General features: G+C 46.7%; 2 protein-coding genes across 7 annotated transcripts; one reads left to right on the forward strand and one right to left on the reverse strand.

The window, feature by feature from the left end:
• The first annotated feature begins 31210 nt into the window (after nt 1-31210).
• Nucleotides 31211-47237, forward strand: LOC135920099 (octapeptide-repeat protein T2-like). 6 transcript variants are annotated; one of them, XR_010570174.1, is made up of 5 exons: nt 31219-32431; nt 38233-38322; nt 40737-40895; nt 44728-44854; nt 45874-47237. XR_010570174.1 is itself a non-coding variant. In XM_065454165.1 (4 exons), exons 1-3 carry the CDS (start codon nt 31604-31606, stop codon nt 40869-40871), a joined length of 1053 nt encoding a protein of 350 aa, XP_065310237.1. In that variant the 5' UTR covers nt 31219-31603; the 3' UTR covers nt 40872-40895; nt 45874-47237. The 6 variants fall into 6 exon arrangements, 4 of the variants coding, with proteins under 4 accessions (XP_065310239.1, XP_065310237.1, XP_065310238.1 ...); XR_010570173.1 differs by having other exon boundaries at nt 44732-44854; XM_065454165.1 differs by lacking the exon at nt 44728-44854.
• A 2287-nt stretch (nt 47238-49524) lies between these two features.
• On the reverse strand, nt 49525-60735 carry LOC135920100 (uncharacterized). Its single transcript, XM_065454168.1, has 5 exons — nt 60152-60735; nt 53106-53216; nt 51027-51163; nt 49928-50317; nt 49525-49860 (listed from the first exon to the last, which is right to left on the reverse strand). Exons 1-3 carry the CDS (start codon nt 60590-60592, stop codon nt 51041-51043), a joined length of 675 nt encoding a protein of 224 aa, XP_065310240.1. The 5' UTR covers nt 60593-60735; the 3' UTR covers nt 49525-49860; nt 49928-50317; nt 51027-51040.
• Between the last annotated feature and the right edge of the window lie 213 nt (nt 60736-60948).

Below are 60948 nucleotides of genomic sequence, written 5' to 3' on the forward strand. Positions count from 1 at the left end.
GAAGTAAAACAAACACGCAGATATTCCGTTTGTGTGTTTTATTATTTCTCTAAACTTCAAGCAATAGAACGTACAGATAACAGATGGCTTGAATCATTCTCGAAGTCACGTGTCACCACGAGCGACGTCACTGCGTACGTAGGCGCAGGGACGCAAGTACGTCATCTTCCGGCTTGGAGCGTGTCGGCCGCGAGGAGAATGAAAAACGGCGTTCGGTTTAAAATTTTAAATCTTTCCGCGGCGCGTAGCGATGTAATACTTTGCAGACACGATCGCTATCGCTAAATGTATGCTCTGCGCTTGTCAGCTCAAAATGGCCACACCTGGTGAGGGGCCCTTTAATTCCAGATTCTTTTTACAGTCAGTAAAATGCCACCTTCCTTTAAATACAAATGTAATTCAAATTGGTTCGTTAATAGTCTATAAAAGTGTTCAGCAGAAGCAAAGTTATTGGCAATCCAAGACGGCCTCCTCTCTGCTCCCATTCTTACTTCAATGCCTTGAACTGCGGAAGTTACGGCGCAGTGGGGCGTGCCCACAACACTCCGCCTTCTGTCACCGTGGCGCGCAGTTCAATTTTTATTCAGGATGTTGACGTAGATGCCACGTCTTCCGCCTTTGGTGCCTGCGATGCGCTAAACATAAGCCAAACGCGGTTGTCCTCCGCTAGCCGCCGTGCGCTTAGCCAGTGGACTCGTGGCGGCACCACGCGGCGGCCGCGGTATCTACGCCGTGTAGCCGACCGCAGCTTGATGTCGGCTATCGTCAAAGAGAATGACGGAATAGTGCGTCCGATGACGAAATAATGCGTCTGGAAGGGAGTGAGGACAGGGCCTTCTGCTGAAAAGAGAGCGCTTGAGAGAAAGGCGACTTCACGATCCTCTAGCGAGCTCCACGCGCCGCGTACGACAGCAAAACTTGGCCGAGATCTTCACAGCAGCGTATGTTACCCGCGCATATATGAAAAAAAAAATGTAATTCAGAGGTTTTACGCACAACCACAATCTGATTCTGAGGCATGACATGGTGGGGCGCTCCGGATTAATTTTGACCCTACCAGGGTCTTTTTTCCTTTTTTTTTTTTTTACAGCGAAAGCTGTATATGAGTAACCATCCGTAGTTCTTTCGGCGTCCGGCAACAGAAACGAACTTAGCGGAATGTAACAAAGCCATATGGGTGCAGTGCAGCGGCGCAGATGTCAGACGCTCGCCGTGAATAGCGTGATGTCAAGGTTATTGCAGTATATAAGCAGGTGAGGCATCGGCTCTAAAAACAGCTGCGTTATCAATGTGGTGCACACATACAGTTCGTACACCCGAAGAACAACATGCACACGAGGAGCGCCGGTGGTAACAGCAACGAAGAGCGGCGAAGAGCATTCCCGCGATGCTGAACGACAATCGTGAGCCCGGGCACCTCCGAACCAGCAACGATGCCAGACCCGCAACGCAAAAAAATGACAACCATTCTACTCTGTGAAGGCGGAATGGCAGCAAAAGCACTTTGCTTTTAGTTTAAGAGCTTCGACTGCCGTCAGCTGTCGCTGCCATTCCATCTTCGCAGAGTGAAATAGTTGTCATTCATCCTTCTTCTTCAAACGCGACTAACCTTCAGAGTGGCCTATCTCGAAAAAAAAAGATGTGCCGTAATTTTTTTTCTACAGTGACTAAATGAGGTGACAAGAAATATGTTAAGTAAACATGCACTGTTTATTCGTGAATACAGATGGGCTTCCATAAACACGCTTAATAACAATAAATAAAGCACATACAGTGAAACATGTATCCTCTTGTTCGGCACTTGGGACCGCATCGGTGGGATCGCAGCTCAACTCACATTCAGCAGAGTCGCTCTGCACGCGCATGCAAGAAAACGACACAGATGGTTGCAGCCCCCCCCCCCCTCCATCATAAAAAACACCCAAAAGTCAAGGAACTTGCAGCAATCCTTCGTTCCGCCGCGAGCGAGGGACAATTGGCTTCCGCGAGCTGACTCGTGAGCAAAGTAACATGGGGCACGCTTGCCTGTGAACAGGTGTAATCGCGCCACTGTGAGCGACCCACAGGCGAGCGTCTAGCGGTGACCCTTTGGGAGATTAGGAACAAGACAGACATCAGTTTTTGGGAACGAACGAAAGGAAATGGCCCTCGAGACAAACCAAAACCACCGCGCACCCTCGCATGTGCGAGTGGGCTCGAAACGCCAGCGAAAAGAAAGCCGTGGCATGAAACCTAAGAGACTACGGAGCAAATAAAAGTTTACTTGTAACCACTCAATGTGGCAGCACTTGCTGGGCAACAAAGAGTACGTTGGTGGGTTTTCCAAAGATGCAGACTGCGCCAGAAGTATCTGGCATCAACCATTTGGAAATTGTTCGTGGCGCCGTATATTTATGGCATTGACAGTCAAAGGGTCAATGTTCCTGCATTCCACCCGCCCTTTCAATGCAGCCGCTGTGGCCAGGATCAAAACCGCCACCTCAAGCACAACACCATGGCCACTGCACTACCACTGCGGGTAAGCAATAAATGAGCGTCAAAGTGAACACAATTGCAAGTCTCTGAGGATTTCCATGCATAGGATGGCTACCACAATACTGGCACACGCATCTATATCCACTGCCATAACCTTCCAGCACTCAAAAAAGAAATTCACAGGACACGATTGTTTTCCCATCAAAATTCTTGCAGAAGCCATTTCACAACTGCTGATCAAGCGGGAAGCAAGTTACTCTACCAGGCTACATTTGCCACAAGCATTTGTAACCCAATGCGGTATAACTATCATAATACTACACAGAATTGGCACCATGCAAAGAAAAGCTACATATAAGCTGCATCAAATAACCTTACTAGTTGCGCCTGCATACGTGCCGATCTGTGAACTTCAAAGTTTGTAAGAATACTGCAAATAAAAAAAGGGGAATTGGAGTGGACTAGCATGCAAGTTTAACATACTTGTCTTGAGCACAGACTGTGTCGGTTATGCATGCACCTTATTTACCTCCAAAGGCAGCACACAAGCAGCAGTGCACATTGTTTTTAGATCACAATGACTTTTTCAGGGACCTTTCTAATGCCTATTTGGTTCGGATAAAGTTGTTTGGAGCAACTACCATCTGGTACATGGTATCTCATGCTGCTACAAGAAGACAGTGCAGCTGGGATCCCAATTTCATTTTTGTGAACATCTTGCAACTTTTCAACACATTTAGAAGACTGGCAAACAAATTATTTTTTTGCAAACCTTGACGCAACATATGTAAAATAAGGCCAAATTTGCTAACGACAAAAACACTTGAAAAAATTGGCAAGTATCTGCTACTATCACTTGCCACAGCTGTGCTTGCCACTATCACTGTTGCCAAGAACCTTGTCACTCATCCAAAATTTGCTATATCCATGTTTGTTACATTCAGATTCAGCCTGATTCAAGTCATACATGCTTTTCTAACCACTTGCTTGCTATCAACACCAGCTGCCATGCGGTGTGGGAACGAGGCAACGACAAAGCAATTAGTCCAATGAGATGAATGCATTAATGGGTAAGCTTGTGCCTGTAAAGAAAAAAAAATTACTCCAGGACATCAACCGTGAAAAGCACAGCAGCTTTCACAGTAGCGCTCACTCGATCGCTATCTATACATGACAAAGTTCTCGATGACCAACTTAGAACATAGTGAATATCAATATGTTGGAAGCCTTAGGTTGAAAACGTGTACTCGTATAGGACAACAACAGCACAGCTTCGAGAACACGCTAGTCATATCGATGAGTGCACGTAATTCAAGAACTAGCACATAGTGGCGATAATAAAACAGAGTAAAGCGAACAAATGACAACATGGTCGAACAATGTGACGATACTATCTAACCTTGTTAAAGAAAGTTGCATGTTATACAAATGCACCTTCAGCGCATTTGTGTTCTTTATAACATTCTTTACAAGTATACCACGAGTCCCAGCTAACATTAGCCAAGCTGCTCATCAAAAGATAGTTATTTAGAAAACATGGTGCAAGATATATTTTAGGACTTGCGATGTTCGGTTTTCAGAACACTGACAATCGAACGCTGTAAATCTTAAAATCGTTCCTTGCACCGTGTCTTTCTCATAATTTTTTCAGTTGCACAGCATGGCTAACGTTAGCTGGGACATCATATATCTTTGTACATGATAATATCGGTGGACACAACTTTATTACTATATCCAAAATTTGTTATATTGTCACGAAAAGACAATGGGCGATGTACCCGGCGTCGGCGAGGGAGACGGTTGTACAAGATGGCGTGCAATAATTTAAGCCGGCGTCCTCAGCTTCTACCTCTTCTACTTCAGCGCCCCGTCTCTTGCTGAGCGCGTGTTCCAGTCCCAACTTCTTTCTTTCAGCTCTGGCTCGTGACACCTAGCGGCATTACTCCCCCGCCAAAAGAAAGGCATCGACCCGATGCTTACTAAACTAGAAGGAGAAAGTGTGGAATTCGTATGATATCGAACTGGCGTCGCCTTAACGCGCGAAATACGGCTTGAGGCGAATAACATGCACTATCTCTGAGCGGTGCTGTCGACGCCGAGGCGACGCGGCACCGTCGGGAATGACTTCATAGTTCACTTCACTAACGCGGCGTATCACTTTGTAGGGTCCAAAGTATCTACTAAGGAGCTTCTCAGACAACCCCTGGCGACGGACTGGAGTCCACACCCAGACATGGTCACCTGGCTGGTACTCGACGTGCCGATGTCGAAGGTTGTAGCGTCGTGCGTCTGTACTCTGCTGCTTCGCGATGTGTATGCGCGCGAGTTGACGAGCTTCCTCGGCGTGTTAAGTTGCTCGGCGTCGGCAGTAAGTGATGCGTCGGTGTCGTGCGGGAGCATAGCGTCTAGCGTGGTCTGGACCTCGCGCCCGTAGACAAGACGGAACGGTGTGAAGCGTGTGGTTTCCTGAATGGCGGTGTTGTACGCGAATGTAACGTACGACAGGACTTGATCCCATGTTTTATGCTGGACGTCCACATACATAGACAGCATGTCAGCAATGGTTTTGTTTAGCCGTTCCGTCAGTCCGTTGGTCTGCGGATGATAGGCAGTCGCCTTGCGATGCTGCGTGCAGCTCAGCTCGAATATGTCCTCTATCAGTTGGGCTGTAAACGCAGTGCCTCTGTCGGTGATGACATGTGAGGGGGCACCATGTCTGAGGACTATGTGCTCGATAAAGAACTGGGCAACTTCGTAGGCCGTGGCACGTTGTACAGCTTTCGTCTCGGCGTAGCGTGTTAGATAGTCAGTGGCGACTATAATCCACTTGTTTCCGCTGGCTGACAAGGGAAAGGGTCCCAGAAGATCCATGCCGATTTGATCAAACGGCGCGCTAGGTGGTGCGATGGGTTGGAGTAACCCCCCGGGCTTCAAAGACGGCGACTTCCTGCGTTGACACTCACGGCAGCTTTGCACGTAACGCTTCACCGTGGTAGAAAGTCTGGGCCAGTAGTACGTCTGGCGTACTCGTGCAAGAGTGCGTGAAAATCCCAAGTGTCCAGACGTGGGCTCATCATGGCAGGCTAAGAGAATGTCATCACGAAGGGCGGCAGGTATTACCAATAGATACTCTTTGTCGCTGGAACTCGAGTTTTTCTTGTAGAGCACACCCTTTCGCAGGCAGAAGGTCGAGAGACTGCGAGAAATATGTCGTGGGATTGTAGCATTCTTGCCTTCTAGGTGATCGATGAGAGGGCGTATTTCGGCGTCCTCGCGCTGCCGTATGATCAAGTCTGATGCGGTGAGGGCCCCAAGGAATGCGCCGTCTTCGTCCATGTCCTTATCGCAAGTTTTGACGGGAGCGCGCGACAACGTGTCGGCATCTTCGTGTTTTTGGCCCGATTTGTAGACGATGGTAACATCGAACTCCTGCAGGCGGAGACTCCATCGGGCAAGTCGCCCGGACGGGTCTCGTAAGTTGGCTAAACAACACAGGGAATGGTGGTCTGTCACCACCTTGAAAGGGCGACCGTAGAGATAAGGCCGAAATTTCATGATGGCCCACACAACCGCTAGACACTCTTTCTCGGAGGTGGAGTAGTTGATTTCGGCGCGTGAAAGGGTGCGACTGGCGTAAGCGATGACTCGCTCGACGCCTTCCTGGTGTTGAACGAGTACAGCGCCAAGACCGATGTTGCTTGCATCGGTATGCACCTCGGTGTCAGCGTCCTCGTCAAAGTGAGCGAGGACAGGTGACTCCTGCAGGCGTTGCCGTAACTCGGTGAAAGCTGCGTCCTGCTCATCCGCCCAAACAAAGGGTGTGTCTTCTCGCGTGAGGCGTATGAGTGGTTCAGCGATGCGCGAGAAATTGGCGATGAAGCGACGATAGTATGCACACAGACCGAGAAAGCGGCGTACGGTTTATCCGATGCCACAAACCCCTCCTGGTAGCAGGAGTACCAGCCCTATCCTAGTGGACACCCCTGTTCACCGGGCAAGTAGGAGAATCCGAGGATTGCCTCCGGAGCTTGATCATCTCTCCGCAACAACATCGACGCCCCCACACACCAGTATGGAAGGAACGTCGACGTCCCTACCAACCATTAGGCAAGGTACGGCCACAACGGCAACGCAGTATCTGCTGCAGAATCTCCGAGTGCCGAATGTGTTCCACGGAGATATCTTCGAGGATGTAGAAGACTGGTTGGTCCAGTTTGAGCGCGTTGCCGAGATAAATGAATGGAGCGACGTGGCGAAGTTAAGGAACGTCTACTTCAGCTTGGAAGACGGTGCCCGCACTTGGTACGAGAACCGAGAAGGGCTCATCAAATCGTGGCTCGATTTCCGTCGTGCCTTGCTGGAGACCTACACCAATGCTGATCGCCGCGAACGAGCCGAACGGGCGCTCCAATCCCGCATTCATTTGCCGAACGAGAGCGTGACGTCGTACGTCGAGGATATGACGCGCCTCTTCCGTCGGGTGGACCCAACCATGTCCGAGGAAAAGAAGCTGCGCCATCTAATGCGGGGAGTTAAGGAACAGCTATTTGCTGGCCTTGTTCGAAGCCCGCCGAAGACCGTGGCTGAATTCTTAACTGAAGCCACCACGATGGAAAAGATGTTACACCAGCGCTCAACTTTCTATGACAGGCAATTTAACCCAACCTCACCTTCGGACCAGCACTCAGCTCCGTATGACAGGCACGCGAACGCTGCTTCACTGACGGACGCGATTGCCTTTGGAAACGTGGACGTTCTCCGAGATCTTATCCGCTCTGTGGTGCGTGATGAGTTTCAACGGCTCACCTGCCTGCCTTAGCCCACGCTAGGTTCCATTTCTGCCCTTGTGAGGAACGAAGTGCAGCAAGCGATCCAGTGTCCCGTTCCTAACAATGCGCCACCTGTGACAGCACAGTTGCAGCGGCCGTCGTATGCGGAAGTTTTGAGGCGAGTCCCTGTCTCCGCTCCGACCCATTTCGACCCCGCCACGTCTTACGCCGCGTCATACGTCCCGCCGCTCCCATCTGTGCAACCAATCCAACGTATGGAGGAACGTCGCCCACCCGAAAGGAAATCTGACGTCTGGCGTACCCCGGACAGACGGCCTCTGTGCTATCATTGTGGAGAAGCCGGCCACGTATACCGCGAGTGCCCATACCGCCGTCTCGGACTGCAAGGTTTTGCCGCGGATTCACCAAGGCCCAGATATGGTGAAAGGCCTAGGGCGATTGAAGAATACTTGACCCAGCAGAGTATGCCACTGTTCCCGCGGCGGCAGTCGCGCTCGCCGTCCCCCAGGCGTTCTTCCCCCACTACTAGAAGCCCTCCAATGGCAGCGCAGGGACGATCGCCAAGCCCTCGCCGGGAAACTAAGAACAGCGACCTTCGGGGGCGAGGCCGCTGATAATCGCCCTTCCGAAGACCTCCCATCGACGCCAGCGCGGTCTATTCAGCACGATACAACGACGACAGCAGCCGAACTCAGCGACAGACTCTCGCTCGACATACCTGTTGTGCTCGACGGCCGCCAAGTTAGTGCTTTATTGGACACGGGGGCTGACTACTCAATCTTGTGCGGAAAACTGGCGACGGAACTTAGAAAAGTTATCACGCCTTGGTCTGGAGCGCAAATTCGTACTGCTGGCGGGCATGTCGTAACACCGTTGGGAATGTGCACGGTCAGAGTACAAATTCGTGGGTCCACCTTTCCAGCCAGCTGCCTTATACTCCGCGATTGTTCTCGGGACCTTATCTTGGGCGTCGACTTTCTGCGAGAGTATGGTGCCATTATAGACCTCCGGGAGCGCACAGTGACTTTTTCGACAGAAAGAGCAGCGAACAACCGCGACAATTGCCGACGTAACGCGCTTCGAGTTTACGCCGACAGTGTAACTGTACCACCACGCGCAAGTGTCATGGTAATGGTCGCATGCGACGATCGGCGTGACGGCGAAGCAGTTGCAGAGGGCAATTCCTCCCTTATGCTGACACACGGTGTATGTGCAGCCCGCAGTCTCATTATGCTTCGCGATGGACTTTCGGCACTCCTCGTGACGAATTTCAGCCAGGAACATCGGCACCTATTTCGTCGTACTACTATCGCTTTCGCTGAGCCCATAGCAGACGTTGCTGAGTGCTTTGCGTCTGTGACGAATGAGAACCCAGCTCAGACACTCAGCAATATCGACATCAATTCAGACCTTTCGGAGGAAAAGCAGAAAGCGCTGCGTGAATTGCTCCATCGGTTCAAGGAGTGCTTCGCATCTTCTTCTAAGGTACGCCAGACGTCCATCGCGAGACACCGAATAATCACGTACGACGATGCTCGTCCCATACGACAACTGCCTTATCGCGTATCGGCGAAAGAGCGCAACGTGATTAATGCCCAAGTGAAAGAAATGCTTGACGATGACGTCATACAGCCATCCCAAAGCCCTTGGTCTTCGCCGGTGGTCCTCGTCAAAAAGAAAGACGGAACGCTTAGGTTCTGCGTTGACTATAGAAAGTTGAACAACGTCACAAAAAAAGACGTTTATCCGCTTCCGCGGATCGATGATTCGTTAGATCGTCTTCGGCGGACCCGGTATTTTTCATCCATAGATCTGAAGAGCGGATATTGGCAAATCGAAGTTGACGAACGAGATCGCGAAAAAACTGCCTTTGTTACCCCGGATGGCCTGTACGAATTTAAAGTACTTCCATTTGGCCTGTGTTCTGCACCGGCCACATTCCAGCGAATGATGGACACTGTTCTGACGGGTCTGAAGTGGCACTGCTGTTTAGTATACTTAGATGACGTCGTCGTGTTTGCGGCGACCTTCGAAGAACATCTGAAGCGTTTAGAGGCGGTACTTAAGGCGCTCCGCTCCGCTAATCTCACACTAAAGCCAGAAAAGTGTCACTTCGGTTACGAAGAGCTGAAGTTCCTCGGGCATGTCGTGAACGCCGACGGCGTCCAGCCTGACCCAGACAAAACATCTGCTGTTGCTGCTTTTCCGACTCCTCGTGACAAGAAAGCAGTACGCCGCTTTCTCGGTCTGTGTGCATACTATCGTCGCTTCATCGCCAATTTCTCGCGCATCGCTGAACCACTCATACGCCTCACGCGAGAAGACACACCCTTTGTTTGGGCGGATGAGCAGGACGCAGCTTTCACCGAGTTACGGCAACGCCTGCAGGAGTCACCTGTCCTCGCTCACTTTGACGAGGACGCTGACACCGAGGTGCAATATCCATACATTCACATACAACTGGTATGTTTCAGATTCAACCCGAGACTAGTTCCCAGGTGATCTGTTCCTAAAAGACTGCGATTCAATTATTTTAGGCAGGATTTTTAAGATGTGCACAAGCTCAAAAATTCCATTCAGTTTGACAACTTGAACGCAATGAGTCACTCCTGGCTTTATTGACAAAAGCCAAGACGCTTTTGACCTTTGCATGCACCAGCAGAGATGTCAGGTGATTTCTTCAACCCGTTTGCAATCAAAACTTCAATCAAAGGGCCACACTGAGGCACAGCAGTTGCACTGCTGCAAAGGGAATATAAAAAATTTCAAAGCAGTGTCAGGAAATGACAAGACTAGCACATTAATTTTCAGCAACGAAGGAAGACACTCACACATACAGTAGCAAACAAAAAGATACACTTTGCACTTTCGCTCTGGTAAGCTAACCTTCAAGGGAAACATGCTGCATCATCCCAAACTTCTAGCCTTGGACAATAGCAATTTGAACGCTCACATAAATGCGCCACATTGCCCACCAAATGTCACCAAATTTGCATACTTCAGGAATAAATTACAAGAAAACTGCAAGAAATGTAGATAACAGCAAGTACCAAGGAATGGAGGCATGCAGAACAATGTGTTGAAGCAACAGCAGAATAGTAAGCCAGCTTTCATGCTACACAGGAACTGTGTGACAAACGCACGAAGTGTACTTGTGTGCGATTATCTGCAAGTCGAGTGCCAGTGAGCGTGGGTCGATTGCATACATGAAGCGTGCACGTTTGAGCAGGAGTTTTCGAACATCATGAAGTGCACTGGAAGCATGAAGGCCAAGGTTCAAGTGCCTCATGAAGAAAAACGAGTGATGTTCTTGGACTGTAGGACATGGATGCACCTGAGCAACAGCCCCTTTGAGCCAATCGAGGAAGCGGAAGTGGCACATGTTTACCTGTGCCATCAGTGCGAGGAAATCTGCCTACTTAGCACTGAGATCGCCTCGCAGGCTAAGCAGGAGACCTAGTGCTGGTGTCTGACAATGGACAACTGGGCAGCCCATCTCCAAGCATAAATACGGACCCTCAGAGACGAACACAGGAAAATGGAGATCAAGCTTCAGAAGGAGTGCCAGCTGAGGAAAGATCTACAAGTGGAGCTGGCGGGTTTAAAGCAGCGAAGCCAAAACGAATCCCTACCAATGCCTGAAATCCCTGAGGGAGGAGATGATCACGGATGTGCTAAGGCAGTCGTTGCACAGGTGGTGTGGTCACCCAAGTCTGACGATTGCACATCAAGCTCTATCGAAGTAGAGGAGAGAAGTGACAGCAGTGTGAAGACTGAGTCTTCAACGAAGAATCAGAACCAAGATGAGGAGGCTCATAATTCTCAGCTCCTAGCTTAAAAGGAAAGGGCAGCGAAAGCACGTGACTCCTGCGGCAAGCTCTCGGGGTTGAAATCCAGCGTCAACGCAACCACAGAGAGGCGCCGATCGAGGAATCAAGAGTACCCGCTGTGCCTTCATATACAGGGACGAGATCTCGCGTCACTCGAAACGATCCACTCTGCACACGGTCAAGTGCAGTACTTTGTACGTGTTATCATCCTGGTGGAATTATGCCATGATTGTGACTGTATCGTCTCTTGTTGAAACAAACTTTCTAAACATACATTGTGCAGTTTTGAACCGCAGAATACACAACCTTAAAGTGATGTTTATGCATTAATTGACTCAAGCTCGGAAACCTGGGATGTAAAGGAAGCCATTGTGGTGATTCAAGCTGGCCACAAGGACATTATACATGAGCTAGAAACCCCAGCAGACTCGGCAGTACAGCATCAGGTGAGACTAGAGACATGGCTAGAAAGATATACAAAGCATAGTTTTTTGGTCTGTGGTATACCCAAGCCTAAACTGGGCAGGGAATGCATGAATGCTGCCACTGCTGGAATGTGTAGGAGCCGAGGCCAAGGGTGGAATTGATGGGCGTTAATAGAGTACATCAGTACCGGCAGGGGCAGGTATGTGTACATCAGTACCGGCAAGGGCAGGTATGTGTACTCCACTTGTGCAGCTGAGGAGCTAGGATGACGTCTGGAGCAGACTGTGCTTTTCTTTACAAATACAACTGTAGGCTCCGGCAAACCACCACAGTCAGAAGACAGAACCTGTTGCCTTCTTCATAGCAACCCTAGGACAGGTCATGCTACAAATGGCAACCTCCACATGAGCAAAAATGGCCAGCAGATGGAGACAGCAAGTCCAGATGAACTAGTGGAACAATGCCCTTCAATGTGAAAGCCCAGATAGTTTGTATGAGCGGTGGATAGGGAATGGACCTCACAACAGGAATATATAATGGGAAAAACAACCAGAGTTTGTGGCTCTGGAAAGAAATGGCGGCAAGGAAAGAGGTGATATAATAGGGGAACAAATATTCTACCTCAACATTCAGGATGGTAGATAAGAACAAAAATGGGAGGAACTCTATCATATCCTGGAGAAGAACAAAGTTTCTCTGGCATGCTCTTTAGAAATGCACCTTAGGAACAGTGAGGCTCCACCTCCACGAAGAAATTATGTATGGGAAGGACTCAATCGCGTAAACGGTGAACGTAGAGAAGGCAGGATAGGTTCCCTCAACAGTGCGAAGTCCCAATGGACAAGAGCCCATCAATCTTGCATTGGAACACATGTGGTTGACGGACAGCAGGTGTCTTTGGGAATCGTTTACCTTGACATAGGCAGAGATACATGTAATTTTGGTGGTGCTTCAGAGAAACCCATCAGAGACGGCGAACCAGGTCAGTGATATGAACCAATGTTTATGCGAACATAAGACTGTCCCGTTTTGCGTGTTTTCTTTTTTCCTCTCTCTTCGCTGTGATGGCACATCGAAGGCTTGCCCTGCCGAGGCGCTGGGTTGGCTTTCGCCACATCGCGGTAAGGACCATGCTTTTCCCTCTTTGTTGTTTTCAGCCAATGCGTACAGAGTCACCGCAAAAGTTGCTCATGGTGGGCCGCCCAGCCATGGATCCACGAGATCTTTGGCTTCTGAAGTCAGGGCAAAAAACCGGGCGCTCGCACTGTGCAAGGGCAGTGGCAGCACCAGCTTTGTGGTCTTTATCACAATGTGCTCTACTGGGAGTCTCCTATACCACCCCGAGGGTCTGGGGATCCGCACCCTAAATGGCAGTGGACAGGTACGTACCCACCTCGGGTCGAGGATCCTCGGCATGGCCAGCCAACAATAAGGTTGACCAGGAGAATCGGAATTCAGTATGCACCACGCATGTTGCTGTACGAGAACTTCGCTCCACATCCCAACTCCCACGGTCGGCTCGGGCCACCAGGCGAATTCCCACATATACAAGAACAGTTGGGTAAGCCCTTGGTCCACGTTGGGGGTGGACAGCAGCGAGTGTATTTCAGGCAATATGGCCCTGCTGCTGTACATGCACTCTCAGGGAAAAGAGAAAGGGAATGCGGCAGCCCATGCGCATTAAGTTTGAAAGAGACCTCGTCGCAATGCGGCCCCAATGCCCAAAACATGCTCCACTACAGCACCACAACAAAATAGACGAACACAATCCCCACAGTCAGTTAATATTTTGTGGCCATGCAATATCCACAGCGTACACACCACTCGAGTTGACAACTACCGTATTTACTCGAATCTAAGCCAACCCCCCAAAGTCCGAAGCCAGAAAAGAAAGACTATAGAAAAGAAATAATAATAATAATATCTGGAGTTTTACGTGCCCAAACCACTTTCTGATTATGAGGCACGCCGTAGTGGAGGACTCCGGAAATTTTGACCACCTGGGGTTCTTTAACATGCACCTAAATCTAAGCACACGGGTGTTTTCACATTTCGCCCCCATCGAAATGCGGCCGCCGTGGCCAGGATTCGATCCCGCGACCTCGTGCTCAGCAGCCCAACACCATAGCCACTGAGCAACCACGGCGGGTTGATAGAAAAGAAAGAAGAAAGAAGGAAAGAAAGACTGTACTACATCGAATGTAGGCCGAACAAAAAAGCGCAGACAGCGTTTCCAAAATGCAAACAGCATTTATTCAATCTGAATGTGCAGAGCTCATTCAACGTCGTCGTCGCTGCTAGACTCGTTGCTGTGTTCCTTGTCACTGTCACTTTCAAACAGTGCACTATCTTCGGTACTGTCAAGCGCATTAGATATGCTGCACTTTTTAAAGGTGCACACAATCAAAGTACCTGGGATGTCGTCCCACGCTGCAGTTACCCAGCCTGCCAGCTGCGACAGCGATGCCTGTTTGATACGGCCCGTTACCGTTATCATGTGGTCTTTGTCAGTCAACCAGTCCGTGTAATATTTCCGCAAACGATCCTTGAAAGATTTGTTGATGCAGACATCAAGTGGCTGCAACTGGCCAGTCATGCTGCCCGGTATGACAGCGAGGTCCGTGTTCGCTTGGGCGAGCACAGCCTTCATGTTGTCGGTCAAGTGCCCACGGCAAGAGTCAACGACAAGGAGTGAGTTCTTTGTCAAAAGGGCTCCTGGATGAAGTCGCCACACAATCTTAACCTCCTCTTCCACCATCGCACTCGTTACCCACCCTTTCTCATTTGCCCAGACAATGACATTTCTTGGGAAAGTTTCTCAAGCAGGCAGTGTCTTCCTTTTAAATATCATATAAGGAGGGAGTTTATGTCCATCAGCTGTGCAGCACAGCATCACAGTTGCACGCTGCTTCTCGTAGCCCGCAGAGCACACCTTCACCTCCGTGGCAGCCTTGCCATTCACGGTGTACGCCACTGGCATATCAAAATACACAGCTGTCTGGTCGGCGTTGCCGATTTGCCCAAGGTGGTAGCCTGCTGCTTCTCTCATTTGCAGCACGTATAAGCGCTGAAAAGCTATCAGCTTTTTTTCGAAATCACTTGGCAGCTTCTGGGTGATTGAAGTGGGACGTCGGAGGCTGAAGCCGAAGCGCTTCATGAATTTCTGAACCCAGTCCCGGCTGGCTTTGAAATCCTTTGGTGTTAGGCTTCGCTCCCTCGAAAGTTCCCTAGCTTTCGCATGGAGCACTTCTGTTGTCGCTGGAAGGGCAGCTGCTCTCTGCATCCCAACAAAGTCGGCCAAAACTGTCTGCACTTCGTGGTGACGGCCTTTCTTAGGTCCGCTAAATGCCATCCTCGCTGCGGAGCACGAAAAGACCTGCTGTCGTTGTCCCCTCCAACTACTGACATTTTTCTTGTCGACGCCGAAGTCCCGCCTGGCTTGAAGGTTCGACGATGCCTCTGTGGCTATCACAACTTTTCGCTTGAAAGCGGCACGGTAGTGGCATCTCCTGCTTGGTGCCATCGTGATAACACCATGCCGCACACCGATACGGCCGGCACGACACAGGTCAAAATGGCGACCTTGCTTGTGTATGGTTGGCTACTGCCACTGCTACTAGCAGCTGCGATACTGACTTTTCTACGTGACACTAGCTATGCACAATATTTAGCAGTTTCAATGAAAAACTGGCACATTTTTGATATCCTCGAATCTAAGCCGACCCTAGAGTTTGGAATATGATTATTTGAAAAAAACTATCGGCCTAGATTCGAATGAATACGGTACATTGCGCAGTTGTCATTAGCCAGTAATTCATCCTTTTTTTCTCATGTCGCATTATACCAACCTCTCACTGGAGGTCAGCTAGGTGTTCACACAGCTGCAGTGGAGAAAGCCGACAGCATGTTCCAACAACACAGCTTGCATGGGAGACCCAAGGCAGCCGTATGACCAGGGTGTCGGTGATTAATGATCATAAGAACCACCAACAGCCACTTAGTACTTCCACCGAACAGTGTGAGCTCACTTATACAGCTTCACTGTCTTTAACATGTCAGTATTCAGATTGCCATACATATGCAAAGCATGAATCTTAGGATGAAGTAATGAACTCATGACAATGCCACAACAGCAGCAGCATAATGGAATGATTGACAGACAGGACAGTTCCAACGTATGAATTGCCATCATAGCAGACCAGCAAAAAAACAAGGTGGCAGGGACTGATTGGGGGAGTGGTGGGTTTCTTTGCCACGTCAAAAGTTTTACTTTGCCACAGCTAACCAGAAGGCAAGACAGAAACTGCACTTGAATGTAAACATTTGGCCCAAATATTGTAAATGGTGTCCAGTATGAGCATGCCATTGTGGCCAGCATTCTTTAGCAGCGCATGCATGCGTGTGTTTTCGCTTGAGCAAATTTTATCGTTTACTGTGCTAAACGCATTAGTCTGCACATCCGCAGATAAATTCTGATCTCATCTAGGTGAACTCCAAGTTGTTTCACAATGTGTAAATTAAGGTTAGTGGTCACAATAAAAAACTTAACAGGGCCAAGGACCGATCAATAAAGATATTAATTCAATGCTGCAGTGCAAAATGCACGAGTAAAACACATTGGTGATAGAACCATGCACCTGCAGAAACATGCCAGAACACCAATAATGCTTAAGAGTGGATGTAACACAGATGGCCCAATGCAGTTTTGAAAGTGCCTTGAGACAGTTGACGGTTCATCTCACAGTACCACTGCCGCTGGCAACTGCAGTCAGTGATTCTGACAGGTTAGCCTGGCTATGATAGCGGTGCCCCAAGAACAAGTAATACCCGTGTCACACGGGCACATTTGGAAGGCCTTCCAGTCGACGGCCTTCGAAACGCCAGAACTCCATCGACTCAAAGGAGTTGCCGCGCTGCTACACGGCACTTTTGAAAGGCCGTTGAGTGGTACCGGTGTTTCTCGCCAAATTGTGTGGCGCTGCGTATCTTTATTTTCGTTTTCATGTCACAAAAAGTTAAACAACATTAAAACCGCTTAAAAAGCACTATAATTTCTTTTATGTTTCTGTATACATTAAAACAATTGTTTATACATTGTCTTACATGTATGTTTAGTTTTTAAGTTGTTGAGTAGCGAAACTACGGCAACGTTTGCGTCGCTGCACGTCGCTGTTGTCGAGAGTGTGTGTAGTTCGAGCATATCAAGTGGCAAAAATACTTTATTGAATAATTGATAACACTCATATATAGTATTTTTAGAGCATTTTGGTTTGATTTGTTCTTTCTAACCGTGAGTTGGAGCACACTGTGAACGAGAGGGCATGTTCGCGCTGTTTCCGTTTCCGTTGCTCAAAGGCCATCGAGATTTCGATAGAGTTGTAAGGTGCTCCGTTGACTCGATAGACTATTGACTCGGCGGCCGTCGAAATCGCCCGTGTAGCAGCTCGAACTTGACCTTTGAGTCAACTGACTATCGGTTGGAAGGCCTTCCTAACGCCCGTGTGACACGGGTATAAAACAGCCCGACGGCTGCACATGTTCATTGACTTTGGCTATGCACTACAGCAAAGCCACACTGGTAGTGTACATCATTTACAGTTGACAAATGAATACGGATGCACCCACGATTAAGGTACACCAGACCAGGATTTCAGTTTTAAAAAAAAAAGCAATTAATGGCAATTCATACCGACAACCTGAAATTGACGGAAGCACTGAAACGTTTGCAATGCCAGTCCGAATGGAAGTCTTCACTTTCAGGTTGCATGCCAAGGCATCGAGGAAATTCATTCTTGTTGCAGAAACCCTGATTTTCATACTTTTGATAATGGATAAAGACTTTTAAATTATGTATTGGCAAACATCACAGTTTTCAATAAACTGGACATCAGCAGCACATGCACATGGTAAAGTAGTGAAAAGTTGTGGCATCAAATGCGAACAGTGCAGCCACCAAACTGCACAAAAAGATTCGCCTGCTTCTGCCACTTTTCTGGCTCTTGCGTCCGAGTGTGAGGGAGGCCTCCCTGTCGTCATGGACAGGCGTGCCCCCGAGGCCAACCAGATGCTGCCACTGTTGCATTGAGCAGCTTCTTCATTCTGTCAGCCTGGTCATGCAGGAACTGCGAAAATGAATATGACCACATCAAGCCTGACATTCACAATTTCTCACTTTCAAGTTTTGTTCTCGACTTATTCCTGCAAGCACAACGTAGCCTGTGCATAATTTTAAATTCTTACAGCCCAAACTTCTGTTCTCAGTAAACAGCGCAATAGGCATCCGGCACAAACAACTAATGCCGTTTCTTTCGTGTTACTTCCTATGTTGTTTAATTTGACAAATGTTTCGTACACAAACCCTCTGTAACGCCCCGTGGACCTTGAGGGTATACTGATACATAATATATAAAAATATGTTGCTTTACTAAACTGACATATGCAGTGGTCAACTGCCAACAGGCAATGATATGTCAGTGGTATGCCATCGCAGCAGCTAGAGTAACAAACGGGAAAGCTAGTACATATGAACCTAGGGGAACTGGACGGTACCAATGCACAACAGTATTGTTGATAAGTTTTCTTTTTTATTATCTACCTAATCTGCAAACATTGTATATTGTATTATACTTTATTTTCTATCATTCTGTGCTTATTGTCTCACTCTAACTTGTCCTATACACCATGTATTTATATTTAATCTCTATTACTGAAGTTTTCCGTTTTTCTTTGTATAATTATATTCTTACCACATTATGCTTTTTTTTTGTCGCTCTCGAGTTATTAATACGTCATACCATGCATTGTAATCTGATTAGTATTCGTGTTTCCTTTCTCCTTTCTTGCATACTTATCTGTATTTATTAGCCCCTCCCCTCTGTAATGCTTCATTGTAAGCCCTGAGGGTACTATAAATAAATAAATAAATAAATAAATAAATAAAGTGTAAGAGATCAAAATGAAACGCGTAAATGAGGTCTTACTGTAAATGTACATTCTGTAAACCTCTTTTGTAAAACTCGGAGTACTTGTTTTATGACAGGAGATTACTTCATTGTGGAGCAACGCATGATGCTCAAACAATATGCTTGCGTTTCAAGCCAGCCTCCAACCATAGCAATTTGTAATAAAATGGTTGCAAGTATCCCACCGATGTCCCCAAGCTTAACTTTAAATGTTAGGCTGCCTTACATTGATAGGCAAAGCACAGGAGGAAACTACGCTGGCTTATTACATACAGCCATTCACCTGTGTTGTGCACTCACCTTAACAGCACAGTCACGAGACATCAACTTGGACTCCGACGCAGCAAGTTGAAACGTGCAATCTTGCGCACTGGACTAGAGTGATGTGGTGTTCCGTTTGACAAGATTGATCGGCATGCTGAGGCAAGGCACTGTCCTGCAGGGTGAGCACTTACATTATCACTAGAGTTGAGAAAACTTGAACAAAACCACTACTACAATCTGGAATAAATCTGGATACAAGACAAAAAAAATGGCACACGTTCCGGGACAGCGCATGGTGCACTAAGATATGTTAAGTTTGTTTTTGGTGCCATCAAAATGTTTGCCGTTCTCTGATAAACAAAACAAACCTGAGCAGCCACGGTATTGGCTGCTCCGGAGATCCCGCCACACCATGACTGGCTAGCCTAAATAAATGGTGGCTACGGCGGCTACTTTTTCGTGCCGCCTCCCATAAATTGGAGAAAGGGGAACCGATAGACTCGATTTTGTTAATCACGACTGCTTGTCTTGTTTATCAATTGCGAGGGCCTCGACTCTGGCAGCCTTGATGTCATTATTTAGCAAGTGAGGGTTTATTAGCCAGGTGCCCACTCTCCTAAGATCACGTGTTACGCGACACCATCAGGAAAAAAAGGGGGGGGGGGATGTCGCCGGCTCCCACCGGCGACACATTATCTTTTCGGTCACTTTCATTTCCTTTTCTTTATTGTTTTCTACATTTCAATTTCAACAGCAGCTAATTCCCCCAATGCTTTCCTCTTATATGACCCTGACCACCACAAATTGGTGACATTAGACGAATGAGCCCAGCCATGCCAGTATCAACACACCGATTCTACCAAGGCAAGAGTGACGTGGCCTCATGTGGTCCAGCAGATGTCCCGCAGTTGTAACGTGTCCGGGAATTCTACATCGACATATTGGACATCTGGTTCATCCAGCTGGACAGCCACTTCTGTATCAGCAAAGTTGCAGGTTCCGGCTGCCACTCCCCGGCCCCAACTTCCAAGGACTTGTGGGCACCTGTTCTTGCTCACCAAGCCACCTCGAGCACTCACTCACAACATCTCTCGCCATTTAAACTGTCGCGTCATTCCCCGTCTTGTCGTCCCACATCGCCTGCGCCAACTCGTACCGATTGTCAGCACGTGCCAGACCCAGCACCAAATCTCTACTCGGTCCGTGGGCCACCTCCCCATTTCAAAGGGAGCTGGGCAATGACTCCTTCCAAGGAATTCACTGGGCCAAACACAAGCACTTTTGGCTACACTACGGCCTGCCGCTCTCCTTCCTTAGACGTTCCCGCAAGCAATTCGCTTTCCATTCTGGGGCGCATCACTAATAATTCAGAGGCTCTCCCACCAGCTGCAGTAGGCACTAGGCATAAGTTTCCCTCTCGCAGGATGGCGTCGCTACAAGCACAACCTTGATGATGCCTTCAGCAAACATCGCAACCTTGATACTATTGGCATTGGAGATTGCGCCGCAAGCAGCAGCAGGCGAGCCTTCCGATGTTGTGTTCTCAGCTTCCGTGGATACATAGCCGACGGAAGTTTTGCAGGAGCAGCTTTGAGCAGCTTTGAAGAAACCAGATAGTGCTGCTATCTGGTTTCTACAGCTCGAGAATCACTTCTATGTCAACGTGAGTAACCAAAACTTGCACTATCTGCATGCAAGTCGCGAGCTGCCAGACGGTCTTCTTTCGGAGCTCCCACTTCTACCAGGCCCGGGCATCTACGAGAAGCTGCAGCATGTTGTGATTTTTCAGCATGAGATCACTGTTGCTGCACCTCGCTCACAACCTACACTACCGGTGCTGCCTACTGGTACACGTCTCTCGAATTGTGGGAACCCGACACTACCAACGACAACAGCATCTGCTTCCTGTGCCGTTCTGACAGAAGCCCTGGCAAATTACACACCAAACGAGTGGCAGGACTGACCATGCCATCTCAAGACCACAGTCTTGATCACAATACACCACCCTGCATAACTGTACCCGCACCTCAAAGGGAGACGCAGCATGAATCAGCAAGGGCAACAAGGCACAGCACCCCTCGTAGTTCTCCACCACTGCCCCCGTTGCACACTGTTCGACGACGCCATCTTCAGCGTTGTTCCCCTCAATATGCTGAACTCCCTGCATGTGCCAAAAGCGGGCAATATGCGAGCCTTTTGCACACATTTTAATCATGCTTTGTTTTGCACTAGGAAGGAGCCCCTGTAGCGGTGTGACTATCGCCTCCAGAACTAGTGAAGGAGACGGCTCACGAATATTGCATGAGAAGAGAACACGCTAGCACGCTCAACCTGAGCAGCAGTAGCTGCCGCTCCCGAGATCCAGTGGCACCATGGCTGGCCTGTCTAAATAGACCGTGGCCATGGATGCTACTCTTTCGCGCCGCCTCCCACAACTACCTTATTCTCTACTGTTGAAATAAATTGTTAAGAACATCCCAATAGGCTGCTTGGCCAACCTGTGCCTTTTCTCCTTAATATATTCTTAAAGCTGGCTAGAGAACAAAAGCCCCATATCATTATAAGTGCACACTTATCAATAGTTCTCGAAGCTGCATAAGTGTGTCCCCGCATGTCAAGCTCGTATAATACTCACAGAGAAGGAACTAAAAAGTCTGAAAGGGACTGAAACAAATGCTGCTTTTGTTTGTTGAAGGGGATCAGCATATGCAATGTTTCAGGATATTATAATCTGCCTTATCAATAGCTCTCGGATTACTTCACAGCCTGGTATAGAACTCCATGTAGCATACACTACAGTATACACAGGATGCCAAGTATTCCATGCCAAGATGCAATAATCTGGTACAGTTACGGCAAACATCTTGACATTTCAAAGGCGAGTGCCATGGAATGAAAATCAACTATGCAGTAGTTGTGACAAGGCCAACCTTTAAGATTAAGAGCTCTTCTAAAAGCAGACATAGCCCTTGGGAACCAATGCGGCAGGCTCCACACGACACATGATGCACATTAAATAAATGTGGTACTTTCACAGTTCTTGCAATTCCGAAATAATGTGTGACAGTTTACAGGGCAAGTGATTTAGATGCCGTCATGGCCAAATACTAAGCAGAGGAAACCACTAATGCTCCCTGGCAAGGCTAAAATATTTCCTGCAGCTGAGTGGCGAAGCGAGTACAAGCCTGTCTATTAAACCACTGGAAACATTACAGAAAACCTGCACAACTGGGACAATTTGTAATTTTTCCGGATACCCAACGTAAATTCGAGACGACAAATTTGCTGGAAACTGCGACTTGCTGGAATTTGCAAGCAAGCTTGATAGAACCATATACGTAGCTGACACTAACATCAGGACATTTTTTGAAATCGAGACGTGTCCCTGGAATCACAGCTCTAGTTAGCACAGAAGCATGGACTGCTCAAAAATACTTGTTCCATAAGTCAGTGCAATAAATTTACAAAGTAGAACTTCCTTGCTTCTTATCGTATTGGGCTCTTTTGGCTTGCAACAAGTTCTCCAAACTTATTAGATTGTGTCTTCAGTTCCTTTAAGATGCAGGTCATACACATACAATCAACTATATTTGAGGAGACGATATCAGAGTTGCTAATGTCACGGCAAGCTAGTGCAGGAGCTGCATGGTATCATCACCTGTCCATGTTTTTTGCATCTTTTCTGGCTTACAAAGCTTCATCTGACAGCAAGAGTAGCGACTGCATAACGCAGAAGTGCGATTTACTAATACAACCTAACTTAATACTGTTATCTCTTTTAGCCTCCCTTTAGGCAAAACCAATTGGCCGCATCATAAGTTGCCAAGAAACGGTAGCATATTGTGCAAGCATGCATGTAAGAGACTCACCTCGCCAACGTTTTTATCATTGCAACCTAGCCATGAATCCCAGTGGAAGGTAGTACTTGTGGACTTGGATGTGTTGCATGCCGACAGCTTTTCATCTATGGCATCACCGACCTGCAGGATAAATGACCTCATGTAAGACACCCACGACGCAAAATAACCTGTGTATTTATTTACTTAACTAGATCTAACAATTTGGTTGCCACCCTCTTGTCCAAGAATTCTATGTATGTCTCCTTAAAATGCAAAAAAAAAATATGCAGAAATTCTGGGGTTAGTATTGGGGCAAGCACCATCCCTGGAAAGACTGGCATTACCATTGGCATTGACGTGGCATCAAAAATCACTTCTACACAGCTGCCCCATAAATAATACTTATCCAGTTGGGTTTGAACCTTATCTGCCCTGCAGTCCTGCATTGCCTTTTACATTGTTCAGGGTATTAAAAAAAAAAACTACATATATTGCAACATTACCGACTGGAAAGAAGACAATATCCTCTACCACATCCAAAATTAAGCAAGGAAGAAGCCACCGCCCTCCGCAGACTACAAACGAATACTTATGTCCATGGAATTATCATGCACTGAATGCACCCCACCGTATTCTCATACCTATGCCGATATTGTGAGGTACCAGACACCCTACAACACATGGTGCTGGTGTGCCCACACCGCGAGAACAACACTCAAGATGATGCCCCTGGACCGCTACATGACATCGAAGAAACGTGGGAGGCAATGTTAAAGGCACAGAGCCTGGAAGATCAGGGAAGTCTGGTGGACCGGGCCCGGGCTGCAGCATTAGCCAACGGCTTTCTGGACTAAGAGAGCCGCCCACCTAGGGCGAAGAAAGAACACTTTCTCGCTGTTTCACGCAATAAACGTTCATTCATCCTCCTCCTCCTTATGCACTGTGAAGTGCTCTTTGATCCCACGCACGTAATTTACCCTGCAAGACCTTGAAATTAAATTAAAATCTAGGGTTTTATGAGCCAGAGTCATGATCCGATTATGAGGCGCGCCGTAGTGCTCCACATTAATTTCGACCAGCTGGGGTTCTTTGGTGTGCACTCAATGCGTGGTACACAGGTGTTTTTCCATTCCACCCCTATCAAAATGCGGCCGCCACGGCCACGATTCAATCTGGTGGCCTTGTCCTTAGCAGCACAACGCTGAAGCCACAAGCAACCACAGCAGGTACCCTACAACTCCTGAACACTGAGAATTACCAAGTTAAGCCACGCGCCAACACTCTTCACATTTCGGCAATGCCACTGATATCCCTTTTGCAATCTTAGCTGTTGCTTGGCAATGAGTGACTTCACAATGTCTTGCTAATGCCACTTCACATTCTCCCACATGCTTTACACATTGACAAATATAGGTAATGCCCATTCCCACTTTCCCACTGACGATGTCTCACTAAGCCCACTGCACTCACTTCTGTCGCCCCCTACTTGTTGACACACTGCTTCTCCCATTCAGGACATCTTGCTAATGTTGCTGCGTGCTTCACAATACATTTGGGAGCTGTTCTCGATGCAGCAGTCCACACTGGTTTGTATCTCAAGCACAGGGCATGTCTGTTTAATTACCCTTCGTCACAAACATGCAAACGTATTATGACGATTATGATGCCTTTCATGGCATGTTAACGACCATTGTCCTTACACCCACTGCTGTCACACTATAGGGAGCCTTCATATGTAAAAAAAAAAAGGATGTGGACGTGTGTATAAAGGCTTCCCATCATGTCATCAGTGGTTGGCAAGATATGTAGACGGCGCCGCGCGCCTCATCCTAGAAATTAAGACATCGGTCACCCCATGAATACCAGTCCAGCACCACAGAGAATGCTTCGTATTAAAGGAATAGAAAACTAAGAGGCTCTCTGCATAAAGCTGGCAACAGAACGGAGCGTTTCGAACTAGGTTTGCCTACTGTTCATCATAACAGGGGAACAACGCAACAATTTGACAAGAACAAAGAGAGGCAAAAAGAAAACACACAGCGCTGTAGTTTTTGCACCATTCTTCGTCCTTGTCAGATTCCTGCGCTGTTCCCCTGCTACGACGAGCAGAAGAAAGGACCGGCGACAGCAAGCTACTGACCGCGTTGGCATAGCCGAAGGGATCGACTATCAAGCGGTGCCCAACGCCAGCGTTGGCCGCTACGCGCTCGGCACGCCTGCGGCGCCGCTGTGCTTCGGCCCGGCGGGACAGCGCTTCGCCGTGCAATGGACCGTCTTCCAGCAGGAGTTGTCGACCTTCATCGGCTTCGCGCCGGGCCTCCCTGCGACGCCGCTGGGCTTCGGCGCGTCTCTTCTTCCTTTCTTCGGGTTCCTTACGAGTTCTTCCAGCTCGAGGTGGGGCGCCTTCCCGCAGACGTCGTTCTTCTTCGACCCGGCGCTGCAGTTGCCTGTGACGCCGCTGCGCTTCGGCCCACTGCCGTCTCTTCTCCCCGGGTCCAGCGGGCGCTGGCCTCACGAGGGGGGAGGGGGACTCGCGCTGGGCCTGCCAGCGGCGCAGCTGACCCTCCGAGCGCCTGGCCCTGGTTTCCTCGGCGTCCACCGGAGGAGTTTTCCTCGCTTTCGTAGGACGCGGGCTCGCGGTGCCGGCGGCCCCGTCCCCGACGTCGCCGAGCGTTGGTCCACATGGCTCCGAGGGCGTGCGATGCGCGTTCCATGGCAAGTGCAGGATGTACGCGATCTCACCCACGGTGACCTCGCGGCTCATCGGTCGCCGCTTCGGGTGAATGTCGGACGAACTTGAGCTCGAATCTCGGGCTAGCGCCCCAGCAGATCCTCGCACGGCGCAGCCATAGAAAAGTGCTGATTGCTGATGATGATACTGAACTGGAACCGAAAGCGAAAACATTTACGCTGAAACTTGTGCCACTTGCTCATTTCAACGCAGCCCGGTGTCATTACCAATGTTATGAAACTTGATTTGACCAGTACAAACGACAGCCCTGCTGCGACGCGAACTGCTGCCGTTTTTTATTTCATACGGTCAACAACATGGCAACAAGGAACGTTATCAAATAAGAGCTCTCTCTTAATCTCCTGTTTCTGTGACCTATACATAGATAGCGCTGGCTTTCCGAGCATTCTTTCTTCCCACATTTTTCTTTCCGTCTCCTTCACATCCTTTCCCACACTAGAACCACGTTGGACCCCCTTCCTCGGCTGTAGGTAGCTTCCTCGTTCTGAGTGTCCACTTTATGTTCAAACTTTTCATGTATAGATGTTTGTACACTTTTCCTGACCACCTTTTTTCCTCCAGTGCTGGGAGTCTCTGTCCATATTTTAGCTTACTTATTGCCTCTCTACCTTCGAATGACGTCCATCCCATGTCCCCCTGCACTCCCTCATAGTGGTGTTCCCATGCGCTCCCAAGGCCAGCCTGCCTACATTTCTCTGTCTTGTTTCCATGCATGCCTGAACTTCCGATTTCATGCACAGTACTAAATTTCCGAATGTGAGGCCAGGTACCAAAACCCCTTTCCATACGCCCCCAACCACCTCGTACCTATTATAGTTCCATAGTGCCTTGTGTTTCATTACAGCTGAGTTCCTTTTCACTTTTTCAATCATAATTTTTTCATGTTCTTCCAAGTACTTTTTGCCCTCGTTTAGCCATATGCCCAAATACTTGTATTTTTCAACATGATCAATCTTAGTGCTTTGTATTTCCAGTGGTTCCCCCCTTTCTTTATTGTATACTATTATTCCAGACTTCTCTCTACTGAATTGCAGTCCCAATTTTTCTCCCTCCTCTCCACATACGCTCATTAGTTCCTGTAGCCCTACTCGGGTGTCAGCCAGCAGTACAATATCATCTGCATACATCAGTCTGGCTAGTACTTGAGCTACCTTCTACCCTTCGAGCATATAGCTTATGTCAGCTCCTATTGTGCTCTGTTCTAGTCTCTTTTCCATTTGGCTCATGTAAATCATAAAAAGCAGGGGCAACAATGGACAACCCTACCTAAGACCTCTTCTTATTTTAGCTGGCTTTGTAGTTTCCCCCTCCCATGTTATCTCTACCTTATTATCTGTATAAACTTGTTGTATGAACCCAATCACCTTTCCATCTAGACCATATTCCCTCAACTGGCTCCATAACTTTTCGCGGTTTACATTATCATAGGCTCCTCTAATGTCTAAGAAAGCTATCCATAGCAGTTTCTGCCTGGCTGCCGCTATCTCTATGCACTGTGTTATAACAAATAAATTATCATCTAGCCTTCTGTTCCTTCGAAATCCATTCTGCAGTTCTCCCAAGATCTCTTCACGTTCTGCCCATTCCTCCATTCTCATTTTCACCATCTGCATTGCTACTCTGTATATGACTGAAGTGACAATTATTGGCCTGTAGGATTTATAGTTGTCCTTGCTTCCCTTACCTTTGTAAACTAATATCATTCTGCTTGATTTCCAGTCCTGAGGAACATCCCCGCCTACTACTACTTGTTCAATAAGTTGTCGTAATTTTAATTTACTTTTCTGGCCTAATATGCTTATCAATTTCATAGGTATGTCATCAGGTCCTGTCGCTGTTCCCACAGGGACCTTGTGTTCAATTCTGTCCGATTCCTTACTTGTCATTCCTCTGTTCTCCTCCTCTAATTCTGTCCAGCTGTTGTCATTGTTCTCCATTTCGCTACCCACTGGCTCTGCAAATGCTTCCTTTATTGTTAACCTAATACATACCTGAGCTTCCTCTCCCTGTACCTTTGTTCCTTCTGGTGTGGTCAGTGAGTGCTGAACCACCTCTGTCTTCTTACTCTGTTGCCTTATGTGTTCCCAAAATTTCTTATCTTTTTTTCGTATCTCTAACAACCACTGTACCCCAACTTTTGCTATCTTGGCTTGAATTAATGCCGATGCTTCTCTCTTCATTGCAAGGTAATCCTCCCATTTTGTCTTCACCTCTTCTGGTGTGGCTCCCCTTTTCTTTGCTGCTCTGTGTTTGCTGCACGCATCTTTGCGTTGCTCTATGGCCTCCTTAACTTCTCGGTCCCACAAGCTTTTCGGTTTATGTTTTCCCTGCTTACTTCCCGTTTCCTAATCTGTCCCTTCTCTAGCTCTCATTTAAAAATACCTATTAACTCGTCGTATGTCCATGCCCATTGCGGTTGCTTGGATACCATGCTTTCAATGTTTTTCGCCACTTCTTGTAGCTGCCTGTCATTAAATTTGTTCATCCCTTTCCTTTCTTTAGTTTCTACCAGTGGTACTGTCCTTCCAAAACTGATTTTGATTCGTTTGTGATCACTCCCCAGGCTTTCTGTACCTTCCTCATAAATTTCCATATATCCCAACCGTTCATACGGCTTGTGGGACATTAGGCAGTAGTCGATTGTCGAGTGGGTGTTATTTCTTTCCCATGTTATCTTCCCGTCGCATTTAATTTCAGTATTAACTATTGCAAAATCCTGAGCCTCACAAAAATCTACTAACATCTGCCCTGTTGCATCTTTCGCCCCGTCAAAGTATTCCAAATGTGCATTCATGTCTCCTAGGATGATTATCTCCCGTTTCGTAGCTAACTTCCTGATGTCCTTGGCCATACATTTGAAATGTTTTGCATTCTCCTCTTTCGACTCATTCCCCGTTTTCAGATACACAACTCCCAGGATTGTCTCAACATTCCCTACGGTGCCCTTGAGCAACATGTGCTCACTGCAGCTCTCCCTTACCCTTTCCCAGTCCTGTCCCTTCACTAGCGCCCCAAGGCCTCCTCCTCTGCGTTCTTTCCTTTTTCTGTTGCATCCTACCCAGGTGTATCCTGCAATGAATGGTGGCTCCTCCTTATCTCTTAAATGGGTTTCGGCAACTCCATATACCTGAAAATTTTCCGTTTGTAATTGTTCTTCTATTTCGTTCCACTTAATGCGATTTCTTCCCCCCTGCATGTTGATGAACTCCACATTTACTGCCTTCTTCCTCTTCCTCCTCCGTGCTCCTGTCCTGCCCGACCTCCCCTGTCCTTTATCTTTTATGTTTTGGCATGCAGGGTTGCCTTGCGCGTCTACAAAAAAGCCTGAGCCCTACGACCCACCCTCGTTCCTACCTGCCATCCCGCAGGTGTAGTGTAGTGAATGCCATCCGGGCCGAAAGGGGGGAAGTTTTTCCCCCCGATCATTCTGTTCACCTCCACCACATCACACCTGAGGGCTCGCCCCAACTCCCTAATCATTACGTTGGCCGCCACTACCTGTTCTTCAATGAAAGGGCCCTGTCCCCTGACTTCTGGGACAGTACACAGGGCAATGTGCACCGCCTCAGAGGTCGCCCTTAATTTCGCCACTCCCTGTTGGATCTGTCGATCTGTCCAGCATTCGCCCCCTGTTCTGCAGGACGTCATCCACCCCAGCGTGCAAAATTACCAGGTTTTTTCCCTCTCTGTTTTCATTCAGTATGTTTTTGGCTCTCTCCGCCACAGCTTCGAATCGAGCCCCCGGCATGCATTTGTCCTTCACCCGTCTGTCATACTGCACTGTTCTGAGGAGTGCTGATTGCGTTTGCGATATGTTGGAGCTTCCAACGACCCAGACCTTTCTGTCTTCAAACAAATCTTGCCTCCCTCCTGTCTCTGTTGGCTGGGTCTTCCCTGCCTCCTGTCGTCTCATCCCTCTGTCTCCCGCGGTCCCCACGTCAACGTGTCTGCCCCCCATTCTGCTCCACTGGGTGATCCTCCCGCATCCTTTTCCTTCAATTCCTGCTGTGCCTCCCTCTCAGCTTCTCTCTCTCTCATCTCTTTCAATTGTTTTTCCAATTGCTGCCCTTTCTCTCGCTCCTCACTCCATTTCCGCTCTACAGCCTCCATTCTTGAGGCCCACTCCCTCTCGACCCTTTCCTCAAACTCTGCGCGCTCTACAGCCTCCATTCTTGAAGCCCACTCCCTCTCGACCCTTTCCTCAAACTCTGCGCGTTTCGTTTTTTTTTTCCTTCTCGATTTCCTCCTTTGTCCTCGCCATTTCACTCTTTAGCTGCTTCTCCAAATTCTCAATCACTTTACACAGCTTCATTCATCACTTTACACAGTTTCAATTCATGAGCCTGCAGATCTGTACAAAAGGTACGCGGGGAGACAGCAATCGTTCGGCTACAGGATTCAACCGTGGCAAACCCTCTGGCATAGGCGGATACTTGTACCCATTAGACACACTGTACAGTGGAATCTTTTCTTCTCTGAGACTGGATTTACACGTGTTACACACCACTTCACTCGCTAACGTTTGCTCATCCCACTCTGGGTAAGCCCTCCTCAAAGTAGGGAACATAAGTTCGCTCACCGGTGTAAGTTTGTCCTTATGCCACAACCGTTCACGCACAGAACACACGCAGCCAAGCGGACTGTTTGTAAAGCGTCTGTGAAATTCACGAGTTGCGGGCTCACACTCCTTGACTCTTCTCGCATGCTCTTTACGTCGTTGACGTTGACGAGCCTTGGCAAGAGATTTCTCTCGTCCTTTCTTCAATTGTTGAGCTCTCGCTTCGGGTGATTCTTCCGCTTGGCGCTTTCTCCTCGACTCGTCACGCTTCGCTTTCCTAGCAGCATCTCGCTCTCTTTCCCTGGCAAGGCGTTGCTCTCTCTGTTCAGGCGTTTCTTCAGCACGTCGTCGTCTTCTGTTCAGGTTGTAGAGTTCCATACGACTCATCGAACGCTTAGATGCAGTCTCGTCGCTATTTAAAGCATCCACAAGGCTTGCTGTCGAACGATCAGGTGTCGCCGAAGTCGCGTCAGCATTGAGAGCATGCATGATACTTGTAGATGCACCCAGATCAAGAGATGTTGAACGCATTCGCCTGGCTGCATAATACGCACGCCGTTTAGCTAAACGTTGTTCCCGCTCTTCATCCGTTTCTTCCGCACGCCGCCGCTTCTTAGCTGCAGCACATCGTTGCAGCTTCGCCTTATACACATCATCCGACATACCGTGGAGGATTCACTGGGATGACTGCGACAAGCCGAGTTGAGGGGCCGCCCATATGGGCCGCCTTTCCACAGCTGGCATGACGGATGGATGGATGTCAGTGGATGTTATGAGCGTCCCCTTTGGAACGGGGCTGTGGGTTGCGCCACCAAGAGCGAGCGCCTCCCCCACGGCAGCAGCGCGTGGGGGATTCGCTGGGACGATCGCGACGAGCCGAGTTGGGGTCCAGCTTTTCCACAGCTGGTATGACGTCACACATAGGTCACGCTAAAGGCCAATGGTGGATTCTCCGGGACGACGGCCAAGAGCGGAAACCTCGAGCAGTATTGCTTTCGCAATAAAAAATAACGGTTTTTTTACCGCCCGATTCATGGCTGATCCCCCAGGAGAACGATCATAGAACGATGGAACACGTTTTACTAGAATGTGAACATAGAGTTAGTGTAAAGGTATATCTATACAAATGGATCTATAAATGGATTTTCCCTTTATTAATGTATCTACCCAGTTGCCGGTCTAGGCTCTTTCTGGCCTCATAAAGTTTCTCACGATATTGTGAGAAACTTAATTTATGTCTGGCCTCCTTGAAACACTTGTGTTCAGGCTGGTTCAAGGATATCACGGGCAAAGTACACGTGTCCGCGAAAACGGAGGTGTACAAAAATACTTCTCAGTAATGGTTCAAAAGGTTCGATGCCGGGAATTCTTTGTGTTTGTGTGTTTTTTCTTGGGACATTAAGCAAAATAATAACAAGGGCTTGGTGGCGCAACCCATTTCCGTACTTCAAAGGGGACGGCCATAGCATCCATCCATGGATCTATAAACGGTGCCTATGGCAGCGGCGGACGGCGTCGGCCGTGCGGTGGAAAGCGTGTAGTTTGCTATCGCTATGGTGAAAAGAACAAACAATGCGGGACAAATATAAGAACCAATAAGAACTAGAAAGCTCGCACCCAGAGACGCGTCCTTGAAAGAGGAGTGCATTGCTTTCGTTGCTCCATGAGGCCGCTAATTCTCAGTGCGGAGAGAATTAGGCGCGTGCGATGGATGCGGTGGGGTCTGCTAGTGAGGAGGGCTCTTCGGACGGTGCCACTGGGGCATCTACATCGACTGGAGCTCGACCTCGAGGGAGGCCACGGAACACGGAGCAACAGAACGCCGCGGCCAAAGCCAGACATGCTGAGGCCATGCGGAGAAAGCGGCGGGAGGATGCCGAGTTGCGGGCTCGTGAGGTTGAAGCGAGGCGGCGCAAACGTGCTGCGAACCCGGCACTTAATGCAAAAGAAGCGGAGCGAATACGGCGTAAACGTGAGGATCCGCAAAAGCGTGCGAGAGAGGCTGAAATCAAACGCCAGCGAAGGCAGGACCCGGAAAAGCGTGCTAGGGAGGCTGAAGCCAGACGCCAGCGAATGCAGGACCCGGAACGGCGCGCTAGGGAGGCTGAAGCCAGACGCCAGCAAAGGCAGGACCCGGAACGGCGCGCAAGGGAGGCTGAAGCCAAACGCCAGCGAATGCAGGACCCGGAACGGCGCGCTAGGCAGGCTGAAGCCAGACGCCAGCAAAGGCAGGACCCGGAACGGCGCGCTAGGGAGGCTGAAGCCAAACGCCAGCGAAGGCAGGACCCGGAACGGCGCGCTAGGGAGGCTGAAGCCAAACGCCAGCAAAGGCAACGAGACCGTGATTTACGGGAAAGAGGGATAAAATTGATGCGTCAGGAACGTGAACAACATCCGGATCTCAGAGTGCGAGAAGCCGAAACCAGGTACCAACGCTGGCAAGGATTTCTAGAAATTCGAGCCCAGGAAGCAGAAGCCAAACTTGGGCAACGAGCAGAGGCAGAACGACAAGCTCAGGAGGGGTTGAGCCTGCATGTAAGTGCAACAAATATTCTTGAGAAACGGTTCGTGCAGAATCCATTTGGCTATAATTCTCTTGCTCTGTGTGCGATTTTGGCATAAGAACGACCTCCAGCCTCTTCCACAGGAACGTGCCACTGTCGTTGCTGTTGCGTTTCAGGTGGATGTTCCTGGGTTCGAGGTGGGCCGCACTTGCATGCAGACTTTTTCACTCGTTTTCTTCCTGTTGTTTCAGCCTGGTCCTGAAACAGTCTGCACGACCGAACATTTAATCTCCATAGATGCCAAAACGCTCAAGAGACATCGCTGTCCGACATACTAGCACACCTACGTACGGGATTAAACAAAGATATTTTGCAATCGTATCTTGATACGATACAAAATTCTGCCACAATTATTGTATCCGATATGATACTTTCCATTTGTATGTTAAGATACTTCGATACGTTCACAGCACCAAGTGCGTATGCACAAAAAATGTTTGCTTGGGAATTTCTTAACTCCAACCAACCTTGTTTCATTTGAATGAAATGTCTCCTAGTATCTCAAAATGTCTGTCTTTCTTGCTCAAACTATACTTTCATTCCGAAACAGTTTATTGGGGTTGCTTTAGCTACTTAACACGAAAGCTCTTCATATGGCTGCTCGCAGACATATGCGCGCTTGGTTTTGTTGAGAGGGCACGTGCACCATCATGTGACTCTGCTCCGCCAAAAGGAATGCACAGATCTCATCGCCTCCCTCGCTGGAGGGCTCTGGTGGAAAGAGAAAATAATGATGCTGCCTTTAGTTTTATGCAGGTGGCTTACCAGCAGCAGTATCACCTTGAGAAACGGAGTTTAACCAACATCTATAGTTTTGCACAGTGACGTTGCAATGACAGTATGTATGTATTGTACCTTTAGGTACACAATACATTCTTTCATGTATCGGAAATACAGGTGCTGATACACGTCTTGCTAGACATGTCATGATACAGATACAAGGTACTCAAGCAACATCTACGATAGTATTGAAGATACATGCATCTTTAATACTGCCCAGCACTGCCTGCACGTGTTTCAAAAATGGCAGAATGAAATGTAGATTTTTAACGTGCCTTTCTGGCCCATGGAAGTTACCTGAGTCATCGTTCCACTCTCGCCTGCCCACACTGGAGAAGAGAAGCAGGCTCAAAGGAAGTTGAAAGTCGATTAAGGATTTCTGGAGACATAACAACATCGACGATGCCAGTGAGTACATTGAGATAGGGCCCCACTCTAATACTGAAGCGGGATTGGGACCAAGTGAGGTATAATTAGTTCAACCTGTGAATACAATCAGTCGTGTGAACTCGAACGTGGGCCTGCAGGTTGTGCTGGATGTGTACACGTATACTGCGTATGTGGTCGAGCATGTCAACAAAGCAAACCGAAGCATGTCTAATCTGCATAAAGAGCCGAGTGCACTCATGTACGAATCTCCAGACTCAAGTGTAATGTACACCCAAGCTCTTCGACAACTCAGTGTTAGATGTTGAAAGCCATCGAGATGTTGGTGCAGGAGGCAGCCTGGTATGTACTCTGCCTTAGCGTGTCGCACACAAGTCGCGTCATGGTCACAGCCAACACCTCGTGGTCAGAGCAGCAAGTTCGCATTCGGAAGAGTTCAACATTCAGTGTTAATGAAACGGGATGGGTTGGATGAGAACAGCACAGACATGTGGTGCAAGATGACAATTCAGAGTACAAAGATCGTCCGCTGGAGCTGGAAGCACTTACCTATGCTGAACACCTGACATTATATACTGCTAATGGCCGATCGAGAGCACAACCTGCAGTGCTCTGTTACAGCAACTATCCTGTGTCTGACGTGCTCAACTTCATATGACAACTTGTGCCACTCTTCCATTCATTCCTGCAAGTGACAGACATCCTCGATTGCAATGCATTCGAGATCTTCGACAACAATGTGCACCACATCTTGACAGTGAAAGCTTGTCTCAGCAGTGCTCACATGGATCTTCGTGAAATAGAACAGTTGTGCAACAGTAAGATATCAGAAGAGGTTGCACAGCGAGATGCTGTTGATCTGCAAAGGGAGGCAAAACACAGCATGACTGACCGGCTCGTGAATGTTAATATGAAAGCGGTAAAGGTGCAGCAACATGCATAGCGGGAAGATGCTAGCTCGGTTCTCATAAAGTGTCTAGCTGTGCAGGTGCGTACTGTTGTGCTTGGCTATCCCAGAACGAATGATACCCCACCAGCGACTTGCAGCTGTCACGGTTGAAGTTCGCGCTTCATCTTTCTCTTCAAGGCAGCTCGCTTGAAGACAGCAATGTCGTCTTTCCTTACCGTCATGAAGAGGGCGCTGATCGATGACAGGGTCATCGTCAAGAACTCCCAGGGAAAGCGTTGATGGCAGGTTCAGTTTGCTACATGGTTACCTCATAGGTTGTGCCACATTGGAGGTAGGTGCACCACGTTGGAGAAAAGTGGGGGTTCGGCATTTGTGAATTTTCAGTGAATTTTCTCGACGAGGGAGAGAGGGTACCAAACGGCATGAAATGTGGATCCAGACAGCTGTGAGAAAAAAAGAGACGCTCGGACATGCAAAGACTCTAGCATGTAGTGTGCTCCGATAGTTGGAGCCGTGTTGTAAAACTGAACCATGTACTTTTTTTCAATACTTCGTTCTCTTCGTCACTTGGAAGCCACCTTTCTCTTGGCACCTGGCATGGCACCATCCATGGAACCTTCGATGGCCACATGAACCCCGAAATTCACAACAGTACAGCCGTCATGCCCAGCAACGGATGTGAAGGATGAATGTGAGGCTGTTCGAACTTATGCAAGAAGTAATTCATCGCCTCACTCTGCCTGACTCGAACCCACTGCTAATCTTCTTTACTGGTGCAGCTGGTTGTGGAAAGACGTTTGTGTTATGCACAATCATGGATGTTTACAACTGTTACTACAGGAGTGGCAACCGTGATATCAGCATCAGCTCGCTCATCGTTTGTGCTACCACTGGAAAAGCTGCTGTGGCCATAGGCGGAGTCACCGTGCATGCTGCTTTCAAGCTGATCATATACGGCAAGAATCCTGACCAAGGTCACAGCGCAAGCAACATCAACTCGTTTTGCTGCATCTTGCACGACGTGAAATCAGCATGATGTCGATGAGGTTGGCACGATGTCAGTGGACACAGTCGTGCTGATCGACTGAAAACTCGGGACGATTTCTGAGAAGTTTACAGAACCCTTTGGCTGATTCAGTGTCATAACTTTGCGGTGACTTAAGGCAGTTTCCACCTTTGAGAGTGGCAGAGGTGTATAAGCGATCAAAGTTGCAACAGAGCATCTTCGGCACGGAAACTATGCCATGGCACAACCTCACTTCCTACCAACTGACAGATGTTGTCATACAGCAGATCACGAACAGATTGCAACCATACTGACAAAGATTGGAGAGGGGAGAGGACTTGCTGCGGACGAGGTACCTCTCTTGGACAATCGATTTGTAACAGTAGAACAGGCTGCTGAGAAGATTCCATCTGCAGTGTGTCTCTTCTACACCAATAAAGACACTGATGCTTATAACATCGCCAGCACTGAAGCCTGTGTAAATGATTTGATTTGATTTGATTTATTGATTTCCATTTACACACACACATCATACCAAATGATGCCATTAGTTGCCTTGCCATGGATACAATCTGTGGCCAATGATTCAATGAGGAGTATGCGCAAGCCAGAACTAGAATCTTCAAAATTTCTAAAGTGGAGACATCGAACTTGGCCTGCAAGATCCTGCTGTGCCGGGAGAAGCCCTACATGATCATTCATAGTGGTGACTTCTCGGACCGCTTCACCAATGATTGTGTAGGCATCCTCAGGCATGTGCAGAGGGATACCAACAACAACCCGCTTCATCTGTGGATTGAATTGCCGCGTGGCGTGGCTGCAGCAGCCGTGCTGAAGGGACGGCATTACTGAGCCAGTGATCCCGACATCTGTGGTAAATGGGTTGCCATCGATCTTGTCATTGTCAGTGTCCACGTGAAGGGCAAAGGACTGTGAGGCGTAGACTGTGACTGTGACTGTGAGGCAAAGAACTGTGAGGCGTAACTGTGAGGCGCAAACAATTTCCCATTGTCCAAGCCAGTGCCATAATCATCCACAAGTTCCATGGTGGCACCTACGATGAAATCTAATACCCTCATCACAGCAACTCAATGCTCTACCTCTACATCATGGACTACGCAGTGACCCAAGTTGACGTGGTTGAGGAAGATGGTTAGAAACGGACATATATAGTCAGGTAGATAAGACAGAAACCAGAAAGTGCGTGAAGTATCCGAAATATGCCAATTGCATTAAAACGTATGGGAAAGGTGGATAGCTCCACACACATTCTGTTCGTCTTGTTGTAAAGAGTGTAATATTCATGGCTTAAAAATTGAATTTGAATGCGAAGGCATTATGATTTCTCTAATTAATTGGTTATGTGCATATTTAGTGATGTCGTACACTGTCATGTGTCCTTCACAACTCTACCTTAATCCACCTTCATTCAGTTTACTTCAGCTTAATTACACCACCTTAAGTTGCCTTACTCTAACTTGTTCTAACTTTATTTCTGTATTACTATTGACATCATACAAGGTGCTGTTGACATCCCCCATGATGATGATCTCTGGTATCACTAGTTGCCTACAACGCCGGCTTTTCTGCCTTAGGGGACATATAATGTTTTCGTATTACTATGGCACAGTGAAACCATAATGAATGTGCCTATAGACACGAACACACTGGTGACCACACTCCATCTCACCAGAAATCTTGACACCAAATGCCGCTGGCTATCCAAGTATACTTATGTAGCTGAAGTCATGCATACGGAAGAGAGCTGTGCGTGGTCCAACTTTCTGGAAAATTCTACTTTGTAGACAATCAAAGTTCATCAGCGAGTAGATGGGAGAAGATACTGAAAGGGGAAAAAATATATGGCAAAGAAAGAGGGGCGGGTTGGAGACGAAGACCTTGACAACTCTAGAAGAATGTAGCTTTCACCCTGCCAGATGCACAAAGAAACCAACTTTTGGTACCCGAAAAATATTAAGCAAATATTGAGGAAAAAGGGAGACACCCATGAGCACCATTTTTTTTATTCACATACAAAGGATCTTTCCTTCCATGATTCATCTATCATGGGGAACCATGTAACAATCGTGTTTATGCCAAATTCTTTCACTGTGGCACCTAGCAAAATTAGTATAGATGACATGCATGGCGAATATCTCGAGGGTGGCCCTTATACAGTGATAGCATTTAATACAGTTGAGTGGGTCAGCAGCAAGCCATGGCATTCCAGGAGTAAGAATGGTTGAGACCATTAGAAAAGAAGTTCATGTAGGCAACAGTGAATGAGGATATTATTTCTCAAGATGTCGGTGAATGCATGGAACTACTCCTTATAGCTTGGAGCTTGCTCTTTTCGAGTATCTAGAGAAACACTGTCAGAATGCGATCCCTGTTGAAAATGCAGATATGTGCTGCTGCACGAGTGAAAAACGTTGCAATACGTTGTCGGAGTGAGTCGCTGGCCACCTCTTCATAGTTTCAGTGACAAAGTCGTCACACTCGTGAACTGTAAACTAATCTCAAAGACCATCACAAGATCGATTTACCCTTGCCTCATTTCAAATATGGCTTTAAACATGGCATGCATTGGATCTTCAGAGCCATAAAATTAGTTCGAATGTTTTTAATTGCCTTTTAGTTCTATTTACTGTGTGTTTCACTGCTTCACTTTGGCTTGATTGCATTGCAGGCTGGAGACACCTGCACGGGAACCAAGCTGACGAGCACAATCCCAGAGAGGGAACCACGGCAAGGCTATCACAATAAATATGTTGGCGAGGTAAGACTTGCAGGCGTGTGCTAAGCCGGCGCGCCCTAAGCACTTCTAACGCGTTGCTGCTGCTGTGCAGACCTTTGCTTCGCCTATGTTTCTGCCCGATTAACAGGTCTATTTGATAGATGCATGGCTGATGGCACTGCTGCCAGAAGAGTTCAAGCATTGCCAGTGCAGTGCACATACATGTTGGCATGTAATTGCCAACAATTCCCATGCAGTGTGCACTGCATGTACCTTTCAGTTGAGCATAGGGGTGAGGGCTGTCATTTGTTCGGCCTAATTGCTGAGGGACTTTGAAAGTGTGACGGTGTTTTTGACACTGCGCACAGCTGCTGGTCTGTGGTTTCGGTCTGAAGCGATTGCCATGGCAATGCATCGTAGGATAAGGAACCGCGCAGCACAATCGGGCCTTACGTAACTTCCAAAGTGTGGAGCCAACTCCAGATATGTAAAGGCTACTTCAAAGAGGTTGGGGAACTTTTACAATCTTCTGCCAAAGCCCATTGTGTTGGCAAGTGTCTGCATGACACCATGCGTGCCCCAGTTTGCAACGCCCTGCCAAAAAGGTATGCAGGTATTGCTGCACCATGGTGCAGTTGAGGGTCATGATGCAAGCGTGCACTTTAATGTGGAAGAATTGCAGGTTGTGATGCAGTGAATCCTGCATCAAAGCCTGCATCATCACGAGGGTGTATCAAAAAAGGATGCCAAAAGCTGCCAAGCTACAAATGGATTAGGCAGACAGTTATAGGCAGTGGTCGCAGAAAATTAATTCCTTAAGCCACTACTATGGCAATTGCTAAATGAAAAGGGCCTGCATACTTCATTTAAACACAACCATGTGGCAGGCCAAGCTGCTCAGAAAAGAACCATGCGTGAACTCTGGAAACTGTGACAGTGATTTTGGAAACGGGGCCAACTGACAAGTTTTGCTGCTTCTGTGCCACAGTGGTTACTTTCGTATCTCCTGGGTGCATATTCCAGCACATGAATAAAGCCATGTTTTCGCTACTCAAACAATAGATTTGCGAGATCTTGACCATCACTTCCTTTACTTCGTTGCCCAGAAAAGAAATGTCTGAATGTAGTTTTCAAGGTATCATTTCGTCATTATATCTTAATGCAAAGCTTTGTGGAGTGGGACAGGGTTCTGATGCTGCAGTTATTCAACTATGAAAAGTAATGTGGAGAAAGGGAGGGCTGTGTTTTTTCTTCCTTCTTTTTAAACCTAGTTTTACAGCTCTAGCTGAACAGATAAAACCGAAAAGGTTCTGTGTTGCATACGAGGGGTGTTTGAATAGTGAAATTTTCTCATCGAATCGATTATGAACATTCTAGAAAAATGACAAATCAAATGTAGAATATTTTCTCATTTTCGAATCAGATAAGTTTTATTTGTGTGAAGTACATTTGGCAAAAGAATGAGTCTTACTTACATTATATGATATATGCCTGCAATGCCATCATAAGAGGATGTCCATTCAGCTGAGGAATGTGTACTAGATGATTAACGACTGCTTTCAGTCGCTTGGTGCACAATGACAATGATAGTAACGAAACAAGTATGCATTATGTGATCATGCACATAGTGTTTTGTTCTTTGAGAAGAGCATTGGGATTCTGCAGCAGCGCACACTGCTTTAAGTGGGTGCAAATATGGTCATACTGGATTAATAGTAAATTGGTTTACCTCTATCAAGACTACATTCGCTCTTCAGAGGATTACTATTGAGGGGGGAATGGGAAATATGACAATATACTAAAGCAACGAAAGATGACGCACAAGATGGTACAGTTACACCAATAGCAGAACTTTATAGTGTGCAGCAAATAAGGCAAAAAGATATGAAAAATATATGCAAAAGGATATAGACAAAGAATGAGCAAGATGTGGCACAGTTAAAACTGCATAGTACATATTTTAAATGTCTAACAATTTATTGTAAAAGGTTGAGTTTGATGTTTGGGAAAGGGTGTCATCAGGCAGTCCATACCAATTATTGCATCAACGTCCCTCCTTCAAACTCCAATACGTTATTTTATTCCTTATAATTTGAATAGAAATAAATGCTTGACAATTTCGAGCCTAGTAACTTCTCTAATTGAATGTGAACCACATATGCAAGGGCTATTATTATGATACATTTGGGTGCTTTCTCGTGAGCGCTTTCAAAGCACTCGGAGGGCAGTGAAGCTGAATTGTGGTGGCAAATTACGTTAGTAGTGTTGTTCTAGATTTGTTTTAGCACTGTAGGAGTGTGCTTGGTGTCATGACAAAGCTTGGTTACATTGTTAAATGGCCTTCAAAGCTTCACTGGAGCACACGGCAATGACCACTGGGATGGACCATTATATTCGTGTTAAAAATTTTGAACGTCGCGCTCCCCTGTTGATTATGCAGCTCTTCACTCTCCTAGGATGATCCCCTGCCTCAACAAGCCCATCAATCTTGTCAGACGGAACACCACATCACTCTAGTGTGGTGCGCAAGACCAAATGTGCCAACTTGCAGCACTGCAGTCCAGGTGGAATCGTGGGAACAGCAGCGTTGATGGAAGTGCACGAGAAGATGAAAGGTACTATATAAACAATGACCGATAATTTCCTTCTACATGTATCTGCACATTGATGTATATACATATTGTGACCCACATGTGCCTCTGACGGAAGTGCTTAGATGAAACAGGCTTCCCGATTAATGTTTAGAGCAGTACAGCTTTTGCTGATCTTGCTATTGATTTTATATCAAATTTGTGGCTGGCACAGCTTAGTTGCTTTTGCATGATTAAACCCTGATTAACTAACACTGACATAAAACAGCTGGAGGTTTAATTGAGTACCGACACACATCTGGAGTTGTAGAAACTCTACCATATGTTTCTCACGCATGAGGCAGTGACACATGGCAAATGTGAAGGTTGACAAACATGTACAGGATATTTTAGTTTGACACTAAAGTGCTCGGTCTGGCTCCATCATTGTGATGCCACGACCAAGAGCAAAATTTGCCAACGTCCTGTTGCAAAAAAGAATAGGTATGGTGACATTGCTCACGAAAGAAACAAAAGTTCTGTGCATTTTTATTCAGACTGCACTGTACAGTGATTGCAGGGTCTGTGTGAGCCAATGAATAATGGCTTCATGAAGCGTCCGCATCCTGTTTTCTAAAACTGACTGATTAAAGTAAACTGTAAGGACACTGATATTTGTCAATTGGAACTGCAGTTAACTAAAAAATAAGGAGTATCACAAATTCCATGTCCGTACTACTTTACAAGAAAGTTTTCTACTGTAATGTACAAGTCAGACCTAAATATAACAAACACGAATGATCAGATATAGTGCACTAAATAAAAATTGTCCTGCAGTGTTACGATGTTCCTAAGGAATATTGGATATAATAAAGATGTTGTGTCAGATGCGATTTCATTATAGTGAGCACTGACTGTATGGGTCTCCTGTTCATTCTTTTGTTACTGTTTGAAATGTCCTCATTTTTTGTGTTTTTATGTTTTAACATTTTCTTTTAAAACAATAGCCACAACTTATACCGTGACACATTAAATTGTACCCTGACCGTTGGTGCCTTCAATGGAAGTAAAGCAGACATAATTGCTCCGAGAGTGTTTGAGAATTCTTATGCGACACTTCTAAGAAGCTTGTAAAGAAGCATGATTAAAAGTAATAATTTATTATTTTTATCTTAAGTACTTAGTGTAGGAAAAATCTTAAACAAGCAAGATATGTGTCTTGCCCCTAGTTCCCAACTTTTGCAAGTTAAAGAAACACAACGCCAAAAAAATATGTGCTATGCAGATTTGGTCGTGTAGGGAGCGCTTGTTTTCACTCATTGCTGCAAACACTTGGTTCCTTCTTTCACTACATTCTTTAGGATCTCAAAGCAATGGTTATCAGATAGGGGAGCATGCACAAGCCTCGTCACACTTGATTGCGTTCGACTGGCTTTTTGTGCAAGCAAGCTGTTCTAGTTGTGCACCTTGAACTAGCGCTGGGGCCCTTACATGCTTTTCGTTGTATACTTGCAAAGTACTATACAGTAATTTACAGTGTTGCATAGTATTCTACAGTAATGAGTTAGGTCATTTGCATAGGCAATGTTAAAAAAATAGGAGATTAGACTATTACTCAAGCTTCTTTGGAAGCGTGGTCTGAAATAGACTGCATGCCCTTGTACGAGTGAAAACTCCACACGATGGGAAGTATTACTCGTAATAACTTTTGCATAAGCTGTCCAAGTGCTCATGAACAAGAAGAACCCAGGGTGGGGAAAAATAATGTTGCTGTTAGTATTAATTGAGCACAATCGTCAAAACAACACGCACTCCTGGGCATGTACGTATGTTTGAAGCATTGCTAAAACAGCGTTGACGTCAGATCAGAAAATTAAAATACCCAAATGAAGCTTCTGTCTTCATTGCTACTGTCATTTAAAAATATGTTGGTGATTCAACAAAAGTACAAATGTTGTGTTGCTTGAATGGGGAAGTGCCAAGAGGACTGGGGTCTAGTTAGAACGATACCTCCTGTTGAAGGTTTATTTTTCCAGACACCCCAATATGCAAAAATGGTAAAATCTCACTGATAGCGAAAGTGCATTCTTCATTTCATATGGTACATGTGTTGCTCACAGAACGATTCCATCAGCAGTGTCCAACAACTTGTTGAAAAACTGTCACTCAAATTAATCAATTTATTTAGGTACGGCTAGGAAAGATTTCATCGAACAGAAAAGTTATGGTACAGTGAAAGCTCGTTAATTTGAACTTCAGTTATTAGAATTTATGGATAATTCGAACTGTACGATTTGGTCCAGCCAAGCTCCACAGAAGTTTATGCATAAAAAAGCCCATTAATTCGAACGTGAGAAGGTTCCGCCACGGATGATTCGAACTACACGCCACCATGCCGGCGGCTTGGCGCCTGGCATACGGCCAGAGAAACGCGCCTACTGCCTACACACAAGGCTGCATCGCCGCCGGAATGGAGAGAACGGCGAGAGAAGGCAAAATCGAGAAAAATCTAACCAGCGCGGGGTCGGCCAGAAGGCAGCGGCGGCTGCCTCCTCTCCGTTCTACGTTGACCTCCGAGACTTCTTGCCCATCGCAAATCTCGGGGGCTTTGCAAATCTCATTTGCTGACCATGTCGACGTGGACAAGGGTGCAGTGGTGTGTGTTACGCTGACAGACGAGGACATAATTTCTCAGGTCAAAAGCACTGAACCTGTCGCTGCCAGTGATGAGGAGGAGGAGGACGACAAAGCACCAGTGCGGCTCTCCACTGCGGAGGTCATGGCTGGATTGCATGCTGCCCGTCTCTTTCTTCAGTTTTGAAGAAGACGAAGAGGAGGCCTTCTGCCACATTCACCCGTTAGAGCAAGAAGTGCTAGCTGTCGCCTTGAAGGAAAAAATGTAGGCTACGATCACCGACTTTTTCAAGCATTAAATTTCTGACATGCCCTACTGCTTCCAAATCGCAGTTTACTGTTATTCTCCTTCACTTTTGTTACTTCGAACTTTCGTTAATTCGAACTGAAACGGCTTCCCCTTGCGGTTCGAATTAACGAGCTTTTACTGTAATGGGAAAAAAGAACAATGAACAAGTTTTGAAGTTTTTGAACCAGAATTAGAATGTGTTGAGAAAAACTTAAATTGCAGCTCATAAAAGGTATGTCTGTGCACATGAAGAAGCATGATGTGTCGTTTCTGTCTCTAAAGAGAACAGCATATTTGTGCATCATTATTCCTCTGAATATCTTTTATTTCTGGTAGTTTTACATCACTGTGCTTTCTTTGCTTTAGTGTAGTCTATATAATAACTGCAGCTACATTATTTATGGAATTTGCAAATATGAAAACGAAATTCTTCACCTTTAAGCAAGGTGTTTTGGGAAACATGCCATGAACACACACTCATTAGATCGGCTAGGTAAATGTGCAAACCTTCACCTTCGGCTTATGCACACGCATGCAAATCAGTAAACTGAGTCATACACGTGCTTGAATACAGTGCAACATTGCATATTAAGATATATTTTTGTGGATTTGGGTCATATTTGCGCATGCTATAAACTGTCCTTGCCTACATTTGCATGCAATGTAATCTATCTCTGTTGATTGATATAGAATAACCTAGCCGCTAGTGGATAAGTGTACAACACTGCGGACACCTGCTGCAGGTATTTGAATGCTCCGTTACCATCAGTCTTTTGTATTTGTGCCATATTTGGCTTGCCAAGTCTCTGCTCACACTGACATCTTTTTCATCTTCCACAAGCATAATCTACCTTATTGTACCATTTTTTAAGCGTCTCCTTAAAAAGTAGTATACTAGTCGTAAATGTCACCAAGGTGTGGTCACTGCACGCATGCAATTCCTGTATTGCCAAGACAGTATGAAGCAGCTTCACAAGGCGGTAGCCACTGTCCTGGAGTGACCCTGAGCAAGCTTGCTCATGACTGAACCATCAAAGATGCTTTGATGAAACATCCTAAGGGATCGGGTCTCCTCTATCAGGTAAACTCCCATCTCTCATTGTTGCTCCAGTTTTCTGGGGGCTATGTTCTGTAGATTCAGTAACATTCTAGATTTTACAGCGTTTTTTAAAGCTCTAGTATCAGAATAACCACTCTTTCTTGCAAGCATATTGTACAGCATACTATAACTAAAACGTAAATTTTCTCGTGGTGGGTTTAGTTTAACATATATTTGTGTGCAGTACTTGTCTAGTGTGTCTGCAGTAAATATTAAGTGGGAAGTGGGTGTTTTCTGCCACTGCTATGGTAAAGGCATCTTTCACTTGAGCAGTGACAGACAACATCACCACCGTTTCTCGCAGCAAAGTTGACATCTAGGAAATTTTTCATAGCCCAGCTTTTTGTACTCGTTCAAATATATTTGGATCAACCTGCGGCACATAAGTTTATAATGGTAACCAATATTTCTTTCACCATTACTTGAAAAGTTTCCATTTGTCCTTGGCAAAGATCATTGCAGCTGTGACTGTATAAAGTAGAGCACATTGCCTACAGCATTGCAACAAAGCAAGGTCTAATTTTTTAATGATCTGTCAATTTCCTGCGTAACAGAACGAAGTTGAGTGCCTTTTTTCTGCCTCGACTGTAGTATTTTTAGAAGTATCAAAGTAGTAATATTATTGCGCAAAAAATGAGCCCTCTTGCAACCACTACACATTCAGCATTGATTGCACCTCAAGAAAAACACATGCAACTTCGAGAGTTGTAACATGATTTATGCTTACAGTTTTCATCAGTGCACATAATTCACCATCCATGTAACTGAAGACAAATGCACTTTGATCAACAGTGTCACAGGCACAGAGCCTACGTACATCAAGTTAATGCTTTATGCAGTGATATTTTTTGTGAAGTGGCTTTTTTTTCTTTTATGAGCCTGATGTGACTAAAAGAATGGAGGCCTGCTCTTGTACAGGTGTCAGATAATGTGCTCTGGAGATGCCTGCATGCATTTTGCTCAGGAAGTCCACGTTTCTTTTTCTTTTTTTTTCAATTCAGCATTTGACTGCCGTGCTGCTGCTGCGAGACTTATGACTCAAGAAGCCCATGTCGTAAGCAGTGTTAAACCACGTGGACTGGCATGCTCAAGGACCACAAGCCATTCGACAGTTTTAGTTGGGCGTCCACAGCCGCTCTGCCTACGCAGGAAACCCACGGAAGCAACAATTTGCATGCACAGTCCTGTGTGTGCGTCCGCTGCGAGCTTTGTAGGACGTTCTCACAGCTCTTGCTGAAGATTTGACTCTGGCTTGGTTTGACTTCGTGGCGACTGATATTGGCCGCACAGTTTCAGAAGCTAGAACTATATGGCGGCGCTGAGTAGCTCGCTACCGGCTCCTGCGCATGCAAGTCAGCAGTCCCCTTCTAAACTTTTGCGTCTGGCAAACTGTTGCCATTTCGTGTGCGCGTGCTTTGCTACGTACACATGACCTCGCGCGCTGCGTACATTTGACGTTGCGGACACCCAACTAAAACTGTATTCTCATTTGCTATTAAAGGCTAAAATACCTGATTACATTAAGCTTGTGCCTGCTTATTAAAGAAGCAACATCTACAAGAGCTTCCATGAAATTTATTCTGCAGTCATCGGGTCAGCACTTTCGTGACACACTAAGCGTCGCCACCTGAAAATCCGGGTATGTGTGCTCTGTTTATAGCCAAGCTGTGAGAAGTGCTGGGCACTAGTGAAGATACATGTATCATAGATACTACCTTTGATACTCGTTGGGTATCTTGTATGTGTATCATGATACGTCTGGTAAGATGTGTATCAGTATTTGTATTTCTGATACATGAAAGAATGTATTGTGTATCTTAAGATACAGATATCACAACATCACTGTGCGAAACTAGAAACATTGGCTGAAATACACTTCTCAAGCTGATACTACTGCCACTAAGCCACCTGGATCACACTAAACGTAGCAACATTCCTTTATCGTTCCGCCAAAGCACTCAACCAAGAACAGGCAGTGGAGCAGCCACGTGGTGGCACTTACATCTTGTCGACAGAAACAAACATGTACAGGAAAGAAAACGACTGGAAGGATAAACTTTGCCATAAATTAAGACACTAGTTCGCTTGAGGTGTGAAAAAATTTGAGTCCCCTGCATTTGTCATATAATGGGGAAAAAAAAGGAAAAATGGTGGAAATGTGAGCCAAGCTGTAGTTTGTGCTATGTCTAATTTTCTTGTTCTACATCTGAAGGTCCCAACAAGATTATATTCTGGCCAGGAGAACTTGCATGGGTTATTATCCTTTAAAACATATATATATATTTCAGTTAGCGTGAAAACTATTCCTGTAATTTTGGAAAGTTCCTATAATTTGCAGTTCGTGGATGGTGGCCTGAGAAATAAATATTGCAATATTTTTTTCCAGTAAAATATACATTTTTCTTTTTCGTGGGGAAACTAAGCTTAGATTTGCTTGGACTTTCCTCTCAATGGAAAACACCACAGACGCCAGATTTTCTACAACATGGGGCCCTCCATGCTATTGCATTAAAAGTGGGCGCTCACACCGCATAAGGCAATCGGCAGCACCAGCTTCATGGCTTATTACACCGTGTTCTACCAGGAGTCGCCTAGACCACCACGAGGGTCTGGAGATCCGTGACCTAAATGACACATGCTTCATGCGCTGAAGCGGACGCTCGTCTGCAGAACCGCAACAGTGGACAGGTAATGTACACGCCTCGGGTAAAGGACCCTCGGCGTGGCCAGACAAGAATAAGTCTGACCAGGAGAATTGGAATTCAGTATGCATCACGCATGTAGCCGTCCGAGAACTTCTCTCCACATCCAAACTCCGACGGTTGGCATACCAGAACAATTGAGTAAGCCCCTGGTCTGCGTTGGGGGCGGACGGCAACAAGTGTATTTATTTAGTGTTATAACGGCCCTGCTGCTGTACCGGTGCTCTCAGAGAACAGGGAAAGGGAAAGTGGCAGCCAACGCACATAAAGTTTAACAGTGACCTCGCCGCAGCCCCCATGCCCAAAACATGCTGCGCTACAGCACCTCAACAAAATAATGTACGCAACTTTCACAGCAAAGCCTCACTCGTACTACTTTGTGTAGTTTTCTTTAGCCAGTGATACCCGTTCCACACGGGCACAGAAAATGGCGTTAACTTCCTAATGTCTTATTTAATGTCATTTGTGTAATGCCACATGAGCACATCAAATGGCATTCGCCTTAATGCCATTCATTACTTAATGCGTCCGCCAGAACTCGTTAGACTGAAAAATGCTTACTCTCGACGCCATAGCTTCGCAAGCCATGGCGTCAAGTACGCGTTTCTCAGTGCAAGTACAGTATTTGAAATGTTTAAACCTGTAAGAAAACATTTATACATAACTTTGAAGTACAATCAGCACTTCTATGAGGAGAAACCTTTATTAAACAGTCTTTGAGAACAAGGATTGTTGCAGCTAGTGAAGCTGCGCAAAAGGTTGGCAACCTGTGAAGCAGACGAAAGTCACTTGTGGATGGGTTGTATATGTTGCATGGTAGTATTTCGTCATGTGCAGGCCGTTCATGTGCAGTCTTTGCATTTACGGACTCTGCGTGATGATAAGACGAACTTCCTCAGGTCGGTGCTGCAACAGGCGCCATTTCGTTTCTGGGCTTCAGATTTAACATAGACTGGAGAGTTGCTATGGTCGATTCTAAAAGACAGCAAAAAAAACCAAGCTAACCGTGCCATAGTGCGCTTAGTTTTACATTTCACTGTTTATTATGACAGTTTAAACTTGTAAATACATATTCATTTAATTCATACCCTAACGTTGCTCACTTCAGAAGACGCTATCATCAACATCATCGGGTCAAATGTCATTAAATTTGGACGTGTGACAGCTCCGCCTTAACGTGTGACAACTTAAGGCCTTAACTATTGAATGCCATTTTCTGTACCCATGTGGCACGGGTATAATTCGGCTTCTTTTTCTCATGTCACATTTTATCAACCCCACACTGGAGGTCAGCTAGATGTCTACACAACTGCAGTGGTGAAAGCCGACAGCATCTTCCAGAAACACGGCTTGCATGGGAGCCCCAAAGCAGCCATATTACCAGGGCATCGGTGATGAATGATCATAAGAACAGCCAACAAATAGACGCTTAGTACTTCCCAAGAGTATGAGAACTCTCTTATAGAGTTTCGCTGCCGTTAATGTGTCAGATGCTCAGATTGGCATACAAATGAAAATCATGAACCTTAGGATAAAGTGAGGATGAATCTTAGGATGAACTGACATGACAGCAGCAGCATAATGGAAAGGGTTGGCAAACGAGACTATTTCAACCTATTAATTGCTTTCGTAGTAAACCAGGCAAAAAACAAGGTGGCAGGGGTCAATTAGGAGGGGAGGGGAGGAAGGGGGCATTTTAGCCACATCAAATCGGAAGGCAAGGCCAACTACACTTGAACGTAAACATTTGACCCAAAGATTGCAAATGGTATCCAGTATGAGCATGCCATTGTGGCCAGCATTTTTGAGCTGTGCAAGCATGCATGTGTTTGCATGGGCAAATTTCAACATTTACTGTACTAAATGCATTAATAGAGATAGATTCTGATTTCATCTTCGAGTTGTTTCACTGTGTAAATTAAGGTAAGTCATCACAATAAAAATCAAAGAGCCAAGGACCAACAAATAACAATATTTTTCGCAAAGCGCACAAGTAGAACACATGAATGATAGAACCACGCATCCGCAGTAACATGCTGGAACACCAATAATGCTTAAGAGCAGTGGCGTAGCCAGGTCGTCTGGCACCCGGGGCCCAGAGGTCTTCTGTCGATAACGGTGATAATGATAACGGTGCCCCAAAAACAAGTAAAACAGCCCGACGGCTGCACATGTTCATTGACTTTGGCTGTGCACTACAGCAAAGCCACACTGCTAGTGTACATCCCCTACAGTTGACAAATGAATACAGATGCACCCATGATCAAGGTATGCAGACCAGGATTTCTGTAAAAAAACAAAGAAAAGCAGTTAATGACAATTCATACAGACAACCCGAAACTGACAAACGCACCGAAATGTTTGCAACGCCAGTCCAAATGGAAGTCTTCACTTTCAGGTTGCATGCCAAGGCATCGAGGAAATTTGTTCTTGTTGCAGAAACCCTGATTTTTATACTTTTGATAATGGAAAAAGACTTTTAGATCACGTACTGGCAAACATCACAGTTTTAAAAAAACTGGACATTAGCAGCACGTGCACATGATGTAGCCAAAAGTTGTATCAAATGCGAACAGTGCAGTCGCCAAACTGCATAAAAAGATTTGCCGGCTTCTGACACTTTTCTGGCTCTTGCGTCTGAGTGTGTGGGAGGCCTCCATGTCGTCATGGACAGGTGTGCCCCCGAGGTTGCCACTGTTGCGTTGAGCAGCATCTTCATTCTGTCAGCCTGGTCATGCAGGAACTGCGAAAATGAATATGACCGCATCAAGCCTGACATTCGAAATTCCTCACTTTTCAAGTTTTGATCTCTACTTATCCCTGGAATAACAATTTCTCAAACTTCTGTTCACGGTAAACGATGCAATAACGCACGTGCTACAAACAACTGATGTTATTTCTTTTGTGTTACTTCATATGTTGTTTAATTTGACAAATGGTTTGTACCTACCCCCTCTGTAATGCCCCACGAGCGTAAGAAATAAAAATATGTTGCTTTGCTAAACTAACGCATGCACTGGTTAACTGCCGATGGGCAATGATATGTCAGTGGTGCACCATTGCAGCAGCTAGACGTAACAAACGAGAAAGCCAGTACACATGACCCTATGAAAGCTGAACGGTACCAGTCTATTTAAGTGTTAGAGATCAAATTGAAATGTACAAATGAGGTCTTACTGTAGATGTACATTCTGTAAACCCCTTTCGTATACCTTGGAGCTCTTGTTTTATGACAGGAGATGACTCAGGTTTGGAGTGATGCATGATGCTCAAAGAATATGCTTGTGTTTCGAGCCAGCCATAGACATTTGTAATAAAATGGTTGCAAGTATCCCGCTGATATTCCTAGGCTTAACTTTAAAAGTTTGGCTGTCTCGCATTAAAAGAAAAGTATGGGAGGAAAACTATGCTGGCTTATCACATACACCTGTTCACACATATTACGCGCTCACCTTTGACAGCACCGTCACGAGACATCAACCTGGACTCCGATGCAGCAAGTTGAAATGTGCAATCTCGCGCACCGGACTAGGGTGATGTGGTGTTCCGTCTGACAAGACTGATCGGCATGCAGGGGCAAGGCGTTGTCCTGCAGGGCGAGCACTCGCATTATCACTAGAGTTGACACAACTTGAACAAAAGCACTGGTAAAATCTGGAAGAAACCTGTACATAAAACGGCAAAAAATAGGGACACGTTCCACGACAGCGCATGGAGCACTAAAATATTTACATTTTGTTTGTGTTGCCGTCAAAATGTTTGCCAAGCTCTGGCCCCCCAAAACATACGCTACATTATTCACCACTATTGATGTGAATTGTTAAGAACATCTCAAATGGCTGCTTGCTCAAGCTGTCTTTTCTCTTTACAATTCTTAAAGCTCGCTAGAAAACAAAAGCTCCGCACCATTATAGGTTCATACTTATCAATAGTTCTCAAAGCTGCATGAGTGTGTCCGCGATTGTCAAGCGCATATAATACTCGCAGAGAAAAAGCTAAGAAGTGTGAAAGGGACCAGAACAGATGCTGCTTTTGTTTCTCGCAGGGGGGTCAGCATACGAAATGTTTCAGAATTTGATACACTGCCCCATAGATAGCTCTTGGATTACTTCAAAGCCTGGTATAGCAGAATTCTATGCCATAAACACTACAGTACACTGAATATTCTACGCCAACATGCAAAAATCTGGTACATTTTCGGCAAACTACTGAAGTTTCGTAGGCAAATGCCACGGAATGGAAATCTATATGTGTTGTTGCTGTAAGGTCAGCCTTTAAGCTGAATAGTTCTCCTAAAAGCAGACACATACCCGTCATGAACCGGTGTGGCAGGCTCTTCATGACACCTGGTGGGGGGAGGAGTATTTTTTGAGTCCACCAAGTGGACATGTCCATTTCGTCTGCTGCTGAAGTGCCAATTGGCAGGGATGGGGCATGTGGCAGAAGGAGGCAGGCACTGCAGCCAATCAGCACATGTCCAATAGGTGTACTCTTACAGAATACCTCCTCCCTCCCCCTCGCTGACGTGCATTAAATAAATGCGGTACTTTCACAATTCATGCAATTGTAAAGAAATGTGCGACAGTGTACAGCGCAAGTAGTCCAGATACTGTGGCCAAATAGGCAGAGGAAACCACTAGAGCTCCCTGACTAGGTTATAATATTCCCTGCAGTTGAGTGGCGAAGTGAGTACAAGGCTGTCTATTGAAATACTGGAAACATTACACAAACCCTGGACAGCTGGGACAATTCGTAATTTTTCTAGACGCCCAACATAAATTTGAGACGGCAAATTTCCTGGAAACCAAGTGCAAGCAGGCTTGATAGAATCATATACGTAGCTGACACTAACATCGGGATATTTTTTGAAACTAAGACGTGTCCCTGAAATCGCAACTAGAGTTGCGATTTCAGGGACACTGAAATATGTACTACTCAGCAATACTTGTTCCGTAATACTAACTAGTGCAATAAATTTACACAGCGGAAGTTCCTTGCCTCTTATCGTATTGGGCCCCATTGGCTTGCAACAAAATCTCCATCCAAGCTTATTACACTATCTTCAGTTCCTTTAGGATGCAGCTTGTACAAATACAATCAACTAGATATTAGGGCACAATGTCTGAGTCGCACAGCATCGTCACCCATCTGTCTTTTTTCAATCTTTGCTGGCTAACCACGCTTCATCTGAAGGCAACAGTGTCAACTGCCTAATGCAGAAGTGCAATTTACTAATACAAGCTAACTTAATACTGTATTCCCTTTTAGTTTCCCTTTAGGTAAAAAGCAATTGGCCACATCAAAAGTTGCCAAGTGTCGACGCTAAAATGTGCAAGTGGAGCAAAGCTAAAAGCTGCTTTTCTGGCACTGAGTTAGCAACCAGTTAGGTTGGAAGCTTTGTTTGGTCAGTCTTCCCGCAGCCAAACAGCAATGAACAGAAGTTTGTGCCCAAAACACGGAAGCAATAAATCATACTTTTGCTGAAGCAATTCCAGAAGCACATTATGCAAGCACGCATCCAAGGGTCTCACCTCACCAACGCACTTATCATCGCAGCCTAGCCATGGTTCCCAGTGGAAGGTGGTGCTTGATGACTTGGACCTGTTGCATGCAGAGAGTTTTTCATCTACTGCATCACCACCCTGCAGGATAAATAACGACATAAAACAGCTGCAATGCAAAATAAAAGGTGTACTTATTAATCGAACTAGATTAAACAATTTGGTGGCCACCCGCTGGTCCAAGAATTGGATGCATTTCTATTCAAAATGTTAAGAAAATAAAAAGGATAAATTTTGGGATTAGTATTGGGTCAAGTGCCATCACTGGAAAGCCGGGCACTGCCGTCGGCGTTGACGTGGCATAAAAATTACTTCTACACAGTTGCCTTGTTCACCACGTTGGAAGCACAGGAGCGGGCTGAGAACATAAGCACTTGGCAAAGCAATGCAAGCCTTAACCTTGCTATGGTTCACAAAATAGCTATGGTAAACAATATTACATCGAAGAATTCAGAAAGATATTGAATACATATACAAAGGCCTGCCGCATATCTTTGCGAGTGACAAAGTCATTAGTTGCATAACAAAACTGCGTTTTCAAACGGCTCCGAAAAAACATTTGTATTACATGTAGCGTTCCTACTTAAAGGACACAGTAAACATAAAGCCTTGCTGTGGAACTGGCGTCCATCTTGTCTACATTTTATTCTCACTTCCTTCTTCTCTTCTCCTGAACCCAGACTCCTGCGCTTCTTCATCTTCTATTCCAAGGCTCATACCGCTTCACCCTTCCAGGTTTCTTTTGCTAACCCCTCCTGGGGTAATACTTGAAAACGTTTCCAATCGAAGCACATTCAACTGAGCCACGTTCGCCAATGTACCACACAGTCTTCAATATTCCTTTCTGAGTGGCCGTCTTTGTCACAGAGTAAGGACCATAAAATTTGGCATTGGATTCTCTTACTCCTTTCCTAACTAGAATGAGGTCGGTGACTTGAATGTCTGGAATGTCTGAGCAATGTCTCTTGTCAAAATTTTTTTTCATTCGTTTACGGTACCTCTCCTCCTGCGATTTCTGTTTCCTTTCCTCGACGATCTGGAGATTTTCTAACAGCCCAAGTTCACGGTCCGCCTGAAGAATAGGGGTTTCTCCTGAAGAAGCGAATTGCGGGCTGCATCCCAAGCCGCTGGTGTAGGAGCGATTGTGATGTCTTACAGCTGCTTCTAAAGAGCATTTCCAACCACCAGGGAAACTATCGTACATCCTGATGTATTGTTTAACATCTCGTATAGCACGCTCTGCAAGCCCATTCGCTGCGGGATGGTATGGCGCACAGAACTGGATTGATATATTATGGTCTCGAGCCCATCTTGCTAGCTTTTCGCTCTTGAACGCTGGACCGTTGTCACATACAATTGTCTTGGTTGTCCTAAACATATCCCGTTCGAGAAGGGCGATGACACTATTCGCATCTTCTTTTCCTGCCCGTGCCGCGACCATCCTGGTGCATTCATCTATGGCCAGAAGAAAAGCTTGCGTTTTTCGGACTCCTTCTCGTTTCTTATTTAGCTCGGCGAAATCCAGGTGTATAACTTCAAAAGGCACGTTTGAGTGGCAAGGTATTATCATGGCGTCCGTAGGCTGCTTATATTTCACTTTGTTGATTTGACAAATGTGGCATGAACGAACGTATCGATTGACGTCGTCTTTCATGTGAGGCCACGTAAATCTCTTGACTAGCTTGTTGTAGGTGCGCCAAAATCCGTCGTGTCCTCCAGATTCTGGGCTATCGTGGTACAAATAAAGCACCCTGGAAACCACCGTTGGCGGGACTTGATAGCGACCTTCCCTAAAAATCAATTGTTCAGTGCCTTCCCACAATTTAATTTCATTGATTTCTGCCGATTGTTCGTTGTTGGCCTGTATCATCAGTCTAGACAATGCATCTGCATCAGTCAAAAGGGGTCCAGGTCTGTGGGAGATGGTGAAATCGAACTGCTGCAAATAGTTCACCCATCTGGCGATACGTCCCTTAGGTTGGGTCATATTCAAGAGATGAGTGAGGGCTTGGTGATCGGTGAACAAAGTAAACTTCGCACCTTCTAGGTACGTACGGAAGTACTGAATTGCTTTGAGGACTGCAAGAGCTTCCTTTTCAGTAGTGGTGTAGTTGACTTCAGGTGGCTTGAGGGTGTAGCTGTAGTAACCTACTACGTGTCGCTTTTCTCGGCCGGATGCTTCTGGACATTTCTGGTACAAGACTGCACCTGTCCCATAGTGTGAGGCGTCGGTATTCAGTTCAAAGGGTAAAGTGAAATCTGGTATGCGTAGAATAGGGTCAGCAGATATTCTGTGCACCAGATCACGGTAGACTCTCTCACATTCCTCATTCCACTCAAATGGAACTTCTTTCTGTGTTAGGCGCGTGAGGCATCTTGTTTTGATGGCAAAGTCTTTTATGAAGGGCCTGAAATGTCCTGCTAATCCCAAAAATACACGCAATGAGTGTACGTCATATGGTTTTACCAGTTGGGATATCCTCTCGACGGACTCTTGTTTCGTGCTTTTGGTAGTCCCATCAAAGACTCTTCCAAGAAACACCACTTTTCTTTGAAAGAACGCACTTTTCTTAAAATTAACCTTGAGGTGTGCCAAGCTCAAGGCATTTAATACCTGGGACAGGTGTGCCTGATGCTCTGTCTCTGTTTTGGAGAAGACGATAATATCGTCTATGTACACGTTACAAAAGACACCTAGGAAAGGCTTCAGGACTTCGTTCATAATCTTCTGGAACCATGCTGGTGAGTTTTTCCAGCCGAAAGGAAGCCGGTTATACTCGTACAGGTCGAAGGGCGTGATAAAAGCAGTGTACATTTTTGTTTCTTCGGTTAGCGGGATCTGCCAGAAACCTTTGCACAAGTCAATACGTGAAAAACATCGGCAACCACCTGTCTCATCTATAATCGTGTCTATCTTCGGCATGGGAAATGGTATAAGTTCTGTCTGTCGGTTGAGAACCCTGTAATCTGTGCACAGTCTGAAAGTTCCATCTTCTTTCGGCGCAATAGTTATGGGAGAGGCGAAGGGTGACACCGAAGGCCGGATTATATTGGCGTCTAGCATCTCCTGCAATTCCTTCTTCAACCATATCTTGCGCTCTCTTGACATGTTGTAAGGTGATTTTCGGATGACGGTCTTGTCGGTGAGTTCGAAAGGCACCTTGTGTGACGTCATCGCCGGTGGATAGCTTCCTATGCATACTAGTTCAGGATAGGTCGTTGCAATATCCTCCGCGCAATTGACAACTCGCAGGTTATCCTTTCTATCCGGCTGTGTCTCTTGCCTTGATAGTCCTTCCACTAAAACCGCATCGTCCCAGTATACGTTGATTTTTAGTTTCTTTATATCTGGTCTGGATAGCAGAAAGTCATACGTCACCCCCTCAATCACCAGTACTTCACTCGCTATTTCATGACCTTGGAACTGTATGTTTACTGAGGCCCACTGATTATGCATTGTCACTTTTCCATCGTAGCCTTGCACCCGTAGTACTCTTCCACTATGCAGGTGACTTGCATCTACCAGCTTGGCATTTATTATAGACACAGAAGCACCGCTGTCAACCAAAGCCATCATGTGTCTGTTTCCCACTTTCACAGGGATGTGAAGTAGGCTAGAGCAAGTTAAATAAACAGTCTCAGTTGTGGTCATCGGGTCGGACTGATCACCCTTGTTTATCAGTTTTTTTGTCGTCGGAGCCTCTTCAGCGTCCGAAAGTAGGGGAACAGGGTCGCTGTCGATGTTATGCACCCGACCTCTGGGAGCGCGCCAACCCAAGCTCTCTGTGCCGCCTGCAAGGCGGCGCGGTTCTCGCTGATTACGGCTTGACCAATCCGTGCCGGACCGTGTGAAGTGACCGCTTGAGCTAGCGTTTATATTTTCTTCTGAAGTAAATGATATGTCGTGAAGGCACTCCAGGAGCCCGTCCATAGTTTTAGGTGACCGTAGTTGCACTTGCTTCAGGACTTGCGCGTGCAGTCCATGCATTATTAGGGCTACTACGGCAGACGGAGGAAGCATAGGCTCGGCCAGCTTTAAAAGGCGGCATTTGTCAAAGAAATACTCTACGAGGGAGCCATGCTTGAATTTGAAATTAAGCGCAGCGTCCCACCTTTGCACTGGGTTGCTTCGGAATGTCGTCAAGAATTTTTCTTTCCACTGATTCCAAGAGTTGCCAGCCTCTTCAATAATGTGCAAATCATACCACTTCCGTGCAACACCGCTTAAGTAACTACGCATGTTAGTAATCTTGTCCTCATTAGAGTGCCAGTTGTTCTTTCCAGCGGCATATTCATAGAATTCAAGCCAACCTTCTGGACTTGATGACATGCCGTCGAATGCATCAGGTTCTACAAATTTAGTCACTGGCTTCTCAGCGTTTAAAGAGCTTATAAGCGATGTCACCAGCTGGTTTTGTTGCGAAATCTGTTCTTGTTGTAGCCGAAGTGCTTTCAAAACGAGGCTCACCTCTTCCGTCGACGACTGTGATCCAGAGTCCTTCTGACGCATCGGTTGAAGAACTAATTCGTCGAAGATCACCAGAGGCAAGTTCACGTTCACAGCACCCTTCCGACGTAGTTCATCAGGGTCCATGGAAGCCTTCTCTAAAACCAGGTTCATGAGTTCTGCCGAGTTGAGTTCGCGAGGTAGTTCCACCGCTGGTTCATCTTCAGCTTGGTATCTCGAAAAGATGATCTTGTCCGCGGAGGTCTCCTCAAGGAAAAATCTCACCCACATGTTGGAGTTCGCTGTCGGCTGCGCCAAAATAATGTAGCGTTCCTACTTAAAGGACACAGTAAACGTAAAGTCTTGCTGTGGAACTGGCGTCCATCTTGTCTACATTTTATTCTCACTTCCTTCTTCTCTTCTCCTGAACCCAGACTCCTGCGCTTCTTCATCTTCTATTCCAAGGCTCATACCGCTTCATTACAATGGTGTTTGGGACCTGAAAACTGCTGATGTGCTCCTACCTAAAGCCCTTCACAAAGTGAAAATGAGCTCCTTGCTTGTATTCTATATTCATAACAAGAAAAACAGTGCGAGAAATAGAATGAACAGAACAATGTTTTATCTTGTTGAATCTTTCTTGAACTGTTTTGGTGCAATTTTTCCTGCACGAAGCCGCACCAAAAGCTCAAACTCAGGTGCACTATATGCCCCGTTTTATTTATATATATTTTTTTACTCCAAGTGAATTTTAAGAGACTCCTTTGAAAGATAGCCCAATTTGTCCTGCTCAGGTGAATTACCTGAAATAGTGAACATGCACGTTGCAATTGTAACATTGTACAGGGTGTCCCAACCGTCATGCACCAAGATTTAAAAACATACCAATGCCACGTAGCTGGAACGTGACAAGGTAATGCTGTCTGCCGTCGCTTGGAAATAGGCAGAATGCAAGAAATAGTCTAACTGCATAATTAGACTTAATTGATCAACTTCTAGAATATCATAATTTGATGAATGTGTCAAGGAGAAAATTGTAGAGCAACACGAAAATATTCGCAGCCATTCCACTCTGTGAATGTGGGCTACCAGCGGAGCTGTCAAAGAACTACACAAACAGCACCGTGCGAGTAACTACAGAAACGATTTTAAGGCAAAAGGCAAAACGGCCCGTAGGACAACATAAGAGAACGAGGACACACCGTTATCCTACGTGCTATTTTGGGCTTTGCCTTCAAGTTATGCAGTACCAACTAGCCCAGCCGTCTGGTCTCTTGTACGGAAACGAACGCGTTTTTTTTCAAACCACAATAGGGCACACACGTGACAACCGAAGCCAAACGTTTTGTCCACGAAGTCTCGGCGGAATCGCGCCTCCGCAGCCTTCCGAGCGCGGTACCTCCGTCGTTGCGCCGCATTAATCGCATCGCGGTCGGGAGGGCTTTTCGCTCGAGCCCGCCGCTTACGGGCAGCCTCTTCGGCACGCTCCTCACTGGTTCGTGCCGCCCGCCGCTTTCGCTCACGCTCACGTCTGCGGTGCCGAAGTTGGGCCTCGTGCGCAGCTTGTTCTTCGGCAGTACGCACCACCCGCGGCCTCGCCATACCAGCGCACGCAAACTAACGGCTAGTAATGATGATGATGATAACGCTAACGATCAGTGTTGCTAGCTCATTGTGCCGTAATATCCCTAAATTGACACCCAGTAAATCCCTACGCTGCGTTAAAAATTGGCTGAGGCTTAGCTTGGTTAAGCCTAGTCAGATGAGAAGCATATTGGTGGCTAAAGTTGGTAAGGCATGGCTGTGGACGGCTACCCGCCTCTTCGGCGCGTCGTTTCCTCCGCTTCTCGTTTTGCCTTTCTCGGATTGGCCGTTCTTTCTCAAGTCGTTGCCGTCGCTCTTCAGAAGTTTCACGGGCACGTCTCATTCGTTTGGTAGCATTCCAGCGCTCCGAACTAGTAGAAGTGCTGTCTGACTCACTGGCCAAACTAGTGGAAGCACTCTCTTCTCCAGTGATAGAACGTTGTCGCCGAGCCGCATACTGAGCACGTTGCTTGGCCAGACGTTCTTCGCGCTCTTCATCAGTCTCTGTAGCACGCCGCAACCTTCGCTTCTCATTCCAACGAGCAGCTCTGTCTCCAGGAGGCATCTCACCTCGTGAGTGTCTAGCAGAGGCAAGCGCAGCTGCTTATGCCGCGACGCCGCGAGCGACGGCGCGAGTTGGAGCCCCGTTTCTCCTCTGTCGTGACGTCACGGTGTCACGTGGTATTGAAGGCGACACCGCCGCGCCTGAGGAGCTGGGTTGAGCTAGGGTGGTTGCTTGGGCTAGTTGGTAATTCATGATCAAAAATAATAACGTACAGCGCAAAGGACAAGGACAGGGATAGACGACATACACAGCGCTGTGTATGTCGTCTATCGCTGTCCTTGTCCTTTGCGCTGTACGTTATTATTTTTGAGCTGGGTTGAGCTCTAGTAATATGCTTCGCATAAAAAAAGAGGAGCATTCAAAGCGATGGGAAGGTTTAGCGTTCCGGTGAAGGAGTCTCAAATACATCGGTCTACTCACCTGAGTCACGTCCTTTAGATGCCGCAGTCTTTCGCACACGCCACGCGAGTAGCCAAACGGGTTATCCGTAAAGTCACGCTTGAATCTGTTCGTGGCCGATGCACACTGCGCCAAACGAATGGGGCGGTCCGTCAGTCTCTCCATAGACTCGGCAGCGGTGTCGCTTCTTCGTTGAACGGCGACTTCGACGGAGGCGCCTAGCTTGGCGCGCTTACGAGCGTGGTAACTTTCCCGCTTAGCCGCCAGCCTTGCTTCTCGTTCTTGGGGAGTTTCAGCAGTCAACTTCACACGCTTCCGCTCCCTCTGCTTGGCCAGTTCTATCTTTCGTCGAGCTCTGTCGGCTGGGTGGTCGGATTCGGCCTGGCGCTTTCGACGTTCCCGGTGATACGCATTGCGAGCCTCACGGCTCGACTGCCCCGCTCCTCCTCCTATTTTCTCCATGCCTGGTTCTGACGAAGTGGTGTTGTAGCAGCAACTGCCGCACCTACAATTGAACCACAACAAGTTGCGGCCGTAGCTAGCAGCTGACAGGCGGCACGACTCAATACGTGCGGGTAGAGCGTACTAAACAATAGTGTAGTGGACCAAACGGCGCTCTCCCGCTGAGGCGCCACGTGTGGAAAAATTGTGCGATGGCGCTGCGAGCGAGCTGAATTGGGGCGGAGACGCGCTTCGCGGCATATTCAACGTAATTTCGCTGCGGGCGCTGAGACCGATTGTGCGCGTACACTTTTATAATGGTGCTTTATTTCAACTGCGAATTTATATTGTCGCATTTTATCTACGTATACATATTT

Source organism: Dermacentor albipictus, chromosome 8 (assembly GCF_038994185.2).
Source record: "Dermacentor albipictus isolate Rhodes 1998 colony chromosome 8, USDA_Dalb.pri_finalv2, whole genome shotgun sequence".
In the NCBI taxonomy this organism is placed as follows: Eukaryota; Metazoa; Arthropoda; class Arachnida; order Ixodida; family Ixodidae; genus Dermacentor; species Dermacentor albipictus.

Excerpts from the sequence above, each read along its gene's own strand:
- LOC135920099 (XM_065454165.1), top strand. The coding sequence starts at position 31,604 with ATGGATGCGGTGGGGTCTGCTAGTGAGGAGGGCTCTTCGGACGGTGCC. Across the intron at positions 32,432-38,232 it reads AGGAGGGGTTGAGCCTGCAT|GCTGGAGACACCTGCACGGG; the intron begins GTAAGTGCAACA and ends ATTGCATTGCAG. Across the intron at positions 38,323-40,736 it reads ACAATAAATATGTTGGCGAG|GATGATCCCCTGCCTCAACA; the intron begins GTAAGACTTGCA and ends TCACTCTCCTAG.
- LOC135920100 (XM_065454168.1), bottom strand. The coding sequence starts at position 60,592 with ATGGAGAAAATAGGAGGAGGAGCGGGGCAGTCGAGCCGTGAGGCTCGC. Across the intron at positions 53,217-60,151 it reads ATCTAAAGGACGTGACTCAG|GGTGGTGATGCAGTAGATGA; the intron begins GTGAGTAGACCG and ends TTTATCCTGCAG. Across the intron at positions 51,164-53,105 it reads ATGATAAGTGCGTTGGTGAG|GACAACGCCTTGCCCCTGCA; the intron begins GTGAGACCCTTG and ends CTCGCCCTGCAG.